At 49.9% G+C, this 71,430-nt stretch overlaps 2 long non-coding RNA genes across 2 annotated transcripts; one reads left to right on the top strand and one right to left on the bottom strand.

Annotated features, from left to right (window-relative positions):
• Positions 1-36,759: 36,759 nt before the first annotated feature.
• LOC120884038 (uncharacterized) lies at positions 36,760-54,283 on the bottom strand. Its single transcript, XR_005726213.2, has 3 exons — positions 53,964-54,283; positions 37,426-37,502; positions 36,760-37,124 (listed from the first exon to the last, which is right to left on the bottom strand). It is a non-coding gene; the product is annotated as an uncharacterized LOC120884038 (long non-coding RNA).
• On the top strand, positions 39,373-40,330 carry LOC120884039 (uncharacterized). The gene is made up of 2 exons (XR_005726215.2): positions 39,373-39,712; positions 39,897-40,330. It is a non-coding gene; the product is annotated as an uncharacterized LOC120884039 (long non-coding RNA).
• Positions 54,284-71,430: the final 17,147 nt, after the last annotated feature.

The following is a 71,430-nucleotide window of genomic DNA, read 5'->3' as shown; positions in this document are numbered from 1 at the left end:
TGGAACACCTTTGAATCTCGTGGGCACATTTCTCAAGGGAGAATCCTGGCGATCACAACAGGCAGCAGAAGGGACACCCCTGGCCTGCTTCTCTCCTGCACCCCAAGCTGCCGCCATTTGTCCACAACTCCCGTGGAATCTCAGTGGCCATGGGGAAGCACCTGTGCAGTTGGAGCAGGTAGGACAGGCCACCAGGCGGATTTCTGAGAGTTCAGGAAAGGTGAGGGAGGCGGAGTGCACTCACCACCTCCTGTTGTGTCCCCACTTGATTCTGTGTTTCCACAGGGCTCTGTCCACTGCAGCAAGGAGACACCAGGTACAGGAGCGCAGCACCCACCACCAACAGCCGCAGCATTCCCCCAGCCCTCTCCAGCCTCCTCCTGGCTCACGCACCGGCTTCCCCCTCCACCTCTCTGGGCATTTCACGCTTCTCTGCAGGTTGTCCATTTCCTCCAACCTCCGCCTTCCTGGCTCCCGTGGGAATAGGCTGGTGTTCCAGAAGGCAGCCCAGACTGTTGGAGAGGCTTGCTGCAGTTCTTGGGAGTGAACCTTGACCTCTCCCTCCAGGAGGGGCTCCCCCAGTGTAGACCACTTTCCTGGTTCCACCAGATCCCGCCATGACCCCGCCTGGGTGGTCCTTTGCCCTTCTCCAGGGGGTGACAGGGGAAGAAACGCAGACCCTGGGTTCATTCCCCAAAGTCACTTCATGACCAACAAGTGACCCTCCCACAGCCAGCCAGCCTCCTACCGTCTCCCTCTACACCACCCTGTGCGCCGGCCACGCACCAGGTCACAGATGGGTGACTGCCCACCACGGCTTCAGAGACTTGCCTCCCTCTAGCTCCACCCGGAGAATACAGGGACCCAAGAAACAAAGAACACACACAGAGAGAGCGTGGAGGGGGGCCCACCTCGCTCCCACGTGTGGCCCCGCCTTGGATCTCCAGGGCCCCACCACCTGCTTTCTCTGCGGCCCGGAGCCTGCGGAATAGTGTGGGCATTCCTAAAGGTCCCCTTGTGCCATCACTATGTCAGATGGTGGGACCCTCTGGCCGCCTTCCACACGACTTTATTTGCAAAGTCCAGGAAAAAAAGGGCCGGCCATCCCACCCTGACCCCTTATCAATGCAGGGCTGGGCGGGGAAGGCTAACCAGGCAGAAAGAGGGAGACAACCCCAAGGCCGCTCTTCCAAGCAGGACCCCTGCTTTTGCCTCCGCAGCTCACACAATCCCATCTCACCCCCACGCTGCCAATCGCCCCAGCAGGGAAGGGGGCTGGTGGAGGGGGGAGGCAAAGGCACGGTTCCAGCCGCCGGGCCTTAGCCCGCCAGCCCCGGGCCGCATGGACTGTGCTTCTCTGTGCTCATAACTCACTTCCCCCGAGGTGTCACGGTGTGAAGGGACGAGCCATGCTTCCTCCTGGTTTCCCTAATCCTCCCGTGTCAAGTAACATCGCCATCATCCCCAGCCCGCCACACAGTTTTGGCAGGTCCTCCACCAACATCTGCTGCCCGCGGCCTGCCCCATGCAAGCTGAGCCTTCATCAGATGACAGGAGCAGTAGGTAAGACTATCTCTCCTTGCCCTGCTGCCAGCGCGCAGCTTGGGGTCCCAGGGTCCTGCACCGTAGCCTCAGACAAGCACCAATCAGGCCGGGCAGCAGAGGCGCCTGGGCGCCAATCCGGAGGGCCATCTTCCTCCCATCCCCTCCCCCTCCAGAATGGCGCCCTGGTGACCTCCTCGACAGCAACTGTAATTTGTCTTGGAGGGGAGCCATACCTACAGCAAACACAGGAAGGATCAGGGCTTGACATATGTGCACAGCAGCAGAAGCAGGCTGAGGTCCTTCCTGGGTCGGAGGATGGTGGCGGGGGAGGGAGGCTGGAGCATGGGATGAGCCAAGGGACCCCGGCCAGCCACCGGGGTGAAAGGAAAGGGGCGCCCCGGAACCGGGCGAGGCCGGGTCCAATCCGATATGGGCTTTGAGTTGCAGCCTCTTTAAAGCCCGTTGGTGACAGATGTGGACTTTGGCCAAGTCAACCACAAAGTAGGATCAAAGGAACTTGAAAAACAACAACTGGGTCTCCCCGGCTGAAGTTTTTCTGCTGCCCTTGGAATGTTGGCCCAGTGGACTTGATGGGGAAGGAGAAGGGAGCCCGCCGCCCAAGGGCTTCACCCGGTGGGCTGGGGACACGTCAAGAGCTGGGCGCGGGTCTCCTGGCGGTGCCCTGGGATGGAGGGTGAGCTCTTCACCGCCGCAGAGGAGCAGAAAGCAATACCCCAGGAGAGACCCAGGCCCAGAACCAGCCTGCTGCCAGGGGACGCCTACGGGGAAACGTTCACCTGCCTTCAAGGAAAACAGATGTCAAGTGACAATCAGGTCACTTCACAGGCAAAAGGGACAGGAACGCGTTGGGTTGCAGATCGCTGGCTTTGAGGCCATGCTAACTGGTTCACGTCTACAGTCTCCTGCTTTATAACTGTGTGACCCTGGCAAAGCCACTCGGTGTCTCTGGGTTTCATTTTCTCAGCTGTAACTAAGGTGGATGAGAGCACCGTCTCAAAGGGCTAAAAGGATGAAATATTCTCTTATCATGTGTTTAAAACAATGCCTGGCAACAGTCAAAGCTCAATCTATGTCAGCCGCTGTTTTGGTGTTCATTGGGAAGAATCAATATGCATCCTGTAGAATGCCCACCTTGGGGAAGGTGAGACAGAAAGCACTGTGTGTGTGTGTGTGTGCTCACCCTCTGAGACTGTCATCTGGAGTGACAGTCCTCTGCAAATGAAAATTGCATTCTACAAACACCGTGTGAATTTCAAATCCCTCATCACCCCCATCTAAAGCCAGACTTTGCAACTCGTTGGAAGATGGGCAAAGACTTAAGTAACGAAAACGATCGCCTTGAGAAGGGAGATACCCTCCAACAGGGGCTCAGACCTTGGCTCCTGGTCATGAGTCAATGAGGGCAGGCAGCAGCAGCAACCACTGCTGACCTGTGGGGTTGCCCTTGACCCCTGTGGAACATCTCCCTTCTGTCTCTCCCCTTCCAAACCAGCTCCTCGCTGCTCTTGCATAATCCAAAGGCCAGGAATTCTCAGATCTTTCCAGCCCAGCTCCACGTGGGTGTCGGGACCTCATTGTCCAGGAGCCATATGGGAAACAAGATGCCAATTTTGGGGTGAGGCCTCTTGACAAAGTCACCCCATCCACCAACAAATATTCCTGCCTTTGGGAAAGCGGAGGTGGGCAGGAGGGCGGGGGGTGGTGCTGCAGTCAGGGAACTTACTATTCCTAACTGGGGAGCTCCCAGCATAGAAGTCCACACTTCTCTATAGGAACATCTCTGAGGCCAGGGCCACCAGGCAACACTCACAGAGTTTGGAGCATATTCCACACAGTTTAGAGTAGAGTGCCATCCACACTCTGTAACCCCAGGGGTTGCCAGGGCTCTTTTTGACATGGGTGTTATGAATGTCCCATTTGAATGGAACATTCTCATCTTAGAAGAAAAAAAATTAAACAAAATTTAATTGAATGAATGCAATAGCATTCTGGTTTCTAAATCTATTGAAATAACAATCAGTTTTTGTTGTATCTCAGCAACCCCATGGGTTGGTGGTAGATTCCCGAAGCAAGATGGTGAAGCCATGAAATTGGCTGCGATTGACTAGCAATGTCTGCCATCTGTGTGGCAGGAAGTTGGTGGCACGTGATTAGCAATGTCTGTGGTGAGTCTCAGATTTGTGTGTGTGCCTTGAGTGATAAGAGGTTAAAATATGTAGTTTTAAAAACATGGCTATTCCAAGGGATCTTTGGTTCCTTAAAACTCCTGCGCCTTCATTTCTACCTCCCTAAAATATAGAAGGGAGAGGAGAAGAAATAATTGATGACGTTTTTGTTGTCACATTTGAATGAACTGGTATCTGAGGCAGTTTTTCTTTATACCTGTTAAAGCAAGTATGAAAACCTCCTATGCAAACGTGAGGTCTAGTCCTAGACAATTAAGGAAAAGTTGACTTCTATGTCTGAATAGATTTCTTTCTTTCTTTCTTTTTTGTTTTTGCCTTCCTAAAATGATTTACCAATAAGACTGGCTTCTCAACCACCTCCCCAGGAATTCTTTTATCAGCACCTGACTCTGAAATCCTATCAAACACTGAGCTGAAGGACCTCACCTGGAGGTCGGTATTAATTTGCATTGAAATGACTTTACATGGATTGAAATAGATGAAAACACCTCTCTGTGTGTTCAAAATTACTCTAGCTCTTTTATGCTCAAAATCTCCTCCATCTTATAGACATGCTAGAGGAAAGGAGGGAAATGTAACCCTGGATTATATGTGGACTAGGTTTCCCTCTACAAAGAAAGCAAGGAGGAAAGGATATACCAGAAAACGCGAGTGAATCCAAAATCTGCAACTGAAGTTACTATATATTGACTTTATTTGAAAATAATTGTTTTTTTTTTCCTAGTCCACATTTTAAGATTGACTTCTGCTGTCCTGGTAGAAGAGATACATAGAACGACCGCTATTCAATCTTTCCCTCTTCTTGCCTCGAGTGTATGTGATGCCTGGAGCTGCAGAAGCCATTTTGTGAGCGTAAGGAAGGCACTATAGAAAGGTAGAAGGAATCATGAATCTGGAGATCATCACGGAGTGCAGAACCATCCCTGCACTATTAGTCCCAACTTTCTCGTGGAACAATTAAAATTCTAAACCACTGTTATTCAAGTTTTATCATATGCAGCTCATGGTTTTCTAAGGCTACTATTTACTACTATAATTTGGTTTCCTTAGGTCTTAGCCCCATATTGCTTTCCACAAATGCTTTATGTTTCACCTTTAAAAATTAAAAAAATAAAATAAAATAAAGCTGAATCGCCATGGGATCACAGAGAAAAAGTGCTTGGTGCCAGCCAGCCTCAATGGGAGAGTGGGCATGAGGGGGGGATGAGGGAGAGGAAGGCCAGCTTCCCACCTGGTCAACTTGTCTAGCATATTCTGATGACAAGGACGCAGCCTCGACTCAGGCCAAGGCTTTCTACACAGAGCCTTTCCCATGGCTGTGTCCTGGGTGCGGACTCCTTAGAGACTTGAATCAGAGCGAACCATCTGTGCACACAACCTCCCTCCACCTCCAGCTCGCCCAGCAAGCAAGACACACCTGAGTGAGCTCCTGGCACCTTGCTGATACTCTGGAGGCCGTGCACCCTGCCTTTCTCCATGTGCACCTTGCAAGACCAACCCAGCAACCTGCTATGGCTTCGGCTTTCGGCTCCCCCCCTTGCTCATGGGCAGCGACCTCCAGCCTTTCTTGGAGACTCAGCCCCGGAATGCTAGGAAGGGCCCTGCATGGGCCAGCCTGACTTCTCCTTTTTTTTTTTTTCCCTAACAGCTCCATGGTACTCATTTGTCTTGAGAAGGTCAGCGAGGAATGCAAAGGGATTCTCCTTGCATCCTGATTTATCCAATTAAAACCACATGGGGCCCACACTGCCCCCTCTGGCCCTATAAACCCTCAGAATGGGGGAGGGGGGAGAAGGGAGGAAGGAACACTCTTTCCACCTCTCTTCTGTGCCGGACTCTGTGCTGACAGGTACCTTCCTATGTCTGGTCTTACTTGACCCTCACAAGAATCCGACAAGCTTATCTTGTAGATGTGGAGGTGAGGCTTGGAGAGCTCCGGTGATATGCTGGGGGCCGCGGCGAAGGTCACAGAGCAGGGATGTGAGTGTTCGCCCACAGCTGTGTTTAGCTACGGACCCTAGTCATCCTTGCCCGCATGCTGGTGGCATTGCTGAGTTCTGGAATGTGCCCTGAGGTCATGCAGACCACGCTGCAGCTGGACCCCCACCCCCCCACCCCCAGCACCTTGCAAATGCCTGTCCCTATGACCAGAACCAGAAGCCTCCAAGATGCTTGGGTCAAAAGACAGAGGGAGCCAGGATCTTTGCGTTCCTGCTTGGAAGAGAGTTTGCCATCCTTTTGGATCATGTGGCTGACGATCTTGAGTGGATGGGTGGCCAAAGTAGGATCCAGCAACTCGGACGTCTAGAAAGAAGCCCTTTCCTAGAGGTGATGTGCCAGCTGGGAACCTTTGAAGCATGGGACCCAGATATCCCAAAAGGCCATCAGGTCTAGCACAACCACAGAGCAAGTGAAGTACCCCAAAGTGAATTCAGAAGGATTGTAGGTGGATAGCAAGATGCTAAGAACCCTTGAAGGCTTCTTTTGTGACTCTGTCTCTCTCTTGATCCAACACAATTCTCAGCTGAAGAGAATCCAGAAAATACATGTTGAATTGAATCCCTTCCGGCCTCAGGGTGGGCTTGAACTTGGAGTAACAGCCCTCGGAGAATTCTCACTGAGGCCCAAACCTTGATGTCTTTTCTTCTGTGAGAGGGGAATAAAGCTCCCAGCTCTTGTTCAGTAGAGCAGATCTGAAAGACCTAGAAAGAGGAGCTCAAGGAACCTCCCCTGTTATTGGTAGAAATTATTTAAAGAACCACCCAGTATACGCCCTGTATTCTCTGATTCGTCAGGTGCCTTCTACGTAGGCTGGGCTAAACTCTGAGAAGCTGAAGCAGAAGATCAACTTTTATTGAGAAACTGGCAAAGAAAAGTCGGTGGAGAGATGGATTAGTGGACGGGAAAGGGTCTCCAGGCGACCAGGGAAAATCAGCAAAGGTTCCGAGGAGAGGATTTTGTGTCCTCAGTCCTCCTCATTATATAGCATCCTCCATGGTATGTGACTGTTGATGAATATTCATTGGAAGGGGGAATGACCTAATGTAATGCAAATCACATGCAAAGCAACATGTAAATTGGAGCCATTATCTGAAGTCCATAGGTGAGGCACTGTGCATATTAAAAGTACAGGAGGACAATTCCAAAAGACGCAGGAGAAGCTCATAATGCTAGCAGGGGACCTTCCACTCCTAAAGGAAACCGATAGTCACTGTTGCCAAAGAATGTCCATCACCAAGCACAAAGCAGGCGGTGAGAGGCTAAGGGACAGAGTAGAACCAGGGGCTGCTGCCCACGCTGCCCGTCCATTCCGTGCTGCATTCAAAACACGTCCTCTGTCATGGCCTTCCCATACCGATCAGACCTGATACTGATTGATTGGTCAAGTCCACTGAGTGACAGGGAGGCCGACTGACCCGCTTGTACATTAGCCACGCTATTCAGGATGGCTCCTTCCAGCCTTCTAACAAAAGAGCAAGGGACACCGAGACAGAGCCAGCGAGGCTGGTCACTTTGAACTCGCTGGCACCACACGCAAGACGTTCACAGGCTTTTGTGTCCCCTGAAAGCTCTCTTCCCGTGAGTGTCACATGCTGGCGCCGATGCACGCATGTGTTGTCCAGATCTGCCTGCGTCCACAGAAGTGCGTGCTGCACGGACAGACCCACAGCCGCACAGATGCAGGCTCTCTGCTTCTCTGTCCCCAGGGGGTTCAGGGGGTCTGACTGCGGTGAATTCTCTGGGCCAGAGAAGGTCACGAGCTGTTTCTGATTGGAGCCCTCCACTCTGTTTGCTTTCTGTGCCTCCAGAGACCTCCTGACAGGACTGGGGGACATGGAAATAAGTCAGGGGTGACCCTTCTGGTGACCCATAGCCTCGCCAGCCAGCTCCTGATTGCAACCTTCTGGCTTCAGTAACAGCCTTTAATTCACGACTTCTGGCTTCTCCGAGGCCGGAGCCACACTGGAGCTGCAGTCAACAAGGCCACAGCAAGACGGCCAAGCTGGGCACAGGGGGTGACAGAAGGGGTAACAGAGGGGAGTAGTTTCTACTTGTTCAGTAAATACATAGCTCCTTGGAGCACATAACCTTCCTACCATCAGGATCCCGCTGCTGCCCTAGCAAGGATCTGGTGGTTTCCAGTCTTTGGAGGCAAAGCTAATAGCAACCCGTGGACTCTGGTCATGGAAGCCCCGCCCTCAAATCCCTGTTTCTCTGATATTAGGTTGTACAAACCATGCTCAAAATTACTCGGTGATATAATAAAATATGAATGCAGACTCTAACTCAGGTTTATGTATGCATATAGCATATATGCTGTGTATGACCCCTCCACTCCCGCCTCTGCATAGGCCAGCATTATGCACCCTTATACACCAGGGCCATGTGCATTTTTCAAGAATCCAACACGAGGCACTCAACGCGAAAGTGTCAACGTGTTCTCCCCGCTCTCTGCAGCCATGTGCCGGGATGATCTCTCCAGAGGAGACGGTGACAGGTCACAGATGGGAAGTGATCACCCCTCCTTTCCCATTGTCTCCTCTTACAGATATGAGACCTGAGACCCAAACACAGTCAGCCTCACTCCTGGGAAGTGGGGACCGCAGGGCTTGCAGAGGGCTGGGCTCCCAACTCAGTTTCTGATCCAACACACCTAGCACAGCCACCAGGCCCAGCGCCCCTAGCCACTGCTTCCATAAGCCCGCCTGCCCCAGCTGAGCCCCTCACTCTTAGACAGGGTCTTTTGCAGGAGGAGCTGTGGCAGATGAACCGTAGGGATAAAAAGCGGCACTGACGACCTAAAGTAGGGATCAGAGGTAAAATGCTGGATTCTGGGAGCCAAACTCTGTGTGTGTGTGTGTGTGTGTGTGTGTGTTTTCATTCTAATAATTTCTGTAGAATCTGCAAAACTGACTTGGAACGCTTGGGGGGGCCTCCACCAGCCTAGGGAACCATCGACAGCCATGTCTGCATCCTGGTTAGTTAGTGCCTGACAGCCAGGCTCGCCCCTCCCCCTGATTCTCTAGTCCAAAGTCAAACATATCCTACCTGTTGGAGAATTTGCTTTTCAACTCCAAGGTCCTTTTAGGCTCAAGGAGCTGCTGAGCAAATAGTATAAAAAGATGAAAGTTGCCAGGAGGAAGTCGGCTGCGATAAGCATTCCTCTGCAGGGCTGTAAACCCCGCCCTCCCGGCCCTCGGTAGGTAGGCATCGGCAGGATGGCCCATCGGGCTCTTCCTGGGCTTCATGCAGGACATCAGCCCCCGGCACAGCAAACTGCAGGAGGTCAAACGTGCTCTGTCCAGGTGACACCGGAGTAGCATTGGATGGTTTCATCTGTCTGCCCTCTTACAGAAGTGACGGTGAGTTTGCTGCTCCACTTTGTGGGAGTCTGCTTATTTTTAAAGCTTCAAAAATGAAGCCTGCAGAGTCGTTCTCAGGGTCCCTTTTCAAATGATGAGGGTGGAGTTCAGCTACCGGCTCTTCCCCAGCCACGCGTGAGACCTCCTACTGTCCATGGGCTTCTTCGAAGCACTGCTTTGTGACAGTTTAGGCTCAGCCCCACATTGAGAACAGCGTCAGAGAAACGCCTTTCCCAGAATGCAAGACTCTTGGTCACCAAGTCCCAACTCACTCGTCACTGCGTCACTTCCTTTATCAAAGTAGCTTCTCACCTTTTCAGTTCTGAGTATTTTATTTAATAAGAAACTTTTTTTTTCTTATTTTGAGCCCGAACTTGGAAGACTGAGCTATGAAATATGGAAGTAGGATACTAGTCCAACTTCAAGGTCCCCAGGTCATTCACTCGTTCATTCATTCACAGACTTTCATTCATTCAACCAGCAAACAAGGGTGAGCTGCTGGCAGGATCCCTGACCTTATGGAGTTCACCACACATTCAGGGAGATGGACCATGGCCAAAGGGCTCAAGTGGTCAGAACTTAATTGTCACACGAAGGAAGGGCACAGATGACTCTGAGAGCCAGGCAAAGCCTGCTCCTTCTGAGTCGGGGGACCCTGGAGCTCATCCTAAAAGTTCTGGAGTTCAGCTTAAAAGAAACCCTGGGTCCAGCCTCTTCCCGAAGGGACCCGCTCTTCTGATTTGAACTAAAATTTTATTTGCATCCTCAATAAAACTCATTCCCCCAAACCAGAGAGCACCTTCCATGTGAGGCCACCCACAACAGTTCCTCATGTCACATGCCCCACATGAAGAAGAGAAAGAGGGTCTTCAAAATTCCGAGGCCGGTGATGAGACATCTTGGAAGAGTCGAGGGACCCAGCACGGTACCAGAATTTCGGTCAGGTTGGAAAACAAGAGTAAAGGAGATCAAGTTGGAAGCTGGCCATCTCTCCTGTTCTGTTTGAAACCTGGAGGATGACACAAGATATACGTGTAGCAGGTGAGCTAGGTCACGGAGCATTCCGTCATGGAGCTAGTGCATGCTCACTCAGGGCCAGCCCATGGGCTACCTCACACTTCCTGCAAGTCCCTGCGCAGTCCCTGCCCCATGACAAAGTAGCTTTGTTCATAGCCACCCTTTCCAGATCAGCAATTGCTTAGAAGGTGAAATGAGCTGAGAGCAATTAACACAAAGAGGGGGGAATGTGTACATAAGTCAAGGACCATTAGAGCACCCTCAAATGACAACAGGATCAGCACTTAGTGCCTGGGTAAAGGGGAAGCTGCGGCCTCTGACCAGCCGGGCAATTTCACAAACGTCTTTTTAGGAACCTCTCCACGATGGCACACCTGTTCGGAAAGCTTCTTCAAGAATCCAGCTCAGAAATTCCATTGTCTCCTATTCCCTCCCTGCCTTCTCCTGCTGGACTTCAGGATCTGCTTAGAAGGGCTTTAACTCAGGCTGGAGACAGCACTGCGGGTCTCAAGAGTAGCAGAAGTCCCTGGGCCCTACTAGTAGAGATGGCCTTGTCCTAACAGGGCAATCCTAACTCAGGCAGGACCACCGGCATCAGCGTCTCCTGAGATCTAAGAAGACGCAGTCTTGTCCAGTAGGTATTCTCTTTGGCTGGAATAAAAAAGAAACCACATGAAAAAGGAGGAAAGAAACAGAGAACAAGCCAAGTAAGGTTTAGGTTAGTCCCTGAGTTTGCGATGTCTGCAGCTGACATCTTCTGTTCCTTCCAGAAAGGAGAATATAGAGTCTATAGATCATCCCTGGGGTCTGGAGCAATAGCCAGACATGAAGGAGTCTCAGGATGAGCCACCAGCCCCTGCAAAACAGCACACTGCGATTTTACTCTTTGCCCCTCGTTCTCTGCCCTAGTCAAATGATACCACCACGACCGAGCCAGAAAACCAGCCCCATGGCATGCTTCTCTCTCATCCACTGCCAGAGCCGGGGCCCTTCCACCGCTTCCAAAGATGTCTCCTATCTCTCCCGATCATCACCGTGCAAGGGGGACCATGCTTATTCCCCCCAAAGTATCCTTATGGTTTTCCCCCAACAGTGGTTCGTTTTATCCAGCTCTCTGCTCTGATCCCGCCTCCTCTGAGAGCCCCCTCTCCCAGCACTCCCTCTAAACTGGGACTCCCACCACCCTATCTCTATCCCCCCAGGCTGTACTCACAACTCTCATTTGTATATACAGACCTACATGAGTGATCTCTATAATATAACTTTTACAGCTCTATGTCCCATATTTAATCATATATATATTGTATTTATTGTTGGTTTTCTCTTCCAGAGAATAGTCTACCTCTGAGGATTCTTGCTATATCCCAGGAACTGGAATGATGCCTTATGTGCAAAAAGGTCTCTGTGCACATTGGCTGAATGAATGAACAGACAGATGTCCTTCCCTCCGCCCTCACCCATCCTCCAGTCCACCTTTCGCGTTGGTGAGACTTGTTTTCCAAAATGCAGATTTGACTGTATTATTTGACCACTGAAAATGCCCCCAAGTCTTGCAGTTCCCTACAAATGAGCCCAACATGCGACCAGGCGAGCACAGCAGACCAGGGCCCACTTTTGCAGTCTGTTCTCCCAAAGCCACGTCCAAGTCCTCAGGTGTCCCTTACCCCAAATGCCAACCAAAGGCAATGACCGTGGGTTCCCCAGACACGCCATGCTCTCCCCACACTCCATACCTCCATGGGGGCACTTATGGGTCTACAACGGCCTTCTTCCCTCTGATTGTGGAAAATCACCCTCCTCCACCCACCACCTCTACGTTGACCCCCTACTCTGCCTTGATGTCACCTCTACCACCAGTGACAGGACCTGTTGAGACTGCACCATTGGGTGCTCATCTGTGCCCTTCCTTGGCCTACGAGCAGGGAGCCAGACCTTGACCATATTTTAGTGGACACTAGGGGTTTATGGCATCGGAACATCCTTCTTTCCTCTTAGGAATTTTTATCACATAAAATGAAATTGGAGAAAAATGAAGGCAAACTCTCTGAATCTGTCCTCAACTATCTGCCTTTCATGTCCCTGCAGACAGACAGACAGACAGACAGACAGACACACACACACACAGTGAGAGAGAAGGAGAGAGAGAGAGAGAGAGAGAGAGAAAGAGAGAGAGTGAGAGAAGGAGAGAGAGAGAGAGAGAGAGAGAGAGAGAGTGAGAGAAGGAGAGAGAGAGAGAGAGACAGTGAGAGAGAAGGAGAGAGAGAGAGATAGAGTCAGAGACAGAGAGAGAAAGAAAATAGGGTGCAGAGAGGAATTTTTCAGCCAAGTGTGAAAAAGAAAACAAGAACTTGGCCTTTGCTTTTTTATTATATTGATTACATAACTGAAGCCTGAACTCAGATGACAGAAAGCAGTTCAAGTTGCTGCACCCACCATGAAGGACCACGGGGCATGTCCAATGAGTGAGAATGGCCAGAAGCCAAACGCAGTCTGGAGATCACTCTGGGCTTTGACTGTGGCTTCTCTGGAGTGACCGGAAGACTGGTTGAGAGGTTATGACCCCCCTCAGAGCAGCCCAGGCTGCGTGACCCCTGCCGATCCACCATCGTCCCTCTTCAGCGGGCCCTCTCCTGCTGTCCTGCCTCACCCCTCTGTCTCCTCCCCAGGCCCCAGCCTTCCCATCCAGCAACTCGGTTTGCTCCAAGACCAACTTCCTTTTCCTGGCTCTGTTTTCTTTGATGACCCCTTGCCGGTGGACACAGAGCCAGGGACGCTGACCGCGGGTTGATGTCCAGGACACTGCCTCAGCGGTTGCCTCCACACTCATAGGAACAGCAAAACCTCGATGCGTGCCGTCCGATATGGGAATACTCCTGGGACGGGAAAAGTGGGTGAACGCTGAAGGGGAGAAGGGCCTGGGATGGAGCCGAGGGCTGGCTGCCGAGCAAGGACGAGGCCAGAGGGTCGGTCACCAGCTCCAGTCTCCGGTAACAGCAATGATCAGCTGCTAGGGGAAGGGTGGGGTGGATTGGATGTGTCAGGGGACACTCTGGGTCCATTTTCAGAAACAGCTGTTGTGGCTGCCTCCTTAGCTCTGATTGACAGCCTCCATAAATTACCCACTGGGCTGCCCCAAAGGGGGACCGAGCCTGTGCCAGCGTGCAGAGCTCGGGCATATGCATGGCTCCCTGCGTTCGAGCCAGCCACTTTTCTCTATCTTAGAAACTTGAGTGTAACAATCTCCGTTTTGACCTGTGTTGCCCGGATCTCCTAGAAAAGTCTGGAAATACAACATACGATATCCCCAAGACTCCAGAAAATATTTCAGCAGGACTTAGCTTCCTGTCCAGCCTGGCCCTGGGGGAGAACCTTGCACTTGCTTTCTTTTAAAAACACAGTGTCTGCTGTGCGCTCTGAGATGCAGGAATAGACAAAGAGACGAGAATTCTCATCCGCCGGGAAGCCACTTACTAGAGCAGGGCAAGGGAGTCCGAAAACTGAGGACAAAAGAAGAGTTCAATCATGTGGACGTCCGAGAATGGATGGTAGGGAAGAAAAGACAGAGGGTAAAGCCTGGGCAATGCGGGGAGTCCCTGATTTGGGTCCTAAGGAGCAGTGCGAGGGACAACACAACCCCACAAAGATTTAGGATTATCACAGAGCTTCCTGGGCGTCTCACCTTCTGTCCTACCCCAAGGCATGAGGGGGAAGTGAAAATAAGAAGGGATGAGAAGAAACAGAAACCACACTGTCCACTCTACGTGTTGCCATCTGGTGGGCCTTGGAAACCCCAGCGTATTTGGTTAATGTGTTTACACAGCCGGCAGGACACACAGCGTTGGCCAGGGGCTCCCCAGAGCTGTCGGAATGGTCCCTGCTCCCCTGGATTCCTGAGGCCTCCACATCCGGGGCCTGAAGCCCAAGAATCTCTTTGGGTTGCTCAAAGCTGGGGATCTCTGGGGCCTTCTAAGTCTGGGTCTAGATCTTTATCTAACCCAAGTCCTGGGCCTGGGTGTCAATTTGGGAAGGAGGACTTGGACCAAGAAGGAAGGGAGTTGGGCAGGACCCTGAGCTGAGACTGGCAAAGGAGGGGTCATATGAAAGGCCTGAGATAGGCGGATGCTTCCTAAGAGCTGGTTGCTAATCACAACAAGCAGTGCTGCTCCTATGGGGTAGGCACCTGCTCACCAACCACGCCACATTGCGTCTCGGTTCATGGGATCCTCTCTTTTTGACTGACTTCTGGATTGAAAAAAGCTGAGGACTACAGAGATTCACTCCCTCTTCAAGGGTGATGCGGTTAATGAGTCAAGGCCAAAGTTTGAACCCAAGTCCCTGCGATCCTGCAACTTTTGGGTTCTTGATCTCAGGCTCTACCTACCTGCAAGCAATCGTCTCCAGGCCTTCTGAGCAAGTCAGCTCTTTTCTTTCCAAATTTGCACAAGGGGAAGAGGGCAGTTTGTCTAAGGAAGAATCCAGGAAGGAGGGGATTCACACATTTGAGCCTTAGGAACATCTAGTCATTGTTTTCAGGGCAGATTTCTCCCAGCTACTAAGAGTGGTACCCAGGACGTTGAAAAGAACAAACAGGTGGTTAGAGTTGAGACAGCATGGGTGCCCCGGCGGGAGGCACCCAGCAAGTCCTCCGTCTTTAAACACAGTTGCATTGGTGATCCCTGGCCCCCGTGACATGATGGGGGACAAACAGTTATGGCAACGCTGGGACTGGTTTCTCATTTCAGTGACAGGGGCGGTTGTCCTAAGAAAGGCTTGAACGGCCTGTGGCCTCTAGATGGAAATGAAGAAGCAAGAGGCTCAGGAGGTGAGAAGTCCCATCCGAAGTTGCTCACAGAGTTAGCACAGGGGTCTGAAGTCAGGGGAGCTGCCGCACAGGGCCCGGGATCAGGCAGCCTTCTTGAACCAAGGGCTAAAGCCATCAGGCCAGGAAATAGGATCCATATTTAGAAGAAGAAAAAAATAGGTCTCAGCTCACCCTGCACCTTCCCACTATGTCATCTGGAAGCCCCAGAATCAGAGACACATCCAGAGAAGATTCGAATAGACCTGAGGCTGGGCAGCACGGCTAACCAAGGCCGTGGGCAGAGCAGCCTGGGCCAAGTCAAACAGGGACGAGGCACCTAAGGCAGTGTTGACAAACTGGGTGTGTTAGTGGACGTAGCTGGGGCTAGAGTGGGGAGAATGGAGGCGCCCAGGCCTCAGAGAGGGTGCAGGGTAGAAAAGAACTCCCAGATCCCTCCTCCAGCTTGGCCACCCTGGAGAGGGCCCAGGTGTTGCGCTTCCTTCCCTCTGCTCTTCTGCCATGGCTCCAAGAGCTGGGCCTTCCTGCAGGCTGGCTGTTTAACGAGGCAGGTTGAGAATTTTCAGCCTCCAACTCATGTGTTCTAATCCTATTAAATATGCACCGGCCTCCAAACTCAGCTTTTTAAAAACTTGCTCCCCCCTCCCCACCTCGCCTTGCTTAGTGGGACTTGCTCCATTCCAGCTTGAAAAGCTATTGCTCAGTTGTTGGCTGGGGTCCCACCAGCGTTTTTGCAAGGATTTGGGCTGTGATTCAGCTACCTACAGCTGTTCCCCAGTTACCACCCACGTAAAGGAATTTCTGATATTAAAACGGGTGACAAACTTCCTCCCCCCTTCCCCCAACACATTAGTTTGATTGACATCCACAGCCCCAGCGGCCAAGCTCACCCTCACTGGCTTCTCTCTGTTCACTTGATGGGACGCTTCCTGCTCCCGTGCCTGACCACCACCACCACCACCACCCCACCCCTCACCCCGAAGGGCGCCCTCAGTGCCATTTGGGGGAGACTCTAAAACAATCCACTAAATCTCTCCAGAACTAAATTCTGTTCTCTCTTTATCATCCAATTAAACTCTCTTCCCACCGTTGCAATAAACCTCCCTAAGTGCGCTCCTAACGTGGACTGTCACCAAGTGGGAGGGGAGAGAGAGCGCGGAGTTAAAGATACACATTCAGAAAATCCTGGGGACCACCTGCTTCTCTCTGGCTGCTCTGGGAGCAGCCGTGTTCCTCTGGACCGTAAGCTGGGTTATGAGTTCCCGGCCTCGGCTACCTTCTTTTGTGTTTGTGTCTAGTGATGGGGGGGGGGGGGTGAGGGATTGCCCTGAAGTCAACTGCCTGACCTCCTTCTGGCAGAAGCCCAGTCTCACCCTGGGCTCCTCAACTGCATGCTTCCTTTCAAAGAAAGGAAGCAGAAGAAACCAACACAACCCCTCCAAAGCAGCCATGGCACTCAGCATTCAAGGCACCTACTTGGAAAGGAGGCCTTGGAGCCCTGGCTCTGTTGGAGGCCCTGGACTCTTGAGTTTCTCCCTTCTGTTTGGCAGACACTCTGCAGGGGAACAATAGAGTGCCCCCCCCCCCAGTACCATCAACCCCCCAGGCTGAGTTCCCTTGCTTCTGGGCAGTAGCCAGTAATGTGATCCTTCAAGGCAGCGCCAAACCCCCCTGTTGGGAATTCAGCCAATCTTGGGGCTCTCCAGGGAAGAAAATTCCTTTCCCTGACCTCTGCAGGTGATCGGATTGAGGTCCCCGCAGCTTGAAATTTGATTTGATCTTTGATCTCTGCTTGCACAGCTGCGATGGTTATTATGCACTCTAAAGTGTCCCAGCGCCCTGCCTGGCTCACCTGCCCTCCATGGCCAGCGCTTGGGGCCAGGTACCCCGAGCAGGGGCAGAATATTATTTCTCTGTTTTTCTCACATGGCATTCCCCTCCCATTCAGCCCTGATTTCTCATTCCCCTCATTCCCAGGATTTAACCCCAAATTCCAGGTCTTTCTAAATGAGAGTGTGGCTTCTGAAATAAATAAATAATGCAGAGTGTTAAGAGCCAGATATCTGACTAAGGTCAGAGTCTACAAGATCACGGCAGGCGTGACTCGGGAAGTTCTTGCAGGAGAAGGATCCTCAGTGTGTTCTTCTGAGCGTCGTGGGCTCCTCAGTCGCGGGAAGAGCATGCTATGGCAGGGAGATGTGTCTAAGGTTGCAAGCTGAACGCAGCGCATTGGCTCTTTAATCAGAATCAGGGACACAATAGAAGTATCTTGGACATCACGCGGATGACTTTACCCGTGAGCAAACGCGCCAGTCTCACAAATTCTGAGCCAATGGACTTGAGATTCCCTCAAGGGCTCAAAGTCTTCACCAAATTTGTAGGCTGTCCCTTTGGTGCGCTTGACTGACATTGAAGAATCACGTGACCAGGACAATAGTGATCCCCGGAGTACACTACACTGTCCACAGCCAGAGAAAATCCATTCAAGACTTATTGAACAGTACCTTGATTTTAATCTGAAAATAAGATCAGAAAGACATGTTTTCATGCCTTATTTTTTTAAAATGAATATGGGGACTGGGGATGTGGCTCAAGCGGTAGCACGCTCGCCTGGCCCGGGTTCGATCCTCAGCACCACATACCAACAAAGATGTTGTGTCCACCAAAAACTAAAAAAAAATAAATATTAAAAAAAATCTCTCTCTCTCTCTCTCTCTCTCTTAAAAAAAAAACAAAATAAAATAAAATAAATAAAATGAGTATGAAAAATGTATTCAACAGCCAAAAAGTGTGATAAAAGGAATAAGGATACCTTTAAAAGAAACCCCCAATGCTTATCATTTCATGCATCCTAAATTTTCATTCCTGGGTGCCCATGTGGACCTTACCTTTCAGCCTAGACTTGATGAAAAAAAAATTTTTTTTCCAATTCTCTGTCAAAGTCAGATACTTCCCTCGTGACCTTGAAGTTAAGTATGCTTCATTAAATGTTTTAGCTAGCATTACATTATTATTTTAGTTTTCATTACATTTCAGGCACTAAAAATTCATCGCAATAGTTTCTGTTTGTTACTTGGTACCAGGGATCGAACCCAGGAGCACTAAATCACTGAACTTTTATGATTTATTTTGAGACAGGACCTCACTAAGTTGCTGAGGCTGGCTTGGAAGTTGTGATCCTTGTCCTCAGCTTCCCAAAACCCTGGGATTCCAGGTGTGGGCCACCATGCTGTGTTGTGTGGTGTCTCTCTGCTGCTCCTGCCTGAACCCTGAAAGACCATCATCCCACCCTACTTAGGGGTTTCCTGGCATCTGGGACACCCACCACCTGCCAGTCATTTGTTTCTTCCTGGAGTGGAGTTTGGCTTCAAGCTTCCCCCACTGCTGATCCAGTAGGTCTTTGCTTCCTCCAGTAGGTGTGTACACATTCTCTCAACATCTTACGACCTTTACCAAGCAACTGTGACCAAGAACTGAGGGACGGAGTCTCCTCTGATACAAGAAACTTTGTCCCTAAAAAGGAGTCAGCAGGGGCCTTTCCACTCAAAAAACATTTTCTCCACTTCTGGGTGTAAAGAATCTAAAACTTGCAGGAAAATTGAAAGAACAGTACAAGGAACAACCATAGTGTCTGCCCCTGAAGTGGGTAATCATCAATATTTTTGTCCTGCTTGCTTTATCTCCGTGTGTAGGGGTGACTTGAGATTGCTTTGTTCAGCGGCTGAACTGCATGAGGATGAACCGCAGTATCGGACACCTCCCCTCTTCAAGTTCAGAACATCTGCCTGTGCCTGGTACCCACACGCCATCACGGAATCTAAGGAAGGGCCTCAGAGCTGCTCACGTTAGCTGCCACCGCTCCTATCAAGACTCCCCAACTGTCTTAAAAATGTCTTTTCACCACTGTTTCAGTTTTTCACTCTGAACTGAAAGTTAAGGTGACAGCCGTCCTGTATTTTGGACATTGCCTGGGTGTGTCCCAGTCTCAGCACTAAAAAGCTCAAAAACATCCTCAAACTCCATCCTAGGCACCTGGGGTGGACCTGCCAATCAAGTTTCATGCCTTTCCTGTGATGACTCTTCATTATCTCGTCTCTTATATTTTGGAGAGGGGAGTATCAGGGATTGAACTCAAGGGCACTCAACCACTGAGCCACACCCTAGCTCGTTGTATTTTATTTAGCACAGGATCTCACTGAGTTGTTTAGTGCCTCACTTTTGCTGAGGATGGGTTTGAACTTGCCATCCTTCTGCCTCAGCCTCCCGAGCTGCTGGGTTATAGGCGTGTGCTACCACACCTGGCTTATCTAGTCTCTTAATGGCAAGAGTGACCAGTTTTCATTAAAAAAAGAAAAAAGAAAAGAAAACTCAGGTTGTTACAGTTTGTGTCTGAAGATGTCTCCCAACGCACAAGGCCAGCTTGGTGATGGGGTGGCTCTGGTCCTTCCTCTACTCAAGAGTGGCTCTAGCCTCACAAAAAAAAGGTCCCCAAGGGTACGAACACCTTGCTGTCACTCCAATACAGCTGCCCTTTGGTTCTGCCTCATTGTCTCATGGTCTGATTGGCTGTTGCCTTCATGAATGAGCTGAAAAATGTGACTGGCAACCTGCAAAGCCACCAAGCACGTCCACAGCGCTTCCTTATGAGACGGTCAGGTGCACAGGGCAGGTGCCAGGGAGTTTGCTCCTGGCCTGTGTCACACCGTGGACGACACCCATAGTGCTTCTGTCTGCACAGTCAGGGAATGTTGCAGGAACCAAAGGAAGCCCAGGGTCCAAGGCTCAGCTCTGCCCAGGTTGAACAGCATGACCTCGGTCAGCTCTCACTTTCCTTGTCTGTGATGCCGTGAGCTGTGGTGACCTAAAAGACAAGGATGCATTCTTCTTTCTGTCCCTACCTAAGGAAGGTACACCTGGGGCTCCAAGTGCACCCTCAGATTAGAATTAAAATGGCCTCATTCTGTGTCCAGAAGGGCACCTCTGTGTGCCTACACCTGATGAATCTGTGGAGGGTCAGGACAGTGGCCAAAAGCAGGTGAGAAGGTCTGCCGTGCTCTGTTGCTGCTTGGACATGCAGGTACCCCCATCCTCGGGACATCCCCTTCTCTCCCATCAGCCACCAGAACCTCATTCCACTTCATCCAGTCTTTTTATGAAACGGGGGCAGGAAGTGTGTCAGAAGCAACACATCAGACTGGGGCTCTATGCTAGCTGGGAGCTCTGAGCTCTCCACTTACACAAACACTAGCCCCTTCTCAGCATCTCCAAACAAATGTTCATCTCGCCCTTTGGATATCTTCAGCACAGCTCAGCTCCCTCCAACCAGTCCTTCCCAAAACCTATGGCGGCACCCCTGTTCACCCCGCCACTCAAGACAAAAACCTAGGAGCCATTCTTGATTCTCCTCTCTCTGCCGCACCCACATCCAGCCCTTGAACTAGCTCGACCTTCGAAACCAGGAGGAGATGGTCCCCTCACCCAGTGTCCCACTGCCCCTCCAATAAAAGCTGCCACTGATTTTTGCCCAGATGACTGCAACAATCCTCCGGTTCCCAGCTTCTCTCCCTCTCCTTCCTCCTGTCTGATCACCTTGCAGCAACCCAAATGATCCTTCATGAACCACGAAACCTGGCTGGATCACTCCCCTACCCCTGTTCCACCGAGACGTTGCCTCCACATTTGTGAGTTCTGCACAGCTCCGCTAGGCCCAGCCTCTGCTCCCGCTTACCTGGTCCACCTGGCCTCACACAGGCCACTGGACGCCCTCTCGTGCCCCACAACCAACCAGGCCCATCCTATGTCCTTTGCCATTCCTGGCCACTGCCCTGGGCTTCAACTCCATGTCACTTTCACCACCCAACTGCCACCCTATGCCCCCCGTGCTGCCTGGCTCACTTCTCTCCACACTCCTGCCTCCCATCGTGTCCCTGAGTGTCAGGGCACCTGCGTCTGCACTCTGAGCCCCAGGAGAGCAGGCCCTTGTCTCTGTGGCTCACAAGTGAATCCCTGGGTGGGGCTAGGACACTCTTGGTCCCAGCAGACACTCAATGAATATGTATGAGATTTATTAACTCATGGAACACCATTACTCCCATCAAGGCAAACAAGGATGGAGATGATCAACCCAAAGCAGCTTCTGCCCCTTTCTCTTTTTGAGGCTTCTTTAAATTCAAGGAACGATCTAAGAGTTACAAAGACTTACCGAACAAGGCCACCTTTCTGACACAATAAAACATCCCTGTTCATTTTCTTCCCAGCAGTTAGTTATCAGAGTCTGGGATGATGTTGTTCTTGTATGTCAAACTACCTCCTTTGGTCTGTCTCCTTCATTAGATGTAAGCTCACAAGGCAAGGAACCTTCATATAGTTGCTCAATGTCGTATCCCTCGGGCTGGCCCATAGCAGGTACTCCATAGGTGTTTGTTGAATGAATAATTACACGAGAAACAGAACTGGAAGTCTCATTAAAGATGTCACGATTTCTTCAAGGGCCATAACTTGAGAATTTTTTCTTCTTTGCAAACTCACTAAAGTCTAACAGGGTACTTTGCGCTTAATAGGAGCTCAGGAAACATGTTTATTGGTTTGAATTTCACTGAACTAGCAAAATTTTAGAGACTCCATGTCCTACTTAGAAAAGCTCTTCTGGAGAGGACAAAGGCGTGGGGGGGGGTACTCTGTTGGGAGACCCAGGTTTCCAGCTTGGCAGGACATAGACAAAGGGTTCAATGGGCTCATTTGCATTTTGTTTTGCATAAATATGCAAGCTGAGTGGCTGAGCTGGAGTCTCCAAGGATGTCAAATGGCAACTGGCTGTGTTTTCAAATAGAGTGTTCGGGATCTTACAAACACAAGATTCCCACCCCAAAGACGCCTCTTCATCTGTCCCGATTATGGTGAGACACCCTGATCTTGGCTGAACAAATGTCCCTGGATGGAGCCCACCCTGTCCCCTGACCATTGCCAGCCACTTCTCCATGCTCACCCCCCTACAGGGACCTTGGCAAGACTGTCTAAGGTGTGGTGACTTCCAACGGGCCCCTGTTGACAGAGCTGAGAACAAACCTCCCTGTCCACACACAGGCCCTGCAGCTGGAAGGAGCCAGGTTGGGAGACTGACTCCGTTCTGGCTGAGGTTACCAGTGCCCAAGAGAAGTTTCAAAAACAGAAAGCAGCAGTTAAGAAACCAAAAGACTCCTCGTCTTCACCGGAGCCAATGCAGAGTGCTGGGAAGGCTCAAAAAGACCATGGGATCCCCGCCCCCAGCTAATCCAGCCGCCCTGATTTGCATGGGATTTGCATAAGCAGCAGGGGTATTCAAGCAGCTCTCACTTCAAGGGCCAAGATTAGGGTCGAGGATTGGTCCCACCCGCGGGAGTTTTGTTCAACCTCCACTGTCTAGAAGCTGGGGACACCCTAAAATAGCTCTTTATACACTGGCCGAGGTGAGAAGGTTAGATGTGGCATGGAGAACCCCACGGGTGGGGGGGCGGTGGGCGGTGCTGGGTTCTGTCCCAGGAGGAGAGGTTGGGACAGTAAGAATGTTAGGGTCACTCCCATTTCTGGAATTTTCTATGACTCTCTGCAGGGGCCGGGCACCCAGGGGCGGCTCACCAAACGTTGGGAGGATACTGTAGGCAAGATGTACGGTAGCCAGATTCGGCTTGTGCTAATATTTGTTGAAGGCTTTTCTATGACAGTGACTGTCATGTGGGGAAAGGGAGGGGAGGAGACTAGCTTGAACAAGGGAAGGGCCCAGCCAGAGGAATGTGGAATTCTTCTCAGCCCCATGCCATCGCCTGCCAGCCATTATGTTGCCATCAGTCCTTCAAAAGGCCTGAAACCTCTCAGCTTGCAACCGAGTTGTGCCGCCTTCCTGTATAAGAAAGAAAAGCAGACGTGCGTGCATGCTAGTTGGCACTGGTCACAGTCATTGTCCAAGTCCCAGGCTAGACCCAAGGTATATCAAGCTGGGCCTTGCTACCTATCACTGGTTCTCCCAGGAATGGTCTTGGAAATGCTCCATGGATTTGGGCTTGGAAGCAGTTGCCTTGCCCCACCCATCCACCCCTGCCACCCCCAGTCCACATCTCAGCCCAACTTCAGATTCCATACCATAAAGCAAGATGGCGGCACACATGAGCTCCCTGAGACAAAATGATCCGTAGGTAACACCTCCCAAGAGCAGACCAGGCTAACCTGCAGTTGCTAGGGAAGAGGGAAGAAGGGACATGAGTGTCCCAGATCCCTGTTTCTTTCTCCCCAACTTCCTAACTCTGTGCAGAGTGCAAGCAGATGATTACTACATTCATGATGGAGTTCCGGGCACACTGCGTTTCCAGGAAAGCCCTGCCCTGAGAAGAGGTGGGAGGAAGGGAGGGAAAGGGAAAGGACAGGCCCTAAGACCTTCCGGCTTGGCTTCATGGAACTACCACCCACTTAATCTTTATCAAAGCATCTAGATCATCTTAGCATCATGGCAAAGGGAAAGGAAACCAGAATGCAATAAACCAAACCTGCAGCGAAGCCTCAGTACTGGTATCTGGTCCCAAACCAAACCCTTGAAAGCCAAGGAAACGACTCAAGTCATTTGATCTCTCCAAGGTTTTTGTTTGTTTGTATTATTTTCTTTATAAAATTGGGATTTTGAAGTCTATACTACTTATCCTGGAAAGTTTATCTAGAGTCACAAAGGACATCACACAGGTGCTGGCTGGACCAGATAGGTGCCTAGTATTGTTACCACCTCCATGAAACCAGCCCAGGAAGAACAGACTCCCCTGACGCAATTTCCAGCTGACCCCTACATGCAGAGTTGTCCAGGTCATCTCCAGTCTGGTCTCCTGAGTTGACTTCCACCTTGGATTTCCCTTTGTCTTTCCTAAGGGATTGGAAGGTGCGTTAGTTTTTTCATCGCTGTGACAAATGCTTGAGAAAAACAACTTAAAGAAGGAACAAAATATTTGGGCTCATGGTTTCAGAGGTCTCAGTCCATGGTGACCTGCTCCATTGCTCTGAGCCTGAGGTCGGGCAGAGCATCATGGTGGAAGGGTGTGGTGCAGAGAAGCTGCTCAGCTCATGGCAGCCAGGAAGCAGGGTGTTGGGGGGTGACTTTCCAGGGCATGCCCCCAGTGATCTACTTTCTTCCACCAATTCCCACCTCCTCCAGTTTCCCCTGCCTCCCAGTGGCCCATTCAGCTCTCAGTGGATCAATCCCACTGAAGACGTCAGAACTCTCACGAGCCAGTCACTTTCCTTAAAGCCTCAGCTCTGAACATTGCTGTGTTGGGGATCGAGCCTTCAACACAGGAGTCTCTTGCTTCATACCCCATCCATAAAAGACGGAAAGGAAGTGGGGACTCCTCTGTCTTTCTGTCCACAGGCAGGGTGCTCTCCAATGGAGAGGCCCCACAGAGCCAGGGACTGTGACTAAGGAGACCAGTGACGCTCTCCTCTGAGGCACCCTGTCTTCATGGCACAAGAAAACCCTTTGTAATTCAGTGACTCTAAAACAAAGAGCATTTTCTCAAAAGAAGGAGCTTGTTACCTCCCTAGAACCCTAACATGGCCAGAGACAAAACTCGCAATGATGTAGAACAAAGTCTTGCTCCCGTTTTTGATCTGATTGCCTGTGAGGCTTCGGTAAGTGCCTGAGGATTTCTTAGCCTAACTTTAAGCAGGGCTGGGGTTTTTTTGTTGTTGTTGTTTAATATTTATTTTTTAGTTGTAGTTGAACACAATATCTTTATTTTATTTATTTATTTTTTTATGTGGTGCTGAGGATCGAACCCGGGCGGCGCACATGCTAGGCGAGGGCTCTGCCGCTGAGCCACAACCCCAGCCCTGTTGTTGTTGTTTTAACTTTTATTTTATAAGAGGTTTCTAGTAACTTTAATTACCTGCTCCACTTCTTATTTTTCCTTCCTTCCTCTTCCTCCTTCCTCTTCCTCTTCTGTCTCCTTCCTTCCTCCCCTTCCTTCCTTCCTTCCTTCCTTTCTTTTTTCTTCTCTCTCTCTCTCTCTCTCTCTCCTTCCTTCCTTCCTTCCTTAGTCTGGAGGCTCCAAGATTAAACGTGGGGAGCATTCCTCGATGCCCTTTCGGTGGCTTGCAGTGCACACCTCGTTTTCCTAGGTGCCCTTGGAAATGCAGGCCAGGAGGAGCAGCACACCTTGGGCTCCCCTCCGCTCACACCTGAGGCCATGTGCAGAGCCATTCGCTCACAGATCCTTGGGATGCTCCTCTCCCCACCTTGGAATTTTGCCAAACTCCAGGAACTAGGGATACTGGGGAGAGGGGAAAAAAAAAAAAAACATATTGTTGCAATCCCCTCCTCCCCCTTGATCATTAATTGTATCCTGCTGGGAGCCCTCGGCACCGGGGTGAGCATGTGTCAAACACATTTCCCTCTTCCCAGCACTTGCCAAGGGTGTGTTAGCCTCTTATTTTTGACCCCCCCTCTCCGAGGCGTCCAGAGAGTCAGACCAGAGGAAGGAGGGGGAGGAGAAGATCACGGCGGCGAGCAGCAGGCTGGGGTCAGGCTCTGGGCTGCAGTCCGAGCTTCCTCCCTGGACAAAGGATGGGGCCCGGGAGTTCTTCTGCAGAGATCAGCTGTTGGCTGGCCAGGCAGGGGACCCACTGTGGTGACCGGAAGTTAAGAGGAAATGGAATCAGTTGGGCTTCTCCTTAAAGGATGGAGAAGCAGATCCTTTTTCTAGCCCCCTTTCTCCTCCTGAGGCCCCCCAAACCACCTCAGCAGCCTAACGCCGCTGCCTCCCCTCCCAGCTGTTTTGAATCTTCTGGGAGAGCAGAGTAAGTAAAAATATCCTTCCTGGGTATTTATTTCCCCCGGAGGGCAACCAGGTACATGATCAAGAGGCCAGAAACAATCGATTGCCTTCTATCAGGGGAAGGAGCACTTGCGATTTGGAGGCCCTGGAAATCAGGGGTTTCTCCCACACTGACGGGTGGCACTGACTCAGGGGGAAGTCCCTGCCCTTGGAGTCGCTCACAACGCCAAGCATGAGCTTCAGGCCACCCCGGCAGTTCCTCGGGGGACCAAGGGATGTTTTCTGCCATCCTACAAAGCCCTCTCTTCCCTTCAGCCCGGCAGTGTAGGAAGACACCAAATGGCTCTTGCAGATCCAGGTTGCTTCTCAAAAATGCTGCTTCTGCCAATGCTGAAGGATCCTATTCCCAGTAGCAGGAGAGGGAGCTAGCAAGCTTCTATTCAGCTTTACCACAACCACTCCTTCCCTCCGTTTTACTATTATCATTATTATTATTAATAATATTTTGGTAATAGAGGTCGAACCCAGAGGTGTTCTACCACTGGGTGACATCCCCACCCCTTTTTATTGTTTTTATTTAGAGGCAGAGTCTCACTAAGCTGCCCAGGCTGGCCTCAAACTTGTGATCCTCCTGCCTCAGCCTCCCAGGTAGCTGGAATAAAGATGTGACCACTGCACCTGGCTCATACGTGATATTCCCAGCCCCTATGGCTCCCAACTTTGGGTGGACCTAAGAGGAAGCTGTTGGGTACTACAACTTCCTGTGAAGCATCAGGAGAAGCCAGGCTTACAGGCAGAGAGGTCTGGGACTCGGCCTTTACCTCTGACCCCATGAGGTAGGTCACCTCATGACGTACTTCCTCTGAGCAGCATGAGCCTTAGGGTTAGTCATCTCTAAATTTATTTTTTAAAGATTGAATGTGATTGTGTACGTAAAACCCTTAATACTTTGAGTAGCTCGTGGCTTTATTATTGCAACAAGATTAAACACGATTAAGAGGGACATCTTCAAACCCCTGTTGGATCTGCCACATTTACCAATGCCCAGTGCCACCTCCTGGCTGGCACACACTGCTCCTGTCCACAGTACAAGGTCATCTCCTCTCAAGTTAACAGCATATACGTGCCACTAGCCATAACTTTTTCCATCCTATGAAAAACTCAACACAAATGGAGACAGGCAAAATACGCTAAAGCCTGGTTCTCCTCTACCCCTCGCTTGACTTCCACAAGGCACAATAGCACTTGCACCTGTCACATGTGGCTGCTGTTCCTGCCATGCTGAGCCTCAGCGTCCCACATCCCTACAAGCCAGCATCTTGAACCCAAGTCACTGCTGGTCCTTGAGGCAGCCAGAGGCCTGACACCACCTGTAAAGAAAACCCACGGGTCCCCCTCTGCGCCATCCCCACCAATCCCCCCACACTGTCCAACTACCGTTTCTGTGTAGCACATCTGGCCAAAGCAAACAGCGCTCCGGAGCCAGCCTCCGGCAAGCAGCTGCAATACAAAGTTGGAGGCTATTTCAGGAAACCCAGGCCTCCCTCCGCCCGCTCACCCTGGGAGCCCTCCAAGAATACAAGATACGAAGCCCAGCCTCTCCACTGGCCCTCATCTGGGGCCTGACCTTGCTCTTTGGAAGAGCTGGTCCTCCTCTCTCCAGAGCCCTGCCATTTTCCTCAGCCATTTTCCACAGGTTGGGTGTCTGGGTCCCGCCATGAACTGTTATCGTCTTTAAGAAAAGGGAGAAAGTATTAGGAACGTAGGTGTTGAGAGCCATACGCCTAGTTACGCAAGTTTACTATCATCCTACATTCATGGTTCTCAGACTGAGTTAGAAGTTTGGAGATGGATGAGAATCTCAGATCATTGAGGAGAGGAAAAATGGGAAGAATATCATTGCAATAATGTTATTTATTATTGCAATGATGGGGGCGGCTGCAGCAGTGGTACAGATGGTGGTGATGGTAGTGGTGGTGGTGGTGGGAGAGGTGACAGATGCTAATAACGATGATGGTAGTGATGATGGTGGTGAGGTATTGATGGGGATGGTGGTGATGCTTGTAGTTGTGGTATCGGGTCATGGTGGTAGTGATTGTAATGATGGTGGTGATGATGTTGATGGTGATGATGATGACTCTAGTGGTGGTGGTTGTAGCGGTGGAGTATGTGGTGGATGGTAGTAATGGCAGTGATGGTGGTGGTGGTGACCGTAGCTTGCTCTTGTCATTGTTGGCAGTGATGGGAATAACGTAAGACATTAATGAACCAGCCAGTTGGCTTTCTCCATGTCTAAAATTCTCCCTTGCATCCCACTCCTTGTCTTCTGATCTGATTCTGTGTTAAAAAAAAAAAAAAAATGTAGCAGAGCTCTGGACTTTTGTTTGTTGGTAGCAGCATCTGTAAGATGATATGACAGCCTCTTATTTATTTTTCAAAAGGATGTAAGGGGAAAAGCTTCCCTGAGTCAAACAAAACATGGCACCCCCAAGGCTTTAGAACTGGAAGCTGCCCCTCCAGGTGGGGAGACGGAGCTGAGCAGGCCACAGAGCGTTGCCCCTGAGTTTCCTCTTACCCTTCTTCTTCTCTCCCCCACTCTCACATCCAGGATCAGGTCAGCCCAGAAATCAATCATTGTCCTTCAGGACACTGGCTCAAGAGTGGCTAGCATGTCTCCCTGGGTTCTTGTTAGCTCATCTGAGAGGCTGAAATTCAAAAGAGAGACTGAGAGAGGGAGAGAGAAAAACACAGAAAAACAAGAAAACCAAAAGGACAACAAACAAAGAGAACACAGGAAGTTTACACAGCACCCAGTTTACAGAGCTAACTTCCCGGAGTTTCACAGCGACTCACTCCCTGGGTTGGCCGCCCAAGCCATGTCTCTGATTAGCTCAAAATGTTGGGTTGGTTTAGAAGACACCTTCTGGAGGCCGTGCTCCCTGGAGTTGGGACTTGTTTCCTCTAGTCACTTTGAGCTTTTGAAGCACAAGCTAAGATCACCCATCTCGGAGCCCACCCACCGAGGGTGGGCCGGTCCTCCTGCCACTGGGCCTCCATTCGCCCAGATGTCTGGCAACACTAAAGTGACCTCCAAAATCAGTAGCCTGCCCTTCTGCGACTGACCTGGCTCTTATCCGTGGCCCAAGAGCCTGACGATCGCATAAGCATTTAAACACTTTCTGATGTAATTACTGACACCCCCAAAGTGACCACGCAGCCGTCGCCATGGATGGCCACGGTGGTAAAATTGAAAAGCTTGGAGATCACCCTCAGCCATTTGCCTTACTGCTTACGGAAGGCAAGATTTTTCAAAGCCTGGGAAATTTCGGCCCTGAATGCAAGCAGTCCCCCTCCGAAGCCCTCAGCCCCCAGAGTCCCCCACCCCCCGCCCCAGAGGCTGGCCTGAGGGTGCTGCAGCGCCCCCATCCTCCTCTGCCAGCTCCCCTCAGCTCCAGGTTCCATTTTCCAGGACTCTGCCTGTCTCAGCCCTCGTGCCATTGGTCCCTTTGGGACTTTTCGTGAAACCCTGATAAGGGGCGCTAGTTGGAAAGATAGAAAACAATCGCGGGACACTATCTGGCACATTTTATTTTTCCTTTGCCATTCAAGTAACAATCTGTGCCTGGTCGGCACAGACAGCAGATTTTAGTTATTTTGTCCGCCTCCCACCCTATTCCCATCCCAGGGGTGGGGCCGACTGATATTTTTTTTCAAGGCTGTACTACAAATTCCAACCTCCCTCCTGACTCCAACACCCGAATTACCATCCCCAGCACAGCCTGTCACTCACGGGCCAGCCCCAGAGGCCAGCGGCTCCCCCGCGCACTTTGGAGCGACCTTGAAGCATTTGGAGATGCGGGAGGTGCAAGACATTCCCTCTCTATCTCACGCCTGTGTGGCTGGAGGACTGACACTGTTTCTTTTTAGCAGAACATTTCTGACAACACTCCCGACTCTCCCGCGGGGTTATCGCTCCCTGCTCCCTCACGGAGCCCTAATCTTTCTACAGAAGTCAAACTGTTTCCAGGTTCCATCCCGAACAGGGTGGTTTTTCTGAATCTCTCTGGAGAGTGGGAGTGGAAGTCCCAAGGAGAGGAAGATTCGCCCTGGGAGATTCCCACCCCAGTACTCTCAGGGTTAAGTCAGCTTGGCTCTGTGAGAACATGGATGCTCTCCTGGTTCCCAATGGAGAGCGTGAAATAAATCGCTTCAGCGTGAGGAGGACTTGTTTGGATATCTTGGAGTGGGGATGGGGGCTAACTCATCCTGGCCGGCCCTTCCGGATGTGGCCTTGCTCAAAACCAGGCTTTACCCCCGGAGTCCTGTTCCCTGGGGCTTCCTCCTCCCGGGCTGATAAAGGGTTTCATCATGGATGACTCAAGAGGTAGAGATGCAAGCTCTGGTGATAGCTCACGAGGCCTCCAGCCCATCTGAGCTCACATTCTAGCTGTTGACAGGTCCAGGCGGGCCAGCCAAACAGCCTCCCAACCAGGCTGAGACAAATGGTCTCGGGCTCCACAGCCCCTCCAAGTTCTGCTCCTGGATCCTAGTCCACTCCAAGGCACCCCAGGGATCAGTTCCAAGCCATGACTTCTCTCATGGGCAAAGGAACAGTCCAGGATAAATGAGACCGTTACTCCTCTCCAGGCCCCCCACCATGGCCATCTTGGAGCTTGGCATCCATCTCTGGTCCTTCCTTACTTCTTTCCAGACTCTCTCGTTCCCACTTGAACTGTCCAGGGCCTAAGTAAATGGATCTGAGTCTTGACTCGCGTTAAAAAGCACGAGGTAGGCCCTAACCTCTTGTGTGCAGAGGAGACCTGAAACTAGTTAAGGAACACACACACACACACACACAGAGAGAGAGAGAGAGAGAGAGAGAGAGAGAGAGAGAGAGAGAGAGAGAGAGAGAGGCCTGCTTGTTCTCCAGCCAAAGCCATGAACGAAGGCCTCCTTATCATCCACAGCCAGCAGCACAGCACCGAGGGCCCGCGGCTCCTGGGGACCAGTCAATCCCTCAGATCCCAAGGACGGGACTGGAAGCCATCAGAGAGACAGCCAGGCAGCTCTGAAGTCTCCATGTGGCTACCAGACAGGCTGGCTCAGGACACAGATCTTGTCCATGACACTTTAGTGTTAAGCATCTCTTTGGAAATGCTGGAAGGACCGGGAAGTGCTGAGGCATGTGGGGAGCAATCATGGCCCCCCACCCGAGGGCAGAGACTCCCACCCATGTGCAACATGGGCTGTGTCTATCCATACTGGGCCCAGGGCTGAGGCTGAGATAGCGCCAGTTCCTTATGTTGCAACCGTCCACAGAGTGACGCTTCAGAGATAATCATGAACGGCGCCTGCTGCTGCTGCGTGATGTTCATGTTCTCTGAACGCCTTTCACATGCATGCTCCGCCCCACGACCATGCATTAGGCACACTGCCCTTCCTCCTTCACAAGAGAGCAAGGAGCTGGAGGACACAGACCTCAGGCTTCTGGCTCCTCCCGGGCACCTCCCCTCCTACAGTCTCAGGGGCCAGGCTTGCAAAGGCAAAGGGACCAAAGAGTGCAGGTCATGTTGGTTCTTAAAATTGCTTGGTCCCAGCACATTGCAGCTTTAGCTATTCCTTACTTTACGAAGTCAGCCCACAGTTGTGGTAGAAATTATTGGAATACTGATAAGCTAAGAGGGAAAAAAAACACCATTAACTATAATCCCAGCTACTAACAAGTAGGCAATAATATATGCATATGTGTGTGTATGCAATGTGTATTTATACATACACTTATATATGTTTTAGGTGTTCTATCCCATTATGATATAATATTATATAAAGTATCTAAAATATTCCCTAACTTCTTTTTTACTTGGAACTCAAAAAAATGATGGCAATAGCTTTGCATGTCAGCCAATCGGTGTATGTTGTTTTTTAACGGTTGCCTGGTGTTCCGCTGTGTTGGTAATAATGGACACTGGTATTTTCTCTTTCATTTTATGTCATCACAAATAATGCAGTGACGACACTCCTGAGCATACCTTTGTGTGGCTGTCTGATTATTTCCTTAAGATAAATTCCTGGAAGTAAGCTCAGTTGGTCAGAACACCTGGAGGCGTGCCTCTGTGCAGCCCAGGCAGCCATGGCCAGAAGTCTGAGGGCTTAGCCAACAACATACTAGCAGTAGGGTGTAGCCAGAGTGACAGGGTGCAGGCCATGTCTGGGAGGACCCTGAGTGACTTGAAACAAAGATGGACTCTGATTCCCAGGGATGGGAGAGGTATGAATGTTTTTGAGCAGAGCGTGAGTTGGCCCAACGCTCCGGTCCAGCTGAGGGAAGGAGAAAGAGCAGGGGAGTGGGCTGCGTGGATGGTGGGGGCGGGGACGAGGCAGGGGAGAGGCACGTCCTCCAGGGAGTCATTAGAGATGACACAAAGATTCGGAGTCTGGGCTGGAAAGACAGAGAGGCTGACGGTGCTGGAGGATAAAGGCAGCAGGGAGATTTTAAGAGAAAGCCCAATTTGTTCTGAATAGTTGGACCGTGCACACCCCCACAGAGCTGCGATCTGGGCCAGAAACGGGCTTGAACCCAGGCCTGCGGCGGCCGAGGAGCATCGCCATGAGAAGAGAGAGGTCAAGGGAAGACACTTGGGCAGTCCCCACGGTTAGAATGGGAGGAGACCAGAAAGCAAGGAGGATAAGGGAGAGAGATTTACCAGAGAGAAAGGAAGAGAACCAGGCGCCTTCCCCATGATGGAAGCAGCAGGAAAAGAGAAGCTGAAAGGAGGAGGCCACATCACCAACAGGCGGAGAAGGTGCCACTGGATTGGGCCGCCCCCCTGAGCTCTTCTCAGAACGCAGCAGGGACATCGACTCACCTGCCACGGGGGTGGGGCAACTTGGGCTGAGCCTTTACCAAGGACAAAAGGAAGTGAAGCCAAAGGAAGAGTGTTGGCCCAGGACGGTGGTAAAAGGGAACACTCACCGGCCAAGCCAACCGGAAATGTTCCCCACCAGCTCCCGGCTCAAAACTGCTCAAGCCAAATGGGGCGATTTTTTTTTTTTTTTGAGTGACAGAAATGAATGCACAGCCTACAGATCGGGGCCACGTAAAGCGAGAACTCAGCTCTGCTCTGGTGAAGGCAGAGAAGAGCAGCCCAAACACCAGGGTGTTTTTAAGCAGAACGTCAACCCAGAATAAGAAAGGTAGCCGGTTAGTCTGTATCATGGGGAAGCTGCGTCTGAATTTCCTGCTTCTTCATTCAACATGAAAGTAAAGGTCTCTGGGCTTTACTTTCCCTAACGCCACCTTCCCTCCTGAAACAGAATCGGAGGTACAGGAAAAGCATTCTCCCAGGAAGGTGAGCCTTCTGCCGGAGCCCCCAGGCCTTGCTCTCTCTGAGGCAGGGCCCTGGGTTATCGGTCCCCCGCCCCCAGCCCCAGTCTCAGAGGGCAGGAGCAGCCGCTTCCTGAATTCTTCTGCTCTGCCTCCTCCAGGACACAATTGAGAGCACACACCAGGCGGAACAAAACAGTGGCAATTGATGACAAATGGACTGAGCTGCCCCCACGTCCCCTCCCCACTCTCCGTTACCATGGAGACACCAGCCAGCCGAAGCCAGGAGATCAGGAAGTGTCCCAAAAGGATAGTCTGGTGGACCCAGGTGCTTGGGAAGACCAAATGTATCAGCAAGATCCTTCAGTAAGCTGAGGGTGAGACGGGGAACCAGGGACTAAGGTACAGAGCTGGACATTGTCCTTGGGCCGGAGGCCTCATTTTTTCTTCCCCTAGGAGTTCCAACACTGAGACATGGACATTATTCATCAAATCTCTTATCAAATTCCATTCCTAATTTTCTCATCTACCTGTAAACCCACTTAAACTCGAAGGTGGGCAGCTGAGTGTATGCTTAAGAGGCCATGAAACCAGGCAGAATGTTCCAGAAACTTGATCGCCAGCACTTCTCCTACCCCTTTGGAAAATAAGCAAAAAGGATCCGCTATTGCCAAAAGATTCTTTTTCCCATTCCCACCCTTTGGAACAAACTGTGAATATATCCTTCAGATTTACAGGCAGTAAGGTATCCCTTTAAAAGGGCAGAGACTTAAAAGTTGAAGAGAGAAAGAAGAGGAGACAACTTATATTGTGGTTTATTGTTCACTACTAGTTTTCTGAGCAACAGGAAACCAACAGTCAAATATTAACTGGAATTGTACCACAGCCCAACAGGTCTAGTGGAGATAATTTCCCCCAAACAGCTGTTATCAAACATACACATAGGAGGAAGGGAAGGAAGGAACTTCCCAGTAACTCTTACTTCTTTTTAATGCAAATATGTTCCTACTTCAGTGCTTTGAAACTCAGCCATTTGAATTGTTCAAAGTCTAGGTATCCATCATGATTCTTGTAACTCCACAGGCAGCCCACAAAAAATCTGGGCAAATTCAGCCTGTTCATTGGCTCCATATTTCCAGGTCTTTGTTATTTTCAGTAATCATAAATGTCAAGATGAGGGTATTTTTGCACATAGAAAACACTCAAAACATGCCATTTCATTGAATACTGAAAAAAAAATTCAGATTCTTACTATAGTCCAAATTACAGCTAAACCTCCAAGAACTCTTCTCTTTTTCTCCCACTGTATAGCTGTCCTGGGTTTAACGGGAGAGTGACTCCACCAATTTGCAAGGCTGAACCAATCGGAGATGGGATGCCTACACCCCTGCCTCAGTGATTGGTTAGGGTAAATAAAGGCTATGCCAATGGTCACATGCCCATTTCCTCATCTGACTCCTGAGGGCAGGCTTGCTAGGGCTTCTATGAAGGGAAGTTTCTACTTTGTTAAAGAAGGCAACCCCAACCTGCCTCCTCGTTCGTGACCAGCAAGGTTGAAAGATAACAGACCTAGTGCATAGGCTATGTTGCCATTCTAAAAGAAGCTAGCCTGAAGATAAAGGTGGCACCAATAAATACAGAACACAGAGACAAAACAAAACCCAATTCTCGGTGACTTAATTGTTTATTGGATCAAACCAACCCTGAATGCCACTTAATCCATTATCTTTCCAATAGCATCAACCAATAAACCCCCTCTATTTTTTAAGTCAGTATGAGGTAGGCTTTTTGTTTACTAATTTAATTTTTAAGTAAAGAGTCCCAATAAATAGTTTTGATTTTTTTTAAATAATAAAAGAGTCTAACCAATACATTTACTAAAATAGTCATCAGTTTGGTGATTTTACTCTTAATGATTAACAAAAGTAAGTTTTGAACCCCTGATGATGGAGGTGATAAATGAGATCTCCTCTCCACAGAGTAGGCTAGGGAGGCTACAGAAGCATTGACCAAAAGAATCTAAGCACAGTCAGCTCCTAGAAGTCCTTTTAGAAGGGCAGAGGGGCAGGATGTGTGTGTTAGATGGCAGTGTATTACATGCGCTGTGGAAAACAGGTTCAACTTCGGCTAAGGCTGATGGTAAACGAATTTTCACTCTCTGAACATAAAATATGGATCACTGTGAAAGAAAGATGTCAAAGGGGCTCAATCCATCCAGAAAATAAGGAATTTACATTTGAAATGAATAATATGTAGATAATCCCAAGACTAGTGCCAAGAAAGATTCTTAGACATTCCACTGGAATTAAACTATTTACCATTTGACTGAAAAGGAAGCATTAACTAGGTCATCAGTCTGCAAAAAGGCTTGCTAGTTACTCTGACCAGTTCCACAGCAAAAGTACTGAGAAGTTGTGGCAAATGTTCTTTGGGGGAGTTTTATGACTTATTGGTACTATTCTGATACTTCAGGGATAAACTTGGGCATTGTTCTTAGTCTCTCCAAAAGGGAAAAGTCAAAAAACCTGGAGATGTTCCTGAAGTGATGGCTGGCTGGCTGGATGGATAGATGGACAGAAAGAGGATGATAGACATAGACAGATAATAGATATGGTAGATGATGGAGATGGGTAGATAGGTGGATGGATGGAGGAATGGATGGGAGTTGGAGACTTCACCGGAAAGAACACTCATCTGTATCATATCAACTAGTTCTAAACACTCTTCCCCAAGAATGTTCTCCAGTAGCATTTGTGTTTGTTAGCTTTTCGTGGCTGTGACCAAAACAACTTAGAAGAGGGAAGATTCATGTGGGCTAATGGTTTCAGAGGATTCAGTCCATGGTTGGCCAGATCTGTTTTTCTGGTGAGGCACACCATCATGGTGGGAAGGGGCGGCAGAGGAGAGTTGCTCCCCTCATAGCAGCAGGGAAGCAGGGGTGGGGAGATAGAAATAGAGGGCTGGGGGAGGAATGGACCAGGGAAAAGGTAGCCCCCTTCCAGGACATCCCCCCGTGACCAACTTTCTCCAACCATGTCCCGTCCCTAGTAGTCCCAGCCAGTTCTCAGTGAGTTTTAAATTTTATTTGTTTTAATCAGTGGATTAATCCATCAACTCATGATTCAATCACTGCCTAAAAGCACCCCCCCCCCCTTTGAACCTTGCTGCTTTGGAGACCACACTTTCAACACAGGAGCTTCGGGGAAACATTCCAGATCCAGACCCTAACAGCACTGGTCAGTCACCCTGGCCTATAATCTTCATGGGCACAGATCCTGGTGGAAGGCCACTTCTAGTGTCTTGGGTTTACCTGTCCCAGGTCTAATACATAGACCTTTTATTTCTTTTCTTCTCCCCTCAAATAAGGACTTGCATGGGTCTTGGAATCATTGAGTTGCAAACCAAACCACGTCCACTTGTCAACTCTACTAATTCCGTCAATAGAACCACCATTTTCCTTGGCCAAGGCTCCAGATTAGGAAGTCATAATTGTCCCTGGCTTCCACTGCCCCTGCAGGCAACTTGCAAGCCTGTGAGAGCCCACCTCTTCCCCGTGTTTCACTCCACCTCCACTTTTCCATTCTACGGCTGCCGACTTTGGGGCCTCACTGACTTCTCACTTAATCAGGATCAACTGCTTCTAAGCCAGTCTCCCTGGTTTCCATTTTACCCCCATTCATGAGAAAACATGATACAATTTCAACAGAACCCATTTTTTTTTATTTCCAGTTAAAATCATTCACAGGATGGAAAACAGCCAAGTTCCTCTGGACAGGGCTGGAAGGAGCAGAAGAGCAGCCAGAACATGCCCTCTAGTACGGGCCTGGGGTCCTCTCACTCCCGCTGCTGCTGGCCTCGGAAAGCTGCTGAGTGTCCCTTATCCTCAAGGGCCCTCTAGCCCGGAGGCGGTGGGAGTATTCCATCTCCCCGACTGGGGACGGCGGCGTCACCTACGTGAACCTCATTTCTGACTTTGAGCTTTTGCAGCTGCTTGCGTCTGGGGCCAAGCGGAAAGCAGTCACCGTTCTGTTGATTTCCTGTCCCTGTCTTGTCATCTCCGTCCTGGGGACCCAAACAAGCCTTTCATCCTTCAGATAGATAGATGATTAGGTGACAGACCGACAAAGGATAGGTAAAAGATAGGGGATAGAAGATAAATGATACACGATAGAAGATGCAAAGATATAAATATAGTTATGGATCTCTGGGGGGGGGGTTGCTGAACCACCAATTTATCAGAAAAAAAAAATACAGTCAAGGACAGCCATTGCAATAGTCCATGTTTTCCAAATGGAGGCTTAGGGACCATCCTCGATATTTCCCTCTTGGCTGAGGATGCAGCTCAGAGTGGTAGAGCACTCACCTAGCACGTGTGAGGTCTTGGGCTTCATGCCCAGCAGAGCCGAAGAGCAGCCAGGGCATCTCCTGGACATCCAGGCACTGAAGGAAAAAAACAGAGAGAGAGAGAGAGAGAAAATTAATATTATGTTTCCCTCCAATATAAAGTTAGCGGGTTCTCCTAAATCTCTCATCTGCCTCCTTCTGGCCACCTCTGCTATTCCTTACCTGACTTTAGGTTCTTATCAGCTAATGCTCAGGCTGTTATAGAATCTATCGATAGGTCTGATAGGTCTCACCACCTCCAAAATCATCCCCCTCATTTCCATTTGCTTGCAACTTTATAGTTGGAAAATATAAATATGGCCACGTGTTCCTTGGCTTATATTCTTCATGATTCCTTCTGGTCTAGAGTTGAAATCCAAACCCCCTGCCTATATGGCCCTTGCTCCCATGGTAGTCTCCTCTACAGTTTTCTCTCCAGAAACTCTTTTAAGAAATGGCCCAAGGGGCTGGGGATGTGGCTCAAGCGGTAGCGCGCTCGCCTGGCATGCGTGCGGCCCAGGTTTGATCCTCAGCACCACATACAAACAAAGATGTTGTGTCCGCCGAAAACTAAAAAATAAATATTAAAATTCTCTCTCTCTCTCTCTCTCTCTCTCTCTCTCTCTCTCTCTTTTAAAAAAAAAAAAAGAAATGGCCCAAGCCCCCAACCCTATTGACAATGTTTGGATGAGAAGACCCTTGGGCATTCGGCCAAGGTGTGGTCAGCAGACTGCCTCGTCTGCACTGCTGACCGGCATGGTTCCCACATGTGTGTCCACTGTGCTTGGCAGAAACCTGCTGTGAGACAGAAGGATGCAAACAGAGAAGTAGAGCCAGAAGGGCGGCCTGGTCATGCTGGACTCTGGGGTCCCAGTGGACCTGAAGCAAAGTTACACCCTTCCCCTTCCAGGGGTGCTGCTGATCAACACTTCCTTGGACTCCATGAGCTGCAACAGTATCAGTATTTCTCCCTTTCAGGGTCTCTTTTATGCAGGTCAGAGTTGTGCATCTGTGTTTGTCCCAACAGTCCTAACTAGACACCCACTTTTATCATCTTGGCACCCGGAGGCCAGGTCTATGTCATCTTCATGATCCACAGTACCTAGGTCGTTGCTGACACTCAAAGTTTCTTGAATGAATAATTTATTTGGCTATATTTCTAACTCAGAACCAAAAAAAAAAAATTGCCTAACAATTTGATCTAGGAGATTTTCCCAGCTTTTAGCACTTCTTTGCCTCCCGAAGCAGCAGCGCTCTTCCTGTGCAGAAGGCTTATGGAGTTACAGCAAGAGCCCTGGGCATTTAGTTTAGCAGTGCCTGTGACAGACATTCGCATGAACTAGCCCATTCGAACTGCTGGGGTCCTGCTCTTGTAAACGTCTCCCTTTCCGCAGATGAATGTACGGAGGCCTGCAGAGACAAAAAAGTTTGCCCGGGATTGGTCACGTGGGGATGCTCCAGTTCCAGCTCAGGTCTTCTGGCTCCAAATCCATCACTCTTATGCTTTTTTTTTTATCCCTCTGTGGTCTTCTTATTAGGTGTCCTGTGCTGCTTGGCTGTCTTTGATCAAAGACCCAGAATGTGAGCCTGTATTTAAAATCTGCATCCTTTAGCTTCTTTCTGGTCACTTTCGCCAGGTCAGAAATAAAAGCGAGTGGCAAGTGGTCACAGTCCACGCCAGACTCAGACCCCACAGCTTTCATGGCTGGCCAAGTAGAACTGGCCGGAGAGGGAAACACTTGATTTTTTTGCAAGAGTGTCCCCAGCGTGGGACACGGGGTGTGGCCTTCCTCCTCAGGCACCCACCCCCTCCTCCTGCAGCCACAGGAAGGTGATTTCGAGAGCTGTCCTTCCTTAGGAGGAAGGATCAGGCAAGAGGAGGGACCGCAGGGGCGGGTAACAAAGAGTTAAGGCCGCAGCTGCCAGCACGCAGGGTAGAGTCATGCTCAAACTGTTCCCACTGGCGACCAAGTCAGCTGTCATCGGAGAACAAAGAATCCCCCAGAGCTGCTCAAGTTGTGTCACACCCGGGAAGCCCTGAGAGCTCTCTGATTAGGATTTCTAAATCAGCCCCATCGAGGCCTGAAGAATAAAGCTGAGGAACAATGAGCCACTACATTCACAGTCAGCCTCCGGCCAGCCTGCCGCCTCCCACCACCACCGCTTCCAAGGGGCCTCAGAGGCCACTTCACCTCCATTGGGACAATCGAATCTCCTCGACAGCCCCCAGCCTGCCGGAGCAGTGTCCAGAGAACCCCGGGAGTGGGGTGAGGGGGTTGCCACCCTGGGGCTTCAGTTGCTACCAGGGTAGTTACAGGGGGCAGTGTCAATAAAGAGGGAGCCCAGCTAAGAGAAAGGGGCGGCGGGAAGGGGGGGGGCTGCAGGCATAAAAGAGGCCACATCTGGGATCGGGGAGGTCAGATTTGGCGGTTCCTCTTTCATTCCATCCAGGTTCGCGCTGAATTTTGAGCTGGACGACTGGAATACCCCACCCTGACCCCAGTCTGGAGCCTGAGAACTCTCCTATGGTAGTTGAGGCTGCAAAGTGAAAAATAAAAATAAAAAAAATAATAATAACAGCCAGGGGCCCCGAGCATCAACAAGACCAGGCCAGTCAAGATTTCTTCTTCCCAGACCAACCAGCCAAGCCAGACGGAGGACACTGCAAGACGTTTCCACAGCACCTTGAATTCGGAGCTTTGGCCTGATGACCACGAGAGGACTCACGTGAAATCCGTGGGGTGCTCTTGTTGGAAGTGAATGTTCATTTGTTCCATGTAAATTTTTTTGTTTAATGACAAATTGTCATTGGATTTGCATATGTTTTTAATATATTTGCATCCTCCAGAGAAGGACAAGTGAAACCGCTCCAATGTGGAAGCCTTTCTGGATTTCGTTCATTTTTTCCTCTTCGTCTATCGACAGCCAAAGGCATTGCCTTGGATGGTCTTCCAGCTCCAGCTGTTGTGGGGTTCCTAACAGGGAAGGCCGAGGGGAGCCTGTCACTGCAGCCCAGGGATGCTGCCTGTTCCCCCTTCATGGGAGGCTGGTCAGCACTCTAGCCAGTGGGCTGTAGTCCACTCAGAGACAGCAGCATGCATGGCCCCTGCCTGCAGCCAGCCACCCCCCACCCCCCTGTGGCCTGGCTCAGAGAAGCCATTTTGCATGATGCACCCCCTGGTTCCCTAAGCCAGCTGGAGACCCAGGGAAGAAATCATCTGCACCTGCAGGGCCCTGCTCCACTTCACTGAAGGAAAAGGTGGAGGAAGACATGGCCCGGGCTCCCAGACCCTCTCCTCCAGTCCAGCTCTGAGATCTGAAAGCCAGAAGGGATAAGGTTGAAATCCTTTGCAACAGAATACAGGGGGCTTCCAGCTTCCCAGGGTTTGACCTATACAATTTTTCAAGTTTACCATGGCATAAAAGCACACCACATGGGTTTTTTTTTTGGGGGGGGGGCGGGTCTCAGGGGCACTCGGCCACTGAGCCACATCCCCAGCCCTATTTTATATTTTATTTAGAGACAGGGTCTCCCTGAGTTGCTTAGTGCCTCGCTTTTGCTAAGGCTGGCTTTGAACTCACGATCCTCCTGCCTCAGCCTCCCGAGCTGCTGATTTTCTCAAAAGTATACTCCTAAGATGAGGCAATCCCTCACAAAGCCCAAACTCAGTGAAGACGCCAATATTCATAATGCCTGCCAGTTATGAGACCCGTCTCCCATGTTAAGCATTGCTTACAATTTATACTTATCACATTCAATCTTCATATCTCTAATGGACAGGACAGATGAGGCTCAAAACTGGCTGTCTAAGTACTAGTAAACAGGAAAATGTTGGCAGAGTCTAGATCTGAAACCAGGTCTGCCTGCCCATAAAACTCTGGATCACTGAGTTTCCCGAATCCCTTCTCCTCGATTGAATTCCAAATCTAAATCACGAACCCTTCCGTTTGCAATGGATGGAGCTAGATGGAACTACCATCCTCAGAGGAGGGAGCATGGTCCATCAGAGCCGGTCCTGCTGCCAACACGCCGAGTACCTAGGGCCAGCCTCTCTCCAAGCCTTGTGGCAAAGCCCAGGGATAACATCAGTCTCTGGGATGTTGTGGGGCTCCGGGGGAGGAGCCTGCCTGGCCCGTGGTACCTGAGGCACCCGTTTCTTCCCTCTGCCACCCCCAGGCCCACAGGTAGCTGTCACGCTCCTCAGATCACCCTGCCTTTGCGACTCTTCATTTGTCCTGCTCTTTTTTGGACCCCTTTTTTTACTCCTCCTTAACCTGCTCGAAACTTGGCAGCACTGAGCAGAAGACACACTGCCTGAAGGTGTCCTTAGCACTCGGGACCTGAGAGCCATACTGGAGCGTGACTCCCACAGCCTGGAGTAGAAATCTGCTCTTGAGTTTTGCCCAAATGCCTCCAAGCCTGTTACTCCTGCCGATGGACCCAGGAAAGGGCAGGGGCTAGTGAATGAGAAGAGGACTCCTTCCTCGTAGGAAGGTTGATCTAACAGTGCCATTGAGGATGCACGTGTTGGTGAGGACCCGCACATCTTTCTCCAGAATCCCTCTACGTTGTCCCGAGAGTGAGGCTTCTAAGTCCAGCTGAAAACTGGGAGTCCCGGACCCTAACGAGAAGCCACTGTACCTCTCTTTCAGGAGCTGGGTTCAGAGGATGCTGAAATGGACCTCCCAAGCCAAGACTTTCTCTTCCCCAAGTTAACTCTTGCTCACAACATCATTGTATTGTGAAGCCCCTTGTCCCACATTTCATTTCAAAATGTCAGCTCAGTTCTTGAACTGATGAAACCCATATTCCTAGATGCAAAGAAGACTCCCAAAAGTTACTGATGCAACTTAAGCCCTGGCAGGAAAGCAGAGGTCTGAGGCACCTGGCCGGATACCAGTCGGGGAGGATGCATCCAGGCTGAAGAGAGCCAAAGATCTGAGCGTGTTGAGGTTACTGGAGAGCCACCACTGGTCATTTCCTGGTTGGTGTTAACGAAGAGCCATTTAAGAATTCACGGGGCAAGACAGAGGCTGGCGTCTTTGATGTTGGGCAACTGAAAACTTGTATTCTAACCCCACCATCTACTCGGAAACCTCAGTTTCCCCGCCTAGAAGAACAAGTGCCCACTGTTTCACAAGGCTGTTGAGATAATGGAACGTAACAAACATGTATCTGTAGAGCCTGGCCCAAGGAAACATCAAGGACTGGGAACACAACAGGGTGAACAGAGGTTGGAACTAAGTTAAGGAAGGGGCTGAAGGTCTCAGTGGGCCAGCAGATCAGTGCCGGGGTGTGTGAGGATAGGTTCTGCGGCACAGCAGTGGCTGCTCGAGGGATAAGAATACAACTTGGTCTCAAGTGACCGATGGTGGGATGAAGGCCATTTGAGGCAAGAGGACCTGGCTGTTAACTCAGGGGAAACAAGAGATGGGCAAACTCAAGGGAAGGTGAGAGTGGGTCTGCATGGCCTCCGGGACACTGGCTCAGCTGCAGAGAGAGGCCCGGAGACAGGACAGAACCGTCCAGACACGAACAGTGTGGCACTTGACATCAATGCTCAGCGTTACTGTCTGCTGGTCTGTATTTTTCCAACTCCCCTTTTTAATCCTTATTCCCAGAACCCAGTGATTCTGCACTCTCTCCTTCTCCCGGTCATAAAACCTGGTCTTCAAACCTTCATTCACTTACCCATGCCGTCGGACAGGGGACAGGCTGCAATTTAAAAATACGCCCCTCAGGGCTGGGAGGGTGGCTTTCTAGCATGGGTGAGGCGGCCCAGTTCCAGCCCAGCAGAAACACATAAAGAAAATAATACGTGCCCATGCCACAACATTTGAAAGTCACCTAAACAAAAAGTGGGTTCAGCACACATCTTTGGAGCTCCATTTGTCCCAAGCACTGAGCCAGTCTCTAAGAACGCTGAGTGGACAGAAATGCCCCATCCCCCCTTTAAGCACACAGAGACCCCCAGGGCCACCTGTTCCTGGGTGGTCCCAGGGTTATTACCTGCTTCCTACAAGGTAGGAAGAGGCCTGGACACAACCCTTACTGGGCCTCCTGTGCACCTCCTGCCCAGGGAGCTTAGCAGCTGTCCCTTTGCCTGGCCCTGGCCCCGGGCCCTGGTCTCACGGTAGAGGGGAGGAAGGGAGAGGGCGGTCTTGGAAGGTGGGAGACCTTGCTTCTCTTCTCCCATTGCTTGTTCTCTGACCTCGGGCACTTCATCTTCACGCCGTTTCTCTTTACAAAAGCGAGGAGATCGTCCAGGGCCAATATTTTAGGAATTAAGCGGGATGGAAAGTCATTTTGGCTCCGATGACCACATTTTTTACAAAATCATGATACAGATGCGTAGGTATTGATGTAGGTGCAGGCGTGTGTTCTGTCGGGTTTAATACATGGACATAGACATACGTGTCCACCCGAGCAGATGCGGACATGTCTGTGCATCACTTTTTGAAAAAGCAAGTGGCCAGGCGCAGTGGTGCCTGCCTGTAACCCCAACCATTCGGGAGGCTGAGGCAGGAGGATTGCAAGTTTGACGTCAGTCTGGGCAACGTGGGGAGACGCTATCTCAAAATAAAAGTATAAAAAGAGCTGGGGATGTGGCTCTGGGGTCAAGCACCCCTGGGTTCAATCCCCAGTGCCCAAAACCAATTAATTAATTAATTAATTACAGACATCTTCTGATAAGAAGCAGCGTTCTCTATCACAGGACATCTCCTCCATAAAAGAGCCACGGCTCCACCTCGCTCCCAGCTCTGCTGGACCCGGGAACCTCTGCACCACTCTTGGGGCAGGACCATTATTTTAGGGCTGAGTCTCTGGTGGTGGTGATGGCAGAACATATCTGGAATCATTTCCCTGGTCCCCATCTCAACAAGGCTCAGGGACATCCGTTCCTTGCACTGACACCCCCAGCTTGCCATGTCCCCCACAGATACCTAGGACAGTGCTTTTGTTTCTGGGAAGCCAAAGGGAGATATCATACTTATATAAAAGTATTAAATTAGTAAGTGAATTGCTAAACTTTAGTACCCAAATTATTGGTAATGGTAATGCCGAAGGACATCGAAGCCATCTCCAGTATCCAGAGAGGACTTTCTTCACCCCAGGCCTGCGACAGAGCTGGGGGGTCCCAGCATCACTCTTGGGCTCTCTTCTCTACCTTCCCTAAACCAGCCCTACAGGCCTCATGCAGCATTTGCTCCTAAAAGTGTTAAGATCCAGAGGCAAACTTCAGGTGTTGCATTTTTTCTTTTGCCCCGTGTTTACGAAGCCTTGCCAGCTAAATGTTTGAAGAATGTACTTGACATTCCTTAGCACCCTGTCCAGGAAATCTTCTCTTTGGGGTAAAATCCAAGAGAAACACCACGGAGCAGGGTAAAGCTTATTTCCCAGGTATTTCTGAGAAATTCTGGTTCGGTTGGGAACACAGAGTCTCATTGCATACCCAAGGCATAAGCTGGCCTGTTCTCCCTTCCAGAGAAGTCTCCCCCGACGGGCCATGCCCTCCACAGTCAGGTAATTTGGATCCAACACACAAATGATAGCTGTTTGCATCCCCGGACCCACAGGCAAGTGGACCAAAGATGAGCAAGACCAAGCAGAGTCCACCCTGGACACTTGGGGATTTGGAAGTGGAGAGAAAGCCTAGTAGCTCATCAGCTGGAAGCGTTAGGAGGTGAGAAACCAGACTCCTGGCCGGCATGGCCACATGTGCCATGTCACCGAGCAGCAGAAACCACGAGTGAATACAGCCAAGTGATTCTGAAAAGAGGCTGTGAAATAGACGTGTTGAGCAAAGCAGAGAGGACAGACCGTTTGCTCCTGAGAGAGGAGAGAGAGGCCCAGAGACTTTCTAGGCTTTCCCTGTGTCAACAAGGTCAAGGGCAACTACAACACTCTTGAGGCACTGGTAATACAAGCTACATGAATAGTTCTAAATAAAAACCCCAAAGTGCCTGCTGTGAGCATCTCCTCCAGCTCTTCTCTGTCCCCAGTCTCCTCGCTCACGCTCGCGCTCTTGCCTGCGTTAGTCGATCATCTCTGGGGGCCAGGAACCATTTCTGTTGGTGTTCTACAACACCTAGCACAAGGACGTGTTTACAGTTTGGGAGTTTGGGGGGGGGGGTGTCATAGCATCATATTTCAAAAATTTCAGAGGATTTTAGCAATCAAAGAATGTGCTCATCCCACAGATTTCGTCGACCGGCTCGAACATGACTTTCGGACTGTGCGCACACACGAGCTCAAGCGGGGGGCCGTCCAAACGTCCATCTGGTAGAACGGAAAGACGGCAGGTTGCAGTATTTTTATACAATGAGATATTTTGCCAAAATGAAAATAAATGATCTGAGATTTTACACCATCATCAGGCCGAGGGCTGGGTAGGATCCCGACCCCAAACCGTACCTATCGTGTGATTTTGTTGAAAGTTCAAGAGTAAGCAGAGTGAATGGTGGTGTCAGAGCTGAGGAGTGGGCTTCCTGGACGGGGAGGCAGGAGGAGCTGGACGGGGTCAAGAAGTGCTTCTCCTGAGATTCTGTTTCTGGATCTGGGTGCTGGGCACACAGTGTTCAATTTGCAGAATTCACCCAGTTGCTCTTCTATTCCCACACTTCTCTGTAGGTATACTACTATAGTAAAGAAAAAGTCAAGAACTAGAGGCCAAAAATCAAAACCAAACTAGGAAGCCGCGCGTGTGTTTTACAAAGTGCCTCTAAGGTTTATAACATTCCACCTCTGTATTGTCTTAAAAACTGGAAGCAAAGAATGTTCTAGAAAACTTCCTTGTTGAGACATTTGCTCTAGAAAACGTTTGCTCACTTCAGAGGGTAAGCTCTGCTGGTCCTGGCAGGTTGCGCTGGACACTTTGGTGGCAAATAATTCCCAGCGACATCCCTAACGAGGCTCTCCTTAACTCAACATTTATAAAACGTGTGCAGATTTTCCTAAGATGAGGATCAGAGCTGAAGCTATTTCTTCTCAATTAAGGGGAAAATGTTGGGTTTTTTTGTGTGTGTGAAGAATAAAAGAGCTAACAGATTAATTTCAGAAAAACAGTATCAATGCTTCCTTTTGGTAGATTAAAACCTGCCTGCTCCAGATTTCTTCTTTTCATCATAAACTTGGGGCCACCTCCTCCTGAACATGCACCCCCAGCAGCCCAACCCCACCTCAGATATGGAGGGAGACACGTAAGCCAGGGCAGTGCCGGTTCACACCATATCCCTCCTGCCCTGTGTCTTCAAGTCTGAGCTCTTGGAAGGCTGGGCGCGAGTCCATGTATCACTTATGCATATTTACAGATGGCCAAGGCACCAAAGTTTGCATGAGCCTGTGTAGAGAGAGGTATTCAACGTTCTCGTGGCAATAGAGGGCTTTCATTTCACAGGCATTTCATGTTTAAAAATACCTTCTTGCTTATTTCACTCTCCTATCACTTTTCCAAATCTACCTTTTTTTTTTTTTTTTGGTATGGAGATTGAACCCAGATGCACTCTACTACTGAGCTACAACCCCAGCCCCCTTTTTGTTGTTGTTTGTTTGTTTTGTTTTGAGAGAGGGTCTGCGTTGCTCAGGGCTTCACTAAGTTGCTAAGGCAAGCCTCGAATTTGCCATCCTCTTGCCTCAGCCTCGGAAGTCGCCCAGCTGAAATTCTACCTTCTAACTAACTGCCTAGGCCTTGGAGAATAGTCTCACACATGGATATTTGCTTCTTTCTGTTAAAACTAATTCTCTTTTTTTTAAAAAAAAAAAAAATAAGTTGGCTTTGGTAACTAATTAACTGGGAGAGTTTTTCATTTTGAAGCGTTAACCACTCGTGAGGCAGCTTCTCTGCTCAGGGCTTCTCAGGAGGCACAATGGTACCACCCCGGGCTCCACAGCACACAGCTGAGCACAGCAGAAGCGTTCTCCAGCTGCGGGGTGGGTCAGGATCACCTGGAGCCCCTGTGAAGATGCAGAATCCCCGGGACCCCTCCCCCAGCTGCCGAGGGCCTGAGTCTCACTAGGCACCTCCATGTGCACTTTCTTAGCACCCAGGTGACCGTCACTTTGGGATGTGTGCTCTGTAGAGCCCATGGACTCTGTGCTGATGGAGCAAGGAGCATCCGTTGCCTCAGGGTCCCCTCCGTCCCCTCAAGTCCCCACAGCTAGTCTGAGCACCGATGTCACCTTAGGAAAGGGTTGTAATCCAGCGGTGCTTATCCGGAACCAAACGCTCACTGGCTTTTTTCGTTATTTTACTTATTTATTTATTTATGTCAAATGGTGCTTTGGTTCTGAGGCTCCTTATTTAACTGAGAAGGGAGCAAAGTTGCACCCATAGCTACTGGATCCAGGGCTGTGGAAGTAGAGGGAGAAAAACCTGAAAAGTCACTGCCAGGTGTCCCAGATGGGACAAAATGTCGAGAGACATAAATAGAGACGTTCACTTGATAACTACACCCCTCCCTTTCTCCCAGGGTTCTTCCTCTGAGGTTCTTTTCTGCCTTCATTGAGCCCCTTGCCGGTCTACTCCTAGAAATCAAGTTCCCATTGCCCACCCAAGAGTTGATTTCAGCTGAGATTTGTGAGAGAGGTAATTGGTTGAATCAGTTCTTGCTAAAGAGTGAATGGCTGATACAGCAGAGCAATATGGAAGGACAGCTGAGAGGTGAAAAGGCTCTTTCACACTCCACTCCTTCAGTTTCTCTGAGAAGGGGCCTTCCGTACCCTCAACCATACACCTGAGAGAATTCTACCTCCCATCTTAAAGTCAGCCATCCCACTGAGAACCACACCCCACCCCTTGCCACAGTCTTACTGACATAACCCCATGCAGAACCAGAACCACCTGTGATACATGGGAACTCATGCTAACACAAAAATGGCAGGACTCCAACACAACTTTACCTACTGTCACTTTTTTTTTTTTCCTTTTCTTACAGGGCATTGAACCCAGGGGGTACTTAAACACTGAGCCACATCCCCAGCCATTTTTATTTTCTGAGACAAGGTCTCACCAAGTTGCTTAGGGCCTCACTAAATTGCTGAGGCTGGCTTTGAGCTTGCGATCCTCCTGCCTCAGCCTCCCCAGCTGCTGGGATTACAGGCGTGCACCACGGTACCTGGCAATTGTTACTTTTTTCATTTAAAACTTGCAAAGCCCTAACCTGGCTTGTCCATAAAAATGCTACAATTCCCTCCTATTTTTTTTTCCATTTTTCTCCCTTATCCTACATTGGAGACCACCTCTTTTCCAAAAGTCTGCATCAATTATGTAAAAAAAGAGGGAAGACTTTCCCAGGTGCCAATCCCAAACCACTCCTCAGCCTGACTGCCATCTATCTGGCAGAAGGGCCTGCGGGGGCTCAGTGGACCATCTTGTCCCGCCAAATCTGAGCACAGGTGTCTCCGTCAGCCTGGTAGTGGGGCCTTCCTGTGCCCTTGGCCTCTAATCCTTTGAAGCACGCAGGACAAACTGAGAGCTGTGTTTGTGCAAACCGGGCGCCAGTGGGGGAAGAGACGCTGCCTACCTGGCCGACCAGTCCCAGCATCCCGGAGAGGCCCCCGGGCTGCAAGCCTCTCTCCTGGCCTCCAACCCTCTCAGTCAGCCTTGAGCGATGCCTCTTGAGCCAAGCCTCCCAAGTACACCCCTGTGCAACCCACACGGGATGGGGGATGGGGCAGGTGAGGTGACAAGGGGGGACCACAGACAGATCTCATCCCCTCCAAGGACAGCAAACCCTCTACCCACGGTTCCTTAAGGTAAAAATCGTTGAGCGCGATGGAAGAGGCCCAGAAGCAATTGAAGACATCCGAGAAAGCGACCTTCTTTCCAATGGGAGAGTCAGGGACCCGAAGCTGGGCCATGGGTGCAGGAAGCAAGTGGGAAAGAATGACCCAGGTAAGAGGGACCAGAGAGGAGGGGAGCAGAGGGGGTCCCTCTAGACTGGGAGCCCAGGACCTGCAGGTGACGAGCTGGCCGCAGGGCTGCAAGCTGAGCCTTGGCCCGGCTGCATTACAGGTGGGCCCAGCCCCAGGACTGCCGAGCAAAGCAGAAAGGCGGGTCCTCCGGAATGTGCCCCATTTCCCTGGCTCCTGGGGGACTCCCAGGCATTCTTTCTAACAAGAGACACGTCGCCTGCCAGCCAGCAGATGTGGCCCATGAATAAACATCCCCGCGGGGCCGCGGGGTGGGGGGAATAATAAATATGAAGAAAGTGGTGGCCTGCCCCTCCGTGTCCCCCTCCCCTGCTCCCAGGGCAGCAGACACGCTCGCCCGCCCGCCCGAAGGGGCGGACTCAGACGTCCCCACACCTCGGCCTGGCCGGCCGCACATTAATCCGGGTGGATTTGGCCATCTTGTGACATAGCCAATCAGTTCGAGGGAGGGGACGGCAGGAACGCCTCTCCTTTCACGCCACAAAAGGATTTTCGTCCCTTGAGAGCACAATGAAAAAAAAAAAAAAAAAGCCAATCAAGGCAGGATCAGCTGTGGGCTGGTCGCTGCAGGTCTGTCTCTCCCAGAGGGGGGCGGGGGGCACATATTGGTCCGTGTGGGAAACCCACAGCCTCCGCTTCTCACACATTGTTCTGCTCCTCTTCAACAGCACCCCCTCCCCACCAACCCTCCCCTCCCCTCTCCCTGCCCCAAAGCCGTTAATGCCACAAAAGATACTTTCCCCATTGTGCCCTGGACAGCTGAGAGTCCAGTTAGACATACATAGCTCTGAGTCCTCTCCAGGGAGAAAGGGGATGGACCATCCACATGGAGAGCCCGGTGCTTATCATACAAAGGAATTAAGCCCACTTGGGCTCCCGGCTGATCTGGGACGGTGGGGGGTTAAATATGGTTACATTTTCATTAGGTGCTAATAGCAAGAGGGCAGCCCCCATCACACATTGTTATGCAGAAAGTTCCCCCCAAAGGAAGGTCAGGGCAGGTGGGGCGGGGGCCTGGGGGGACCAGCCAGCCTTAAAGACTAGTCCCCGAGGGGGGGCGTGCTGTGGGCCCCTATTGTCGGCCTGTGAGTTCCATCAATGGGAAAAGTCATGTTTTCTCTGAAGGAAAACAAGTTGAAAATGTTGGGGAGGGGACAGGCCTGTGGGGTGGCTTGGGGCCGTGGCTAGGCCACTTGTGACTACATCGTCCTTGGGGAGCACCTCCCCACCACCAGCTCTCCTCTGTGGTTTGCTGAGATAAATGGAAGAGTCTCTGGTCCCTGTCCCCGGAAGCAGAGAGAAGGGAAAGTTATGGAGTCCGGGAAAATGGATGTGAGCCCTGATTCTACCACCGTCCCTGGTGATAGGACCAGTGCATCCTGGGGACACTCTGAGCCTCAGTTTCTTCTTAATGCAAAACGAAGATAAAATCTACCTATGGGATTTCTCGGCTTTGTCGAAAAGTGTAAAGCACCTGTTATAAATGAGGTACTCAGGAAAGGGGGGCACCCCACCCACCCCCTCCTAACTCCCACTGAAAGAAAATGTCAGAAGGGAAAGAGGGAAAGACTCAGGATCGCCCCGGTGGGCTGATGGTGTGAGCGATCTTTGAAGCCCATCCCTCCATCCCTTCATTCACAGGACGTCTTCCGGGGTCTTTCCCCTGGGTGGCAAACTCCTCTGGGCCTCAGTTTGGCCTCCGATCCTTCCAGGCTCAGCACAAACCATGCTGTGCAGGAATTAGGACGTCTTCTCGCCCTGATCCCTGCCGTCCCCCAACCTGCAGGACCTGTGCATCAGTCAATCAACATGGACACTCATGGTTTATGTTGGGTTTTCTTTCATCATCCCTGCTTTTATGGACATGTGGCTATGAGGATGTGACTGTTGCTTGGACACTGAACAGGACATCCCAAGGACATGTCTGAGGCTGCAGAGAAGACCAAGGGGCTGAGGAGGAAGGAAGCCCAGCGGGAGAAGGCGCTGGACTTCGGCTGCTGGAGGTGCTCTGCTTTTTTCCTCATCAGGTAAAGAGATGGTGGTTCTCTCATCTCTGTTTGCACTCGGGCTTCCAGAAACTCAGAATTCCACCGAGCTAAATACCAGCCAGGAGAACTGCCAAGGATGGTGGATAAATAATTGCCAAGCAAGACACCCTGATCCCCTCTGTGTGGTAAGTGGGATGTAAGTATTGACTGAGCAAATTCAGCAGAGAGGGCTTTGCATTTCCACAGACTCTTTCCCTCAGGTGTTGGGGGGATGCAGCAACTGCACCCATGCCCTGCACAGTGGTCACCTCTGGTCAGTCTCCAGCACAGATCCATGTGCACAGTGGTCCTTGAAGGGGAGCCATTGCCTTTGAGGGTGTGTCTGGCTCCACAAGACTGTGTTCCTATCAGACAACAAACTCTTGCCTCCAAGAGCTACATATTAAACCATCTCCAGAAAATAAAATGGCTTGACTCACAATGGCATCCCGGGGAGATCTAGAATCATCGGGTATTTTCCAGAGCTTGTGCCTGGTTTCTGACTCTCTCTGTACAAAACGGAGTCATGTGAAATCTTAGTAGGGTGGTATTATGTGAGGACGGTGCAGGGATAAGGGACAATTATTTTCCTTCAGTTGGCTAGGAAGGCTAATACTGGTTGCTCATGGCAATAGTATCTTATAGGAAGAGCAGTTCCTTTCTCCAGTCATTTCCACTTTGTAGAAAGTAGAGTTTTAGCCTCAGGATTCCCTTAGGAAGTGGCTTGCTCATTTGAAATCTCTCTGAAACGGAAAGATTAGGTAATGCTCCCAACCAGGTGATATTTCAAAGTATGTTTCACTGCAGAGTCCTAGCCAGGGGCCGGATATCTAAGATCTTTAATAAACTCCCTCTTATCTTCATCCAATCACCTGTGCCATTTTGGATCTTACTGAGAATGTCAAGGATGTCAGGGATTCTGAGGAATCCAGGTCAACACTGGAGCAAAGGGTGGTTTCTGACTTGAACCTGGGACACCACCCCGTACACACCACCACCACTACCACCACCGCCCCTTTGAGGAGTAGAAGAGAAACCCTGTGGTCCAATTGGTTAATAAAATTAGAATTCAAATCCTTCCCAGGTGCAATGACAGCTCCTGTTAGAGGAAACTGCTTCCCCCCAAGCCAGCAGAGCCCAGAAATTACAACCGGTTTCAGCAATTAAGAGAAGTAAAACATTAAAAGGCAGGAGGCAAAGTGCATTTGCATGCTAATGGGCCCTCCGTGGCGGGGGAGCTGTTTTCCAACAAAGCTTGCAGCTTTCTCGCTGCAGCCATTAACCCTTGGGTCCTCCTCCGGGGCCTTGCCCCTCTCAGGTCTGGAATTTGGCCACTGTTGGGGAAGACGTGGGTTAACACCCGCGTCTCTCCGTGCACTGTGGCCTAATTCTCCCCGGCTTTGGGAGGGGAAGAAAGAGAAAGAGACTTAAAAGTTTGGAATGTTGGGGGGGATGACGAGAGGAGGGTGGAAAGATTCACCAGCCAGTGGGAAAGAAAGTTTTGCTGGAAAGTTTGCCAGAGCCCCCCCCCCCCAGGTGGTGAGCACAGACCCTCCAGATCAGAGGGCTCCCCCCCCAGGTGGTGAGCACAGACCCCCTCCAGATCAGACTCAAATTTGAACCTGGTTTGACCACTTCTGGGTGGTGTGGACTCCCTGGCCAAGGGAAGTCCCTGGAGCCCAGGATTGCTTATCTAATAAGGTGGAATGAAGCTGGATGAGGCACGGAGGTAACCTTTCTGCACACCTGGTAACTGTCATGGTTGCTGACAGGTGGTTACTGCAGGTGGCATTTAAAACAGGGCCTCAGGAGGAACTTTTTAAAGAACGCTTGGTTACAATGCCCTGAAAAATTAGAATGGCTTCACCGGAAATAATAACAATTAAAAAAAAAAACCAGAAAGCTAATCTGAGAACGGGCAGATAATGCACAGAGACTCTTTTCTGCCCTCTCTGAGGTGAAGACAGTCAACATTTTTGGACTCTATCAAAGATGACCATCCTTAGGAATGTTCTCCTGAACATTCTCAATCCCTATTGGAAGAAGGCGGTAGAAGAAAGCTTGGGTTTAGAGCTGGGTTGACCTGGTTTGAGAACCACTTCCTGTGATACTACCCAGCTGGGTGACTGCAGACAAATTTCTGAACCTCTCTGTGCCTCGGTTTTCCATTGCAACATGGGAAAGTTAAACAGTGTCATACACCTGGGGCAAGGGATCCATGAGCAAGCATTGAACCCACGTCAATGGTTGCAGTAAAAATCCCATGGCCGCCTCCCGTCCCCATGCCGTAGTGAGGTGATGCCTGAAACCTGCCACCCCTTCGGTTCCAAGCCCAGTCATCGAAGACAAGGAATGAGAAGTTTCGGTTTGCGCCGGCGTCCTCACGGCTTTCCAGGGCTCTGCTGATGGGAAAGAGGCTGCCGGAAGGAAACGAAAGCTCATCAAGGGCTGGTGAAACATTAATCTGGAGCTCACGGATGGGCAGCGGTGCGCACCCTGCGACAGCGGGTGTGCCCTTCATGTCCAAGCCGCCTGTGGGCTGGCACTGTGGCCACTCACCATGACCGGCTGTCCATTCTCCGCTCTGGGTCGACTTCCGAATGACTCTCCAGGGCAGGGCTGGGGAGGGGAGCGAGACACAGGAAGCCGACTAGAAGACCAGGTGGAGGGACAGCTCTCGGCCCTGCAGATGACCCTCCTCGGCCCATGGGTGTGTTTTCCCCCAGATGCGGCGCTCTCCACGCTAACTGTGCATTAGAATTGCAGGGACGTGTCAAAAGAAAAGAAAGAAAGAGAGAGGGAGGGAGGGCAGGCAGGCAGATCCCAGCACCCCTCCTCCACGGATGGTGATCCGATCTTTCTGCAAGGAACCTTGGATGTTTTCGTGTAGGTCTCCAATGACTCTGAGTCGCCTGACTTAGCCCTCATCCTGTTCTTCTAGCTTTGCAGGCTACCTCTGGGCCCAGCAGTGCCGCTCATTCTTGGCTGCGCATAGCTTCCCTGGAGGACCTTTTGAAAATGAGCAGGGCCAGGGCCCCTGTCCACTTAGCTCACCTGAAGAGCCCAGCCAGTCGAGGTGGACCTCCTGGAGCTCTGATACTCGCCACAGCTCCATGTGTGACACCAAAGATTAGAGCCAACCCAAGTGTCGGTAGGAAATTGGTTACATGAGCCCTAGTCCAATCTTGGCTTAGAGGACTGTGCCTCTGTTAAAGAATGAGCAAGGGCTGGGGCCTCGCTCCGTGGCAGAGCACTTGCTTAGCATGAGCTGAGCCCTGGGTTCCATCCCACACCGAGGACAAAAAGAAAAATAGCAATGATCTCGCTGCCCCAATATTGAGAACTTGAGGACAAACAGAAAATTTAAAACAACAGGCAAAACAGAGTTTATGGTGTAACGTTGTTCACATAAGAGGAAGGGAGAAGGCCACGTCTATACTTTCTTACCCCCTCTATTGAATACAGACACTTTGGAAACTAAGGAAAGCAATGACTCTTGGGAGCAGAGGAGACAGAACACTTGGGGACATGAGCAGCATCGAGACTTTCCAGCATCTTGGTTTCTCCAACATGTGAATCACCCACTTCAAAAATAAAGTCCTTAGAAAGTCCCTCTAAGGGGGTGCTCCTGAGCAGCCAGGGCTAAAGATCTCGACCTGGGGTAGCCGTCGACAGACCGCAGCCAGAGCCACGTCCAGCCTACTGCCTGCGCTTTATTTATTTATTTTTAAATGAACTTTATTTTAGAACAGTTTCACATTTTAAAAATCTTTGTGTACCCCACACCCTTGACCCCTGTGAACATCTAGCATTGAGGTGGTATAGTTATCACCATTAAATGAGCAAATGCAGCCCAACTGGATCCACATTTCCTCAGGGTCCCCTACTGTCCTTTTTCTGACCCCACCTAGGACAGATGCCATCCACACTTAGCCATCACTTTTCCCAGTGGCTGTGCTAATTTCTCAGACTTACTTTCTTGTTTTTTTAGGATTTTGGTGAGTTCATTTTGAGGGAAGGGCTCAGGCATTTTGCGGACTTCCCCTCAGTTGGGATTTGTCTGATTTCACCCCCCAAATTAGCTAGGGATAATTGCTTTGGGGGGAAGATCACAGATGTCAAGTGCCCTTCTTATCACATTCTACCAAGAGTACATGCTCTTCCCCCGCCCTGTGCTGGGGATTGAATCCAGGGGTGTTCTACCACTGGGCCGCATTGTAGCTTTATTTATTTATTTATTTATTTAGAGACAGGGTCTTGCTCAGTTGGCCAGGCTGGTCTCAAACTTGCAATCCTCCTACCTCAGCCTCCTGAATCTCTGGGATTGCAGGTGAGCACCCGCTGCCTGACCAAGTACACACTTTCAATAATGTTAATCAGTGTGAGATTAACAGGGGTGACCCAGCTGAAGTGGAGGCTGCCAGTTCTCCTACCATAACCTCATTTCTTGTCCTCCCTTTCATCACTTCACTCAAAGAAAGTCACTATGCAGAGGCCACTCTTACAGGGTGTGCATGGGGGGTCATATCCCCCCTTCTTAGGGATGAAGAAGCCACAAAAATTATTTGCACTTCTTCGGTAAAGATTTGTCTGTTCTCCATTTAATTATTCAATTGTTTATCTATGTAATCTTTGTTTTGTCTTCTTGTGGTGCTGGGGATTGAACCCATGGCCTTACTGCATGCAAGGCAAGCACTCTACCAACTGAGCTACATCCCCTGTCTGTAGAACCTTGAACTCATGGGTAATTTATTCCTGGGATTATATAGAATACTGCTTTATTTTCTTGCCCATCAACGTTACCCTCTGGAAGCTCCCTCAGCTGACTCCCCTCAACATCTCCCCGTGGTTAGAGCAGGTATTTTTGTTTTGGTTTGGTTTGGTTTTTGTGGTTTTGAGCACTTGCTTACTTTCTGGAACTACAAGATGCTCCAGCCCCATTTTGGATATTTCCTGCTCCAGTAGAATCAGCTGTTTCTCTGGTTCTTTCTGTTAGTCAAGGACTTTAGGAACAAAGACCTGGGCCCTAGTGTGTTCACTGTTACCAGGGGTTATTGCTTCTGGGTTCTCTCAACTGGTGGAGCAGGAGACAGATGTGTTTGTAATAACCTGTGTATATGTACATATTCTATGACTGTTTCTCTAAGCAATCATTTGTATACATGTTAAGATAAATATAAGTTTATACTATGTCTCCAATTCTAGCCCATGACTGCATATCATCATTCACATCCCCTCCTCTTGATTATCTATAATTTTTCACTCCAGCATTGGATAAAAGATCTTTCCGACTCCCCCCTCCATGTGCTTCCTTGTCTAATCCCAGCATATGTAAGTCATTGTCCTAGAACTGTGACCCCATCCTCCCATGGGGAAGACCTACCAGCACAGTGGGCTTGTGTTCAGTTTTTTTCTTTTATTCTTACAGATTCTACTAGTTTCCAAAGTGGCTTAGGTCAGGATCTTATTTTCTGACCTCCGTCACTGATGCTCTTTCATACATTTTTTATACATGTAGATCTTTGGGCCACATTCTACATCCCATCCTAGCATTCCTCAAACTCACAGACAACTTTTTAAAATTGCACACCTTCAGGTATACCCTTGGTGTCATGCAGTTCTAGGAGTCCTGATGAAAGCGTAATGTCTTATCCTCATCGCCACAGAGGCATACCGAATGGTTTCAACACCCTGAAGAGTTCCCTGTGTTTCACATCTTCAAATCTCCCTCTTCTCCATACCCTTGGCAACTTCTGATCTCTTTCCATCTCTTAAATTTTGCCTTTTCTAGAATGTCTTATCCTTGCAATTTTGAACTGTGTGGTTTCTTCAGACTGGCTTCTTCTACTCAATGATACGCCTTTAAGATCCATCTATGTCTTTTCATGATTCCTTGCCTACTTTATTTTCATTGTTGAATAATACTCTAGTGAATGGATGTACCACAGTCCATTCATTCACATATTGATGGATTTCTTGGTTGTTTCCGGTTTTTAGCAATTATGAATAAAACTTCCATGCACCCATAGATTCTTTTTGCGGATGTATGTTTTCAAACCAATTGAGCAAATACCTACGACTGTGATTGCTAGATTGTAAGGCAACACTGTGTTTACTTTTATAAGAAATCATCCAGTTGTCTTGCAAAGTGTCTCAACCATTTTGCAATCCCACCAGCAATGAGTAAGGGCTCTGTATCTTTGCCAAAAGTTAGTATTGTTAGTTTTCAGATGTTAGTCATCTGTAGAGGTGGTTCATTGTTTTAATTTGCAATTCCATAATGACAGATTATATTGAGCAGCTTTTCATATGCTAATATGTCATATACATGTCTTCTTTGGCAAGGTTCTGTTTATATCTTTTACCCATTTTTAATTGGGTTGTATATTTTCTTCTTATTGCTTTTTTTTTTTAAGGTGCTGGGGCTGTAGCACATGACCTAAAGCATGCTAGGCACTCTACCATTGAACTCCAGTCCTCTTTTTAATTGTATTTTTAAGAGTTCTTAGTGCTTATATTTTTGGATACAAGACTTTATCAGATGAATGTTCTAGGAATATTTTCCACCACTCCAGGACTTGACTTTGTATTTTCTTATAAATGTCTTTCACACAGCATAAGTTTTTACCTTTAATAAAGTTTGACATCATTTTTTCTTTCTTGCATGGATTGTCCTTCTGGTGTTATTTGACAACTAATCACAAACTCAAGGTCATATAGATTTTCTCCTATGTTTTCTTCAAGAAATTATCTAAGTTTGCATTTTACATTTAAGTCCACGATCCCTCTTGAGTTAATTTTTTTAAATGTGTAAGATCTATGCCTCAGTGTTTTTTATATGAAAAAAAAATTGTTTTAGCCTCTTTTATTGATCAGACCATCCATTCTCCATTGAATTGCCTTGATTCCTTTGATCAGCTAATCCTATATGACTTCATCTTCTTCTAGGCTTTCTACTTTGCTCCACTGATCTATTGCTTATTTTTCCACCAGTAACACTCTGACTTGATGATTGCAGCTTCATGGTCAGACATGAAATCTGGTAACCCAAGTTCTGTGATTGTCTTCTTCCTGTTCAATACTGGGTTACCTAATCAACGTCCTTTGCCTTTTCATACAAACCTTAGAATTAGTTTTATCAATATCTATAAAATAGCTGGCTGGAATTTCTACTGGGGTTTTGATGAATGTTTAATTCAAGTTAGGAAGAACTGACATCTAAACAATATCGGGTCTTCCACTCCATGAACATGAAATCTCTCTCTTCTTCTTTCAACCTCTGACTCATTTGACTCATCCTTTTGTACTCCCCCTGCCTGTTTTTGTAAATAAAGTTTTATTGGTTCACAGTCATGCTCATTCACTTACACATGACCTATGCTTACTTCTTGCTTACTTCACGATTACTTCAGAATCGAATGGAAAGCAAAATAAACTGTGTGACTCCCAAAGGCCTCAACATTTGCTATCTGGCCCTCTATGAAAAGTTGTTGACCCCTGATGGAGAGTTTAAGTTGAAGAGCGTCTTTGCTCTGATCCTGCTTTCTGTGATGTTCCAGTTGGCTTTGAAATAGAAGACTCCTTCTGCACGTGAAGGCCGCTCCTTGACCTTCAGCAATGCGTTAGAATTCTTCTTTGAAGCCGGTGGACGAGGGATCAATGACAACCTTCTTTATCATCAAGATTTCATAGTCTGAGTTGGGAAGTGGGTTATCTCTGAGTTCAGTGCTCTTGGACGAGAGGTATCTCAATGTCCATCAAAACACCCAGAACATAAGAGGCTCTTAATAGATATTTGATGATTGATGTAAAGAATAAATAATGTCTGACAGAAAAATCCTCAAGCAGTTAGTCTGAAGTGCAAAGCCACCACCTCGGGAGTTGTGGCCACAGAATTGGGGACTGCTGAGAAGGATGTATGGGTCACATAGACAGTGGAAGTTCTATAGAAAGGATGGCCTTTGGTCTGCTATGAAGACAGAGGAAGTGGTTTCTGCACTGACCAAGTGGAGTCTTGCCTTGAGTCCACACCAGTACCAAAGCACCGTGGAAATGCATTTTTATTCAACACCATTAAGATAAAGGCCCTCTGCAAGACTCCTTCTATATACTCCTTCCACACCACATCAGCAAGACGGTCTCGGTGTTCCTGTCTTAGATCTCAGCAAACTAAGAATCAGAGCAGAGTGACTCTCTCAAGATCTCTTTGTTTTGAAGCAGCAGAGCCAAAGTTTGCTGTAACGGGAAAGAAGATATTGATCCATATCATACTAGCCACATTCATGGTAAGTGCCAGCAAAGGGCAGAGTCTTCTATATAGTGACTCCTGACATCCATTCAGATGGGACTTACAGCCGCTCCAGCAACTCCCTGCAACATCACAGACATTCAGAAACTACCAAATGTACTTCCATGTCTATGAATGGCCCATCCACAGTCCTTACGTATCAATCAGTTCTCAATGGGGGTTGGGGGGCTTCAGCTGAGACTTACAGCTCCCAACAGCAGGCTCTAAAGGGATGTCACCTGTTCCCTACCTACAGGACCCTCATCCTCTCCTGGAGGGTGGGGTGGGGCTCTAGAACTCACATAGCCCTCAAACTGCAAGGAGAACCAATGACTCCGGTAACAAAATCACAGGCAAGTGACAATTACTAAACACATTTACAGACACAGACACTGAGAGGGATGAAGAAGTTCTGGAGTCTTCAAACTCTTCAGTTGTTTATGCATTTTTGTACTTAGTCAATCCTCCTCAGGATCAAATTTCCATTGTCTAAGCAGCCATCTTAAAAAAAAAAACTAACATTTTTTTGTAGCAGTTCAATATTTTTCAAGTTCAATATTTTTCATTTTGTAGCCTGCTGACCTAGACCTCACATGTGTGTTACTGGCTTTGCAAGGTAGCTAAGGAAGGAACTGCTACTATACCCATTTCCAAGACTTGTATATGAAGGCTCAGATGGGAAAGGTGATTTGTCCAAGGTCACCACTGGCAATCCACCAGCCTGCAATTTCCTTGCTACTATCCTGTCCCCAAGGTTCTTTTCTCTATCCATATGGAATCTGCATTTCCCAGGGTCCTGAGAATGTGATGAGTCTCCATTCCTTCTCCCGGTCCACCAAAGCTAGATGGTTTGGTAATTCTTTGCAAGACTAGGTGTTTGCAGGATTAAGTGATTCCTTTGGCCAGAGCAGATACGCTCTACCTCTGGGTGGTGGGGCATCGGCATGCTGCCCTGACCCTGGTTGGCTGGCTTGTCGCTCCTGGAGGGAAAGGTGCAAGTTCACAGCCACCCTCCCAGTGCAGCAGCCCGGTCATGCTCCACGGATCTCTCTGTACAGACCAGTGAATCTGTTCCAACTCCAAAGCTGTGGTGGCCCCGACCCACTGCTCATGCCAACACAGGGTCAAACAGTGTTGGATGGGTGCTAGTGTCAGCCTCAGTGTCCTGGACCCTGTCGTCCTTCGTCACTGTCCTCCACACTCCAGGCCCTCTCCCATCCTCTAACCAGAATGGGACCTGGCACTCCCAGGAGGATGAGTAAGAGGAAGGGAGATGGACATGGGCGGTGGCCTCCCCCCAAGAACCCACGAGAGCTTGCCCTACCTTCTCTGCCCGCAAGCAGCTGCTGAGCACCCAGCCACACAGAAACAGGAGGGGGCTCCTGAGCATCCCAAAGAAGTCCTGGGCCTGTCATGACAACCGGGGTCCTTCCCCAGGGAGAAGTCTTTGACAAATTTAAAAAAAAAGTGCTCATCTAATTTCTCCACTCAGAGGGTGAAAGTGACAGGTGAAATCCTGATTCCAGAGAAAAGCGGCATGCTGACGGGTGTCGGTGCCTTTCTGAGCTTTCAGTGAAGGCTACGGAGCTCTCCTCTCTCTTCACTCGCCAGCGTTCTGCGTCCTCTGTGAAAGGCAGGGTTGGGGTGGAGATCATGATCCACGTCCCCAGGATACCGTGGCTGAGACCAGCCGTCCATCCGACACTGCTCATCTTGTGACTTAAAGGACTGGTAGGAGACAGCTAATGGGCCAGGAGCTCTACGTGGTCCAACGCATGATCTCAAACGTGTTCTCAGAGGTGGGGATGGACTCACCTCCACCCATGGGCTCCTAACAGGAAGGGGATTATTAGATCTTATTTACCACAGTGTCCCCGACACCGTGCACAGTGTCTGGCACATGGCAGGTGACCAATACCTCTTTATTGAATGACTGAAGCGTCCACACCATCTCCATCTCCCTGAGCTAAGTTCATGACATTGAGACCAAGCAAGAGCCATCCATTTGGATGGGCACTGGGCCTGTGATCCTGGGTGCTTCTGGAAGGAGGGAAGACGAACAGAGCTCACGGCTTCACCTGTCTTGATGAGAGGGACCCGCTCACTGATGCGTAAAAAGATGGTCCAGCTCCGGAGGTCCTCAGCAGGAAGGGAAGGTTTCCAGTCAGCTGGAAGGATCTTCTGTGTTTCCAGATTCCAGGTTGGCTGATGAATTTAAAAACTCAACTTGTAGTGCCCGTTAGAGAAAATTCCTGCCCAAGAAGAAGTATTATTACTACTGCTTCCCTGTTCCCAGGGAGCAGAGCCACCTTCTCTTCTATCTCCTTCCCTGCCTCACTTCCCCCTTTGGCTCACACTCTTACTGGGACAAGTCAGGAGGCTGTAAAAAAAAAAGCACTACCAGCGCACTGTCCCCCACCCCACCCCGAGTTTACTTAAAGATGCATGTATGAATCTAGAGAGAGAGAGTTCAGTCCCGAGACCCAGCAGAGCTACTGCAGCTGCAAAGTTATAAGCCCATAAATAAAGTTTATGGTTAAACTGGCCTGACCTGGCTTTGCCCCTGAGTACAGAAGCAGTATCTTGTCATTAGTATGCAGAATACATCAGCCTAAAGTCTGCTTATTTGTTCTCAAGCCACTCTGCTCCATAAATCTTTTGGAAAGGGTGGGGCGGGGGCGGGGGAGCCCAAGCGAGGGGCAGACAGAAAGGGTCAGGAGAGGGAGGGGATGCTTCTCTCCGCAGAAGCCAGCGGGCAGTCAAGCCACTAGCTGCCACTGCTTGGTGGAGGGGCAGGTCCCTCATCCTGAGCTGTTCTGCTTCTCCAGGCGCTGGTGCAGGAGGAGGCTGTGGGAAACAGAACCTAATGTGTAAGACCGCGACTTTGTCTTAACCCTTCAAGTTCAAAAACCAAGTTCAAGGTTGCCTGTCATGTGATTTCACTCAAGGAGCGAAGTCCCTCACTTTGGTGGCATTCACTTTGGCCTTGATCTTGTTTGGTTTTGATGGTTTGGTTTGTTTTGCTATTTAAACAAGTGGATTCTGCTCCCCACTTCCAGGGGGGCCCTTAAAGCCAAGGGAGCCTTGCAGTGTCCCCAGCCCCGCTAGGCAGGTGGGCAGGCGAACCGGCTGCTGAGGGTGAGCTCTTTCATCTGCTCAGGAGTGAATACGCAAGAAGAACCCTAAACTTAAAAAAAAATTATTTTTCTTGATTTTTTCATACATATTTTCCCCCTTTTATTAGCACATTATAGCTACACATGGTAGTGGGGCTCCTCCTGCCAGAATCATACATGCATAGAGAAAGGAGGGGCAGGGAAGGGGAGCAAATGCTGAATGGATCTATCACAATCACGCTCACGTGTAAACAGATACACCACAGCGGAAACCTCAGCTTCTGCCATCTGCAGGGCTGGCGGAGGTGAGGTTCCCCTCTGCGGCGGTGGCTTTCAGGCCATCTCTGCTGTTGTCACAGGAGGAGGACGAGGACGGAGAACTGACTCCACTACCACGGCCTGGACCACCGTGGGGAGGGTGGGCTGGGGAAGTCGGGCAGGTCCTGGTAGTTGATGCTGCTCAGTGCTCCCAAGTCTCCTACCAGGGCACCCAAGGGGACATCTCTGCGTCAGCCTCCGCTGGGGCAGAGGAACCCATCCGGGCATTCTGGGAAAGTGATACAGCGTCACTCTGGTGGCTGGACAGGGCCCATGTCGGGGAGGACAGTAGCAGCAAAGGGCAGAATCCCTGCCTGAGCAGAGGGTTTGGGCCCCGGGGGACAGAGGCCACCTATCCCCAAACATCGTTATAGGCATGAAAGATGGCCAACATTCTCCTGGGGAGGCCTTCAAGGGGAAATCAGGGAGAGGGTCCTGCAGGCTGGGGTCTCCAGTTGTGGAGAAGGCAGGACTGCGATCTTCTAGCCTGCCGGTTGTCGCTGAGCCTCAAACCCTTCATTTGATTGAGTGACTGATTGATGGATTGATTTTTGTGGTACTGGGGATTGAACCCAGAAGTCCTCGACCACTGAGCCACACCCCAAGCCTTTTTTTTTTAATTTTATTTTGATTCAGGATCTTGCTAAGTTGCCAAGACCTTAGAACTTCCCTGTTCTGTCCTCTGGGGTTAGAAACACGTGCCACCAGGCTAGGCTCACGCCCTTTATTTTAAAGCTCAATTTTCTTCCTTCACTTCAGGGATTCTCAACCGCAGCAGACTGAGCATTTGAGACTGAGTTGTGTGTGTGTGTGTGTGTGTGTCGTTCTCTGTGTGTGTCCCATTGTAATGTCTATAGAGCAGCTTCCTTCCCCTTTAGTCCTAAATGCTAGTGGTGTCCCCTACCCGGTCCTCGACACCAGAATAGTTTCTAAACATTGCCAAATGTCCCCTGAGGACCAGGCAGTCGCCCTTCAAGAACCACTGGTATATAAGCCTCTGTCACCTGCTTTCTCAAAACACTGCCCTGGACTTTGGTCACCCCTGCCAAGGGCCTCCCATAGAGAGGCAGGAGGACCAGCCCTGGGGACGTGGGAAGGAAGGAAATCTGAAGGAGGGGGGCCCATTTCTTCTCACCTCTGTGGATTTATTTCCCCAAATGCTTCAAAATTTATTCTTAGAAGAACAAACATATTGTCCCCCCTGACACTCACTTCCAGGGACCCCCTTAGTAATCCTTGCCCCTCGGGTGTGGCCTGGGGACACTGGCTCTGTTCCAACAGTAGAATACAGCAGAAGTGGTACGACGTCACTTCCATGATCAGGTTATAAAAAATGGTGACTGTAGGGTCTAGCAGAAAGAACAAGGAATACATTTTTAGTGACCTTTTTTTCTTTTATTAGAGCATTAGAGCTGTAGACACGAGTTGGGTTCATTTGACACAATCACACAGACACGGGATTTAATTTACTCCCTTTAAGTCCCCAATGTTCTCTTCCCTCTCCTCCTCCCTCCCCCACTCCCTTCCTCTCCTCTACTGGTCAACTTTCCGCTCATTTACTTGTTTATGTTTGACGTTTAATTGGTGCTTTAAAGATGGACGTATAGGTGGAGTTCACTGTGGTATGTTTATTCATGCACATAGTGTAATTTTGCCAAATTCAAGGAATACATTTTCTTTTACTCTAAGTATGCTCCATGAAATATTTAGTATATACTTTTACTAAAGACAATTCCTGGTTTTCAGCCCAGATTCCAATTTGCCCAGGCACCCTGTTCCTCATCTGTCGGCCCTATCATCGGGTAGAGTCCACCACGCAGGGATTAAGTCCAGAGAGGGAACAGATGTTCTCATGGTGCAAAAGCATCCCATTTTCTTGGTGTGGGATTTGACCCATAATCAAATTTTTTAAGAAAGCAGCCTCCTCTTTAATCCCCCCCAAGTGCTCTCAGAATTCGGGTTGGACCAGGAAATCTCTGAGCAGCCATCTAGAGTCCTTCTGCTCTAAAAAGGCGGCCTCTGCCCCCACTGGCCGTCTCCATCTTGGAGAACCTTCCTCTGCGTCTGGCTGCAGAGAGAAAACTCCAGGTTGGGTGGGCGCGTCCCTGCAGAGCCGCCAGGCTTTATCGGGGACAGGGACCTGGCCACTTCACAAATCCCCGTGGACAGGCAGGTTTTCTGGAGCGGGAGGAGCAGGCACCTTCACTGGCCTCTGGCTCTGCCGTCAATCCTGTTTCCTCGCTGAAGAGGGGGCACCATTACCCACAGCCTGACAGAGTGGAAGGAAAAGAGGACAGCCCCATGGAGAAGGAGAGAGACTAACATGACAGGTGACTCACGTGGGGACCCAGGGGTGACACGGAGGGGATGGCAGGGCCAGGAGGGGAAGCTTGGCCAAGCTCTCTGTGAGCCAAGTGGGAATCTGCTCATAGAGGAGGTGGGACCAGGAAGCACAAAGGGATTCACCCCAGCACAGAAGCCCACGCACGTTCCTGTACCTCCTTTGGGGTCCTCGGACCTTCTCAACTGGCCTCCTCGCATGGCCTCCTTAGCTGGCCTCCTTGTTTGGCCTATAGAAAGATGGTGCTAGGGCTGAGCCTGGGGCCAGGCCCTCTTCCCTATCTTGGCCTAGCCCCTGACCCTGGCCATCTCTTCCCATATGGACCTGCTCTTCACTTGCCCGACCCAAATGGTTCTTGGGCTCTCTCTGGTTGGCCTGTGTAAGTTTTCCTTCCATTTCTTTCTCTTGGGACCTGGGAAATGTCCAAGCTGGCGGGCTTTTGCAAAGTCCTCCCTTTGGTGAAAACCAGAAGCTTCCAGAAACCCTGGAGACCTCCTGAGCCCCCAGATTCTCTATGAAGATGATGCCAAGAGATGTGACATTTAACAGGAGGGCAGTCTCTGGGAGGACAGCCAATGGGGAACCCTAAGGGGAAAAGAAGCACTGCCCATTCACAGCTGACCCGGAAGGGGCCAGGTAAGTGAGACCCAGTTGTACCCATCTGTAAAAGGGGGGAAATAATCCACGCACTGTTACCTCTTAGGACGACAGGTGACGTGGCGACAATGCAGGCATTTTCTTTAATAGAGAAGATCCTGCACACATGGATTTTGCATTCTGTGGCACACGGGGCACACACGGCCATGTGACTCCAGCCTCCTGAGCCTTCAAGACTAGAAACAGAGAGCCTCTGGGAAGAGAGGCGGCCGATCTTGGGGAAGAAGCTATCAGTCTGTCTTCCCTTCGGGACAACAGCTAAATTCCAGAGCCTCGTCAGCCTGGCCTCCGTGTCTCTGTAAAACGAAACTGACAAGCATGACCGTCCTCCGGGTTCACCGTATTGAAGCTGTCTGTAGGTGAGACATTGATTAACATGGATGGACTGCCCACCGAGAGGGCCCGCGGCCCAGGGCTCACAGAGCGAATTCCTTCCCCAGATGCAATAAGTCTCCGCTTCAACACGGAATTTGATAACACACTCCTTGCAGAAGGGCTTCCACGGAAGGACAGCCATGCTTTTGAGGTGGGAAGAGTCTTTCTGTTGGCTGAGGACCTCCCAATGCAAGCACCAGCACTGGGAAACTCATGGTTCCCTAACTCTGGACTGGCCACTCCAAAACTCAGTCTTCTCATCCAGAAATTGGGCTCAAAGTGGCCAATGGGGGGAGAAGGAGAGGACAAGAGAAAAATCAGCTCTAACTAATTTTGATTAGTTACATGATTCTCATTAAGTCACCCTCTTAGAATGTGGGATGGTCACTACCGCGGGCACCTGGGACACATCCTGGTACACATATGTGCGCACACACACTCATGCCCTGTTGATTCTGCTCCTCTGCAGAGCTCTGACATCACAACGAAAGAGAGAGAAGGGGTAAGGACTACCAAGGGGGTCCCCGGAAGTGGGTGTCAGGGGAAAACTAAAATTCTTAAGGAACTTGCCAGCTGCATGGTCTGGGGACAAGTGACATAACCTCCACAAGTCTCAGTCTCTCATCTCTGAAATGTGGACCTTGGTGGCTCCTTCCGAGGGGGCTCTGAGGCAGAGCCAGGTGTGGGAGCAGCAGGAAGCTCTCGGGAATGACAATGACACGAGCATTGATGATCACCCACAGCTGGCCCACTCCTGAAAGATGAAGTCCATTTCAGAGTCAGGAAACTGAGGCTCAGGTACTGATTTTCTCAGACCGATGTTCTCTCCTAGGGCCATCCAGTCTCTGCGCATCTTCCCCGTCCTAGGGGTCTGCAGCATTTGAAAACACAGTGATGCTCAGAGAGACAAAGTCCACTTTAAAAAAAAAAAATTATTTGCTTTTAACAAATGTATTTAATAGCTTTGCAGTTGCCAGGTCATCGACCCGGTATTGGCCTGGTTTGGCTAAAAGGTCTCAGGGTGAGGCACAGAGTGAGGGGGAGAGAGCCCCAGAGGACGAGGGATGGGCAGTCTCTGTCCCTGGGGCCATGTTTCTACCCAGGGTTCATGCACTTGTTGATGCTGGTGGCTTCGTGGAGGCCGGGAGTCCTCAGCCCTCTCCTGTGACTGCTGTTGTAGCTGTTTCATTGGAGGTTTACTGGGCCTCCACTCCTGCATCTTGGGCCTCTGTGGCTGCCTCCCACCTCTGCTCCTTCCCCTCCTGGCTCACAGGCTCCTCCCCCTGCAGGATGTCCGGTGGAGGTCTGTGTTCCCAGGGTCTCTTCTCCTCCTTCTCCAAGTCCCCTTGATGGAGCCCAGACCTGTGTCAGCTGGCCTCAGCTCCGCATTGTCACCTAACTGGCCATGGGCCATCTGCCTGAGTCTGGCTTACACTCCTCGAACTCAGCCCAGCCAGGATGGGCCTCATTTTCTTCCTCCCAGTGCCCACACGTGGACACTCCTCATGTGTGTCCAGACCCACCAATGCCACCTGGGCCACCAACTTAGAAACCTCTCCCCCTCTTGCATGGTGGATCATTAAGAAGCCTTGTTGACATCACTTCCAGAATGTACCTTGGATTTGTCTTTTCTTCCCACCCCAGCTGCCCTTTCTGGCCCCCGTTCTTTCACGCCTGGACTTTGTAATAGACTTCTGTTTTCTGCTTCTCTCTGTCCCCTTCTCCTCTCACAAATTCACCCTCTGTGCTATCACCAGAGCATAGGATTTAAAGTGCATCTCTGACTCTTCTGATCCTCAGTGCAAACCCACCTAAAAAACCCCAAGCTTCTTAACACAACGTGTAAGTGCCCTTCACAACCAAGTCCTGTCTTCATACTCCGCCACACGCTGCCTCTCCCTTGACATCCAAGACGTTGTTCTCTCAACACATCTCCACCACTTCAAGTTTTCCACAAGTTGTTTCCTTGCAGGATTGTTTCTGTTCTCTACTCCACATCCCCCATTGTCCTTTATTTACATCCAGATCAGATTCACTGTGAGACCCAGCAAAGACGTCACCACCTCCCAAAAGTCCTCCAAGATGGTCTTTATTTTTGTATCCGCCATGTTTTATTAAAACCATCTGTTCAAATGTCTTTCTCCCCACCAGGCTGTTAGCTCCTCTGTGTCAGGGGCCATATATATATATATCAAAGTCTAAGTGGCTGGAACAAAATAATGCTCCATACATGCTTGTTCACCTCAACTCTTCTCAATTTTTTCCCTCCAGATTATGTTAGCTCTGCATCAAGAACAGCAAAAGTCCAGGATTTCGCGAGCTGCATTACAGCCTTGGAAATCATGCCCAGCTAAAGTCTGTACCACTGAAGACTGAACCAGTGGGGCCCCAGGGACTGGATCGGAAGGCCTCTGTATACCCCGGGGAAGGTCCAAGAGCTCTCCCGGTGGACTCATGACCTCATTGCCTCTTCAAGGTCCACCTCTTAGTACCACTACAAGGGCAGTGAAGTTTCCCCATGAGTTCTGGAGGAGATGCTCAAACCACAGAGAAATCACACTCCATTTCATCAATGGTTAGCCACGGCTTATCTGGTTAACTAGCAGATCATTACGTCAGGGTCCTTATGCCCCTTTGCCATGATCTGGCTAGTACAGTTGGGGCAAAAATAGTCAAATGCTTCTTTAAAGTTCAGACATCGCAGGTCTAAGAAAAAACTCACCAAAAGAATTAACTAATATGCTCAATTACAATGTGTTATTACCAGCAATAGCATCATGTACTGTCCGTCATTATGCTCCCCACCACCTTGAGCATTTGATATCTGTGTAAGAAGCGAAAATCAAGGCACTAAAAGCATATCCATTATTGTATGTAGATTTAGTCTGTCTCATCCTGAGTTTTTATTTTGTTTTGTTTTTTTTAAAATTCTCAGCCAGATCCAAAGCTTCCAGGGGTCAAAATGTGCATGACATTTCTCTTCTAGTTAGCTGGGCATTAAGCACAAAGTAATTTAATGTATCCATAACCAATAAATATACAATATATCAAATAGGCTTCAGTGCTAGCAAGAGCCATAAAGCAGGTTGGGGAATGAATAGCACTGGTGCTGGATGAGTTCCAGGGCTGCTGCTCAGATGTGGTGGCAAGGATGGCCTCTCTGGTATAGCGACATCGAAGGCAGCCTGAGGAATTCAGGAGCATGTGTGTACAGTTGCTGTGGCAGAGCAAATATGGCTGTGAGGGCTTTGTCAAGACCCTCTTAAGAAGTGAGGTTTGTCTCCCCTCCTCTAAAACCTGGGAGGACCCTATAGCTGTTTTGACTAGTAAAATAGGCTGGCACCAGTACTTTGTCAGTTTCTGAGCCCAGACTTAAGAGATCAGCAACTTGCACATCTTTCCCATTGCTCTTAACACCCACAGTCATGTCGTGAGGAAGCTCCAGCAGCCCTGGGAAGGGGCCCTGGGAAGAGGGACCAAGGCCCTTGGCTAACAGCCCAGCTGCGTTCACAGCCAACAGCAGCGCCATCTTGCCACGAAGCCCAGGTCAGCCACCCTAGCCCACAACTTATGGAGCAGAAATAAACCATCCCTATCAAGTCTTGCAAAGTTTGCAGATTTCTGAACAGAACAAATGCTTATTGCTATTTTATGACAAAGAGCACTGTGGTTGGTACCACAGGTAACAGACACTGCGATGGAAGCTTGTGGATGGAAGACCACAGGGCAATGCCTTGGCATGTTCCAGGTACAAGAAGGAGGCCAGTGGGATGGAGCAGAGAATAGAAGTGGCAGAGCAAGAGGAGATGAGGCCAAAGAGGTCTTCAGGAGCAAGATGTGACCAGGACATCAATCCTGGGGCGTGTTGTGTGAGGGAAATAGAGCCTGACTCATATTTTAAAGTTCCAAGGACATGGCGAGTGGACAGTTACTTACTGGATGAACACCTGAAGCAGTGGTTCTTGATCCCGGATGCACATTGGAATCAGAGGAGTTAGAAAAGAAAAGGAAAGGAAGACTCTTAGATTTTATCTCAAAATGCATGAACCTCTGTCTTTTGATTTTAAAACGAAACCCAAAAACCAAAAGAAAACTCTCCCTAATGCATAGTCAGGGCTGAGGTGGGTTTCCTGGGCCAGGGTTTGGCAACCGAGGGCCCATAGGCTAAGTGGCTAACCAGCTGATTATTTTATAAAGTTTTACTGAAACAGAGCTCGGCTCGTTCACTTACATGTGGCCCATGGCAGCTTTCTTGCCACATGGCAGGATCGAATGGTTGCAACAGAAACTAGACAGACTGCAAAGCCTCACATGTCAGTTGCTCAGGGGCCTCGTCCAGCTCCTGGCCCACAGCAGGATTTCTAAGGATGTCAGTGGGCATCAGAATCACTGGAGAACTCGGCAAAAATGCAAAGGCCCAGCCCTCTCCTGCTCCCTTGGGCCCGAGCCTCTGAGTCCTTACAGGTTCTCCAGAGGGCTCTGCTACTCTCCAGAGCCAGAGAACCCCTGGCCCACCACCGAGGAAGTCCAGGAGAAACACCACCCGAGGCTCATATGAGTAGAAACAGCTGAGCCTCTGTCTGGATGGCCTCTCGCCTCTCTTCCCCCTCTGGAGCTGAGATTCAAACAGGCTTCTCTGCCCAAACTGACAAATTAAGATGTCCCAAGAATCATTTCACTTGCTCTTGTGGCCATGGGTTGGTGCCTTCCCACACAGGTGACAGAACTGTGCGGTCTCTGCTCCTTCCTGGGCAGCGTGGCTGGTTGTGGTCAGGCCCTGCAGGGAGATGAGGTCAACACACAGGCGCTGGTCATGGGCTCGGGCAGGAACCGCGAGGTCTACACCTTTGTCCCCAGTGCTGCCTCCCCTCTTGTGTTTTGTTTGCAAAGTGACAAAAGTTGGAAGCAAAGTTTCCCCCTTTGGTTCCGTGG

This window comes from Ictidomys tridecemlineatus, chromosome 3, assembly GCF_052094955.1.
Source record: "Ictidomys tridecemlineatus isolate mIctTri1 chromosome 3, mIctTri1.hap1, whole genome shotgun sequence".
Lineage (NCBI taxonomy): Eukaryota > Metazoa > Chordata > Mammalia > Rodentia > Sciuridae > Ictidomys > Ictidomys tridecemlineatus.
The sequence above is the reverse complement of the archived record's forward strand: the minus strand, read 5'-3'. Positions and strand labels throughout refer to the sequence as shown.